The sequence below is a fragment of the Adiantum capillus-veneris genome, chromosome 1 (assembly GCF_014529385.1).
Source record: "Adiantum capillus-veneris isolate H3 chromosome 1, ASM1452938v2, whole genome shotgun sequence".
Lineage (NCBI taxonomy): Eukaryota > Viridiplantae > Streptophyta > Polypodiopsida > Polypodiales > Pteridaceae > Adiantum > Adiantum capillus-veneris.
In genome coordinates this window covers 57,263,359-57,335,447 of record NC_140931.1, presented here as the reverse complement: position 1 = coordinate 57,335,447, position 72,089 = coordinate 57,263,359, and the positions used below count along the sequence as shown (strand labels likewise).

General features: G+C 41.9%; 1 protein-coding gene and 1 pseudogene across 1 annotated transcript; both read right to left on the bottom strand.

Moving 5' to 3' along the window:
• Nucleotides 1-48,867: 48,867 nt before the first annotated feature.
• On the bottom strand, nucleotides 48,868-50,991 carry LOC147464852 (pentatricopeptide repeat-containing protein At3g12770-like). The gene has a single exon (XM_086516906.1). The coding sequence runs from the start codon at nucleotides 50,989-50,991 to the stop codon at nucleotides 50,161-50,163; it is 831 nt and encodes a 276-aa protein (XP_086373032.1). The 3' UTR covers nucleotides 48,868-50,160.
• Nucleotides 50,992-51,354: 363 nt separating this feature from the next.
• On the bottom strand, nucleotides 51,355-58,813 carry LOC147464851 (pentatricopeptide repeat-containing protein At5g04780, mitochondrial-like; annotated as a pseudogene).
• Nucleotides 58,814-72,089: the final 13,276 nt, after the last annotated feature.

Below are 72,089 nucleotides of genomic sequence, written 5' to 3'. Positions count from 1 at the left end.
AAGTGGCATTACCATCTTCTCCTTCACAGTACTCTCCTACTTTGTTCAGAGGTACCGGTCTTACATTTGATCTAGGCTTCTCAATCTCATCTAGCTCTTTTTCCAGGAACCTTAATGGGCTTTTGATCCCAATTTTTTCCAAGCATTTTCCTATATCCGTCCATATACTTGGTCTGATTTTCAAAAGTTCTGCCAACGTAATTGTGCACTTCACTGGCGTGGATAGCAAGTCAGTCAAAATTTTTGTGTCCAATTCTTTTGTCCCCCCTAGCCTCTGTGATGGAACTCTCACAATCTCAAACTTTGCCTCAAAATCTCCCATGTACTGTGGCAAAGTTCTTAACGATGCAAGTCTACTATCTTCGGAGGCTATCGATCCTACATCACCATAATATGACCTCACATTAACACTCATTTGTGGTCTATCTAATGTGATTTCAGGAAATGGTGCTGGTCCAGCATCCTCTTCTCTTTTTTGGGCATCTCGGACAGCCTTCCATAACTCCTCTGGCCACTGCTCCTCAAATATAGGAACATAAGGTGGGAAATCCCTCATTGATTCATTTGTTGTATTTTGGACTACCCTCCAGTCTTGCGACCTTGGCAGTGGTTCTTCCCTATGATCCACCTCTTGTCTAGGCAATTCGTCTACTTTAATGCTCTCGTCTTTGTGCACTGGGGTGACTATCCTATCCTTCAATTCTGGTGGAGGTGGTTCTAGCAATGCTTGAGAGGTTTTAATGAGCTGCTTACACATTTCTAGCCTCTGATTCTCTAGTTCGGGATAAGGATGGGTCATCCATCTTTGTTCTAAGGTCTGTCTATTTGCCAATCTAGCCTCATAAGCCTGTAACATCATGTCTAAAGGCTCATTCACTTTGTCCACTAGGACAGATCCTCCTGAACTAGCATTCTTGGGTGCTTCAGCTGGTTTAAGGGTTTCAGTTTTCCTTTGCTGTTTCTGTTGCTCTTGAGTTGTTCCAACTCTGTTTCCAACTCAGCTGTAACAGCCTTTTCTTCTCCTTTCTCCCTTTCTAGTCTCTCTTTCATTATAGTCCTTCTTGCTCGTCTAGAGTTTCTACGGCTTTTGGAACTCTTACTAGTCTCTCCATTTGTAGGCTTCTGCTCTTGCACTTTTGCTTGTGCTCTTGTGAAACGTTTACTGGAGCAACTTGCTTAGTTTCATCTTCTTGTTGTTTAAGCACCTGTTCTTTTGCAATTGTTTCTTGCTCTGTTGTTGTTGTCGTCTCTCCTTTTGTTGTGGCTCGTTCTTTCTTTGATTTGCTGGTAGAAGGAAAGGTAACATGTGGTTGCATTTTACCTTTCTTTCTTGGATTCTTAGGACAATCCAAAATCATATGTGTGACTGCACACTCATTACAATATACATTTATCATGATATCATGGTGTGGACAATCCTTAATCAAGTGATCACTACTACCACATCTGTCACATGGACGTATTGGTTGTTGTGGCAATACTTGATATTGACCTTGAAGTGGCCCTTGATCTACCACATATCTTTCTATTTGAAGCTCATGACTCACACATGCATTTCTAGCAGCTATGGGTCTTTCACTTAAGAACACTTGTTCCACTATAGGATGATATCTAGGCGGTTGAGACATAACATGCTCAAACCCTGGTGGAGTCTTAGGTTTATAGTCAGGACAATGTTGCGTCGGATGGTCCCCTCCACATGTCATACACCTTCGTTGTTGAGGAATTCTATAGGCTGGTACTCTGTCAGAGTGGTTGATGCGTTGCATCACATTCTCTATGATTTGCTCCTCAACATTTACTTGGTTTTGTCCTAGATTCCCTCTTTGATCCTCAAGATCAGCGGTTTTCTTTTTCTCACTCGCATCATTCATCTTCTTCTGACCATCTTCATAGAATTTGCAATTGTCAACTAGGTCAACTGCCGCTTTGGTCACCTCTTCCAAGTTTGGTATCTTTTCATGTATAGGTCCTTTTGGAGATTCTCATTCCTAAGTCCTTTGATGAAGCATAGGATCTGACGTTCTCGCATGGGTAACTCTTGGGTAGGACATCTAGCAACATATTGCTTGAAACGCAGTATTGCTTGTCGCAATGTTTCTGTTTCGCCTTGTTTAAATTCCTGAATCTTAGGAAGGGTGTTATGTTTTATGCCCCTCTTGGTGAATTCTTGAACAAATTCATCCAACATTTGCTCAATGGTTGTGAACTCTCTCCGGTTCAATAGTTCAAACCATGCTTGTGCATTGTCCTCCAATGTAAGTCCAAAACCCACATACTGCGTGTGGAAGTCCTCTACTCGTTCTGCTCGTAGGACTTTCTTGAAAGCCGAGACATGGGCGTATGGGTCTCCTATGCCATTGTACTTTATATTTACCCATTTTCTTAGCTGAGGTGGTCTTATACTTTGGGGTGCAAAGTATGGAACCATACTCCTCTCTGGTATCGTTTCATCTCTCGTTATCGCTCTAGGAGGAAATCTAGGTGGTGGTCCCCTCTTTGGAATTCTCTTAGAGGTTATGTTTGGTGGATGTATCTGAGGTCCTTCATTGACCAAATATCCACTCATCTCTAATTTGGTTCGCGGATTTGTGCTTTCTACAGCTCTATATTCTCGTCCATACTTGTCAACAAATAAAGATGTCCATTGTCGGTCAACCTCGTATGTATAGACATATAAGAGCTTGTACTCTGTCAGCTCATCTGGGTAAGGCTCTAAGCAATTGTAAAGTTTGAATTGATTTCCATTAATATACCTATATAGTCCTTCACTTTCATGGTTATACGTCCAAACTCTCTCCACAAAATTGGTCTTTATGTACTGTAGGTTTGGAAGATCTATTCTGGGCGGGGGTGCTCATCTATCCCTGCAATCCTTGTGCTTGTATAAGCTGAGTCTAAGTCTGATGTAGACATGACTTCTAGGCTTAATAGCTCTAGCTTGCTGTAGTAATACCTCTCTCAGTGTGTTCAAGTGTTTTGGTCAGGGAAAATCCAAAACTATGTCCAAAACCGTGAGCATTTTCTCACAATTCTCTCAAATTGTCGGTTTTAGACATCCCTGACTTCCGGATGCATTTTGAGGCCTTAAACAGCGTTTTTTTCAAAACTGTTTTGGTCAATTTACTCTAAGATCTGTAGTGCTACTCTCAAGCTACGTTTTGATAAAAAAAGTTTTGGAATGGGAGTCCGTATGTGAAAGTTATGACCAAAACAATGAGATGTAATTTGGAAAGTTGCTCTATCTGATGTTTTTGCAAGTGGTCAATTTGAGCCCAAAAGTGGGCTGTGCACTCCTTAGGCAATGATAAACCCAGTGGTATACTTGGTTTCAAAAAAATTTCTCAAAATTTTTTCCTCACTTGTCTATCGCGATAGGGTCACCAAGTACCCCTTGCAGATGTCCAAATGCACTCAAACTTTGTGTACAGGGTATAATGGACCTTCTGAACCCAAATATGAAGTCAGATTTGAATTTTGATTTTTCTACGGTGAGTTTCTAAGTCTATCACGATAGACTCACCAGAGTGTTACTGGGATACAGTTTTTCAACTGTTTTTACAGATTTGAGTTCCCCCTTCTCTTGAGATACTACTCACCAAGTTTCAACAATTTGGAATACTTTTCCTTTGTAACTTGCATCAAACAACAGTTTCTTTTCTGATCTTATGAAGTAATCCTCTTAGATGCACTTACAATACTCCAAATTTACTCAAAATTTAACCATAGGCTCACAACAACATGTAGAACAAGGCTCTAAGGTCAGTTTTCAAAAAATTCAATTTTTGTGAAAAAGCCCCGGTCTATCGTGATAGACTCAGCAGATTCTTCAGTTTTGAAAATTTTCTAGATTTTCTCTTCACCACTGTGTTCCCTATGCTTTGTACACCTTGCTCATCAATTTTCACTTGTTTTGGACTTTTTCTTAGGTCTCTAACTCCAACTCTAGAATTCTGAGTCTATCTGATCACTAGAAAATAGACTTAGGATGACTTCCTAATGTCCAAAATCCACCAAATTTTTGTGTAACCTCCTAAGAGGCTAAACAAGCTATGCTCCAGAGGGTTTTGAAAATCTCAATTTCTTTGGCCCTGCTTTGAGTCAAGCACGATAGACTGAGCAAGTACCCCTTTTATAGGTCAAACTTGAACTTTGACTATACCACTATGTTCCAACACCTCTCCTTAGTCCTCCTACCAATTTCAAGTGGTTTGGACTTTTACTTTGTCAGTTAGACCAGATCTGGTGTTTTCTACAAGCTGAATCCTCTCAATGGTCTTAGACCCACTTTCTGATGTCCAAATGACTTCAAAATTTTTATGTGTCCTTGATAGCACCTTTCCAAGCTATGCCATAGAGGTTTTTGAAAAATTCAGTTTCTATCATGGGTTCTTAGTCTATCGCGATAGACTCACCAAGTATGCCAAAATGACACTTTTTTCAAATTTTCTCTTCACAGATGTGTTCCCTACCCTCTGTAGATCATGTGTACCAAGTTTCACAAGGTTTGGAAATTTGGTCAAGTCCCTTTACCCAATTTGTCTCTGAAGTCTGACTCTAAACACCAGACTTGAGGTTTAGTGGTCAAGCAGGTGTCCAAGTACACTAAATTTTTGGGAGCAGCCTTGTATTGATGTGTTTTACCTGTGGCATGAGGGGTTTTTCCTGATTGTGAGTCTATCTCCAATTCACCAGTCTATCGCGATAGACTGGGCAGAGAGCCACTGGGAAGTGATTTTTTTTCTCTATTTTTGGACAGTTTGGTTCCCAATGCTCTTAGAAGCCCATTCCCAAAGTTTCATTCAATTTGGACTTCTTTTCCTTTGGATTCAAGCATTTCACAATTCACTTCCTTACACTCAGAAAAAGAAAATTCCCACTTAGATGCACAAGCATTGAAGCAAATGCTTTGAAATTTCACATACAAGCTCTAGAGCATATGCAAACAACAAGGTCTTGAGGTCAAACTTTTTGAAAATTGCAAATTTGGTTTCAGATGTTTGTTTTTTGGGTTTTTAGGGCTTTTTTTTTGGGGGATGGGACCAAATCTGTGTTTTCCCTTACCTTAAGGTCTCCAATGCAAAAACAAGCACTCAAATCGGTTTCAAACGACCATTTTAGAGCACTTTTACCATAATCAGCACAATTCCGCCTTTATGTTTTCAAGCACATTTTCATGTCAAAATTGCTCTAGATCAACATTAGATGTCCTACACTACCTAAAGTCCTACTTTGGATGGTTGAATGATTGTTTTTGCTTTCTGGCAAGCAAACAACCTCCGGCTTACCTTTTGCGTTTTTCTTTCAAGTTCTTCACAACCATAAGTCACAACCAAACACACAAACCATAAAACCTAATCTAAACACACAACAAAATAAATAACCATACCTCAACCTCATGGTGGACCACCTCGGCGAGTCGCAGGCTCCCTAGCTATCCCTCAGTCAAGAGATCCGCTCTTTGACTTCCCACTAAGAGGCAAATGGTGACATCACTCTAGAAAAGTCTAGAGAAACGCTATACTATCAAACACGAGTGATGCGGTCTACGCTAGTTTAGGCGCTTTGTCCCCGGAAAAACAGCGCCAATGTTAGCGGGTACGTCGCGACGGACGATGGAGCACAACGAGAACACAGACCAACAAACTGTCAATCCGAGGACGTAGCTAACCCGACTAGGGCATGGAGGAAATCTTTGGGTTGTCAACCCTGAGCTAGACACGAACAACACTCTACAGTCACTAATCCTACCACAAACACTACCATAAAGCAAAGAAACAGACAACGCATCCTACGAAACACTACAAGCTTGAAACAGTCTCAAATCATATCAGAATGACTTGAAATCGGAGGGAAAGACTCACAAGGACATATCCTATATGGCCAAACACCTAAACCTGAAAACCATAACTGTAAGATCTCTAATCACTGTCGCGATAGACTCAAAAGAGCGATAGACTCAACAGACAACGCATCCTACGAAACACTACAAGCTTGAAACAGTCTCAAATCATATCAGAATGACTTGAAATCGGAGGGCAAGACTCACAAGGACATATCCTATATGGCCAAACACCTAACCCTGAAAACCATAACTGTAAGATCTCTAATCACTGTCGCGATAGACTCAAAAGAGCAATTTTCAAAGTGTCCAAAACTGATCTACAAAGACATCAACACGAAGAGCTTCTCTCCCTGATTCTAATGACTACTCGATCATTCAGAACGGATGTCGTTTGAGGTACTTACGACCAAATATAGCTCGTGGCAGGCGGGCTCACAATGTGGTCCTCGGCTTGCATTGCTTGCGTCGACACGGAGAGCTCCTCGATGCTAACACGCTCCTACTCTCATATCTGCAATGTGATTAGTGTGCGCGATGGTGTGTGTGCGTGAAGCTCACTACTGTGTGCTGCAGAACCCACGACTGTATATTAATTGAGATAACGTAATGTGTTTTTTACAAAGCCTTAGGTTTTAACTTATATACCAAGCCTTCAAACCTAATGTCCGGCCAAATGACCTGAATTGTCACTAGGCTTCTACAGAGCTTAATTACAAGAAACTGAGTTGGCTTTACTCATTATACAAGCATATGTGGCCAAAATACAAGTGCCGACTTAAAATATGAGGTTCCCGTAAACATTACAAAAGTGGTTGTAATGGCTCAAAATAATAATAACGGGATATTCGATGACGTCCATGAACTCGTATCTTCATGTTGCAGCATCCATCTTCATCTTCATTACTTCATCACCATCTTCATGTGGAATCTTTATAGAATCTTTGAGGAATCTTTATGGAAACGTTGTTGAAAGGGCGTCTTTTCAACAGTGTACATGAAAACTAGTTTGCTTTAATAACTTTTAGTCTTTTTCAATTTTGTGGATGCAGTATCATAAATATGGAGCTTTGTGGTCGCATGGGAATCACTTGAGAGTGCAACGGATCGATGAACAAAGGGTCACTTTTGACAATGGTGTTAGGGCAAGCTTTGTCCAAGAAAGTAGAAGTAATGCTAGGGATGAGAATACAGAGATTGGCCAGCTTGAATACTTTGGCTACATCCAAGACATCTTGAAGATTAGCTTTAGAAAGTTTGATATGTTTATCTTTGATGTCAAGTGGTTCAAAGTTATTACCAGCGGCCCTAATGCAATTGTGCGCAAAGACAAGAGTGGATTGATTCAAGTGAACTCTAGGTGGGTGTGGACAGATGTGCAGGATATATTCGTACTTCCGCAGCATTGTGAACAAGTTGTGTTCATACACGATCCACTATGGAAAGAAAATGATGAGAATGATCTGTCTAAACCCTGCTGGATCTATATCGTTCAAGTTGCTCCACGTAGCAAGCAAGTGTGTGAAGGATTGGATGCTAAGCTCAAAGAGGTGATTCATGAACAAAGCGTAGGGCTGACTCCAACTTCAAGTTTAGATTTTGAGGTGGATGTAAGCATTGAGAATTGTCTGAACCTAGAGATGAGGTGTCAAATAGTGAAGCTGGTGCGGAGAGCGACCAAGAATGTTTAAGGCACAAACATTCAGAATAGACAAAACACATAAATCAAAATGGAACTGGAACTGGAACTGGAACAGAACACAGAAACTGACAACAGACTAAATCCGCCATAACTTCCGCTTTCACATTTCCAAGAAGACACTGATCGACAGTTACATACTTTGAGAAGACTAACGCCCTTTTCCAAGAACACCCCTTGGAATCCCAAAAGTACAAAAGTTAACATTCCAACTTCCACTAAGGTAAAACATCCAAAAATTACTAGGCTTAACACCTGTCACAACCCGGTGGCTAGAGCCATAGGCTGACCTGGACCCACAATCCCTTGATCAAACAACCTGCTCCCCAGCATCCCTTCTGCATCTACCTTTCTGATGCAACATCCGAATCCACCTGCTTTTCCACCTCTCCTTCCACGTGCTTTTCCACTTTCGATTCCACTCCTCCTGTTACAATCTGATCTGGTCCCAAAACATCACTGCTCATCTCCGTCGTCCACTTACTCAGACCCCCTGCATTCACTTCAATCTCCTTACTTTTGTCCTTCAACTTCTGCATCTCTACCACTAATTTCTCATTCTCCACCTTCAATTCCTCATTCTCCCTCCTAATGCTCTCCTTTCCAGCTAGCTGAAACCAATTCTTGAATTGGTCCGTCGACACCTCCATGTGCTCCCTCCAAAGCCTAGTAGCTTTATTCCACATCTCTTGTGTATACTCTAGCACTTCCTGCTTTAGAATATCCGCATCCAAATCTGCAACCAAGATACCTATCATTCCCTGGTTCTGCAATGCGGCCTTCTCCATATCCATCAATGGAGTTAATTTATTAATCAGGAAAATATTCTCAGTGGTCAACTCAGCCACCTTATCCCCAGATCTTTAAATTTCTCATCCACTACAGTCTTCAGTCCGTCTGCCCACTTAGTAAAATCCTTAGCTACACTCAGAACTTCAGCATTTCTCGCCATAGCCTTAGCTGTAATTCTTTTAACCTCCTCCTGCAATCTTTCTTTATCCGACCTCTCTTGAAACAACTGCATCCTAACTTTCTGCATTTCCCATTCCGGAATAGCACTACATTTATGTTCCATTTTCTCAGCTTCCATCACCCTAACCACTGCATCTTGATTCTGTAGGAACTCATTCAATTGAGTCAAACTGTTAGCTACCTCTTCCATAGAAAAAATCCCCTTATTCTCATAACTGTCACTACTCCCTGGTCCACCTGCAGGTTGTACAAGATTTCCTGCACTGGTACTTCCCAACGGATCAAAAATTAATCTCCTTCTCGCCACTGATGCATGCTGAATAACTGCAACCGCCAACAGCCGTGGAAATATATCATGTTCTTCATTCGCTACTTCTTCTTCCCATCTATCACTTAGATAATCCTCTACGCCATCCAAATCCTCCACAGTATCATCTAAATCTTCCCCTATAGAAACTCGGTGCATCCCAGTATAATCCAACATTCCCTGCAGTTCTGAACGCTGACCATCTCGCCCATAAAATTGCCAAAACTGCCTAGCAATTGACCTTGTCCAATACGGGAATGTATCCTCTTCCGCTTCCTCCAGAGTGCAACCAACTGCCCATGCCAACTCGCACTATTCTGAACATCCTCCATCCATTCAACTAAACCTTACACTGCCACAGCATTCGCTCCTACGAGAGAAACTTGAATCCATCCATGCTACATCACACTTACACCGTAATCACCAAGTGTTTAAGGCACAGACATTCAGAATAGACAAAACACAGAAATCAGAATGGAACTGGAACCGGAACAGAACATAGAAACTGACAAACAGACTAAATCCGCCATAACTTCCGCTTTCACATTTCCAAGAAGACACTGATCGACAGTTACATACTTCAAGAAGACTCATGGGAAACGCCCTTTTCCAAGAACACCCCTTGGAATCCCCAAAGGATAAAAGTTAACATTCCAACTTCCACTAAGGTAAAACATCCAAAAATTCCTAGGCTTAACAAAGAAGTAGAGTTCGACGACAAAGATGCAGAAGTACAGAATGAGATAGACATCTTTGGTGCATCAGATCTCATAGAGGATGAGAGATTAACTAATGACTTTTGCTAGAAAACCTTTTCCATGGCTCTTTTTATTAGTTTACAATACACTTTAGATTTTGGTCATTTATGTAGCAGTTTCGTTGATTTGTTTCATTTTTGTAGCAGTTCCATTGATTTGTTGTGTATTGATTAAGCATTTCTTACGTAAACTAACGTATTTTGTGGGTTTTGTTTGTGTATGATTAGCCATGGCCGATGACGATGAGCCCTACTCTCCTAGTTTTAGTTTTCCACTCACTCCGGCTGGCATGTCACCCGAGCAGATGGGCTCGTTTTTGTTTCAGTTCACACCTGAGCAGATCGCCATGGCACAGCACCTTTGGGGTGCAGGTGCAAGTACCACTAGACCTACTATAGCCGATCCTACGTCCGAGACTAGTGTGGTCTCTACACCAAGCGGCCCCACACCTCAGTCTAGTGTGCCCCCTACGCCTAGGACTCGTGTGCCCTCTACACCGATAAGTAGTTCATTCTTGCGTCGTCGTTCTGGAGGCGGTGGTTGCTGTGGTAGCGGTTTTATCGATGCATCCACACCACCGAGAGTGCACCCACCACTCTCTTCAGTAGATAGTTCACCGATGGGTACACCACGTACACCTTGGGGATCACATGAGCATGATCCTAGCAAGGTGTACAGGAGCAGGTATGGGGCTGTTGTGGTAGATAGGTGGGAAAGGAAATACGACAGAGGATTCGACAGCTCTATACGATTCAGTTTGGTCATACTGTGATGGAGATTTGGGAAAATCTCGATCTTGAGAGAAAGAATTACATTTGTTACCATATACATGTGGTAGTGATGTGTGTGAACACACTAGGACCGCTGGGGCATTTTTTCCCTCTTTAGGAGGTTTTTTCCCCCGTGCATTGTATATACGCCTATCACTCTAGGGCTATCTATCTTTCCATTGCACACTAAGTAACACACTCTCTATTGTGTGCCTTGAGCTTCCTTCGTCTTCTCCAAGCTGTGTGTGTTTCTCTGCAATCCTACTTCCAACAATTGGTATCAGAGCAGGTCACGTCCTCCCGGGCTTAGTTGCCAGCTTCTCCAGCACACGCCTGCTCACTTTCTCCGATTTCAGTGAGCTTTGGTGAGCGTTCGCAGGTCGACAAAATTTTGGGTTAGCTCAAAGAGCTGAGTCTGCTCAGAATTTTGATTTGGGCTCATTTCGGCCTCCGTTTCCACTACAAGCAGTACTGCACAGGCTATTTCGTCATTTTGTGCAGAATTTCTGTCAGTGCCGTTTTCTGCATTACAGGTGCCTCATAGTCTTCTACGGTTTGTGCTATATAGCACAGGTTGTTCCCACTTCGTTTCTCCTATTTTCGGGCAGTTTTCACATCAGGTGCAGCATTTACCATGGCTGACAACAACAACACAGATGTGTTCAAGATGTTTGCTGCTGAGGACAGGTTGGATGGGGACAACTACCCTATGTGGGCTTATATGATGCAACATGTTCTTGTGTCAAAGGGTGTCTGGAACATTGTGCAAGGCATTGATGTACGTCCTGGTTCTGAGGATGTAGGCGATGTTGAGGATGTTGCAGGTCTTGCTACAAGGATTGCAGCTGTTAGAGTTGTTTTGCCTACGGCAGAACAAGCTCGTTGGGATGTTAAGGATGCACAGGCTCATGCATTGATTGCGTTGTCTGTGAAGCGCACCATTGTTCCTCATATCCGCTCAGCAAAATCTGCAAAACAGGCTTGGGATATTTTAGCAGGTCTTTATGCAAGCCGCAATGAGGCTAAAATTGCTTTGCTGCATAAAGAGCTAGAGTCGAAGATTATGCATGAGGAAGATGATATGGACACTTTCCTTGCTAGTGTCAAGGATATCAATGAGCAGCTTATTTCTGCAGGTGAAGTCATTTCAGACAGTTTCCTTGTGCAGACTGTTCTTGATGCCTTACCAGATTCCTACCAGACTTTTGCTAGTACTTGGAGATTGATGACCCAAGGAAATCCTGAAGTTGTCAAGTTTGATGCATTATGCACATTGCTGTTGCAAGAGTCGCTTTCTAGAAAAAACAGGACTAGGCAGCGTGCAGTTGAATAGGCTTTTATTGCTTCTCAAAGAAAGGGTGGTAACAGTAATGCAGCCACTTCTTATGGTTCTGCTGCGAGTGGCAAAAATTCTGTTCCTAATGCTCTGCTGGCAGTACTTCGTCTGGCAATTCTGGTGATAAGGGCAAAAATAATATGCGTTGCCATTATTGTAAAGCCAATGATCACTTAATCAAGTCGTGTCCTAAGTCGAAGGCCAAAGAGGCTAAGAAGAAAGAGGGTGGTTCCACTGCAAATGCTGGTTCCACTACAAATGCAGCCATTGTTGAGTCTTCTGTGAAAGGAGACTGTGTTGCTGATGTTGATGCAGAATGGGCTTTTAGCGCAGAGTGCACTTACAATCCTGCTGTCCATGATGCATGCTTGTCAGTTGCTGCAGATTCACATGTGTGGTATTTTGACAGTGGTGCTACAAAGCACATTACCTCACATCGTGAATTGTTTACCCCTCTTGAGTCTGTCCCTCATGGGAATTCAGTCACTTGTGCCAACAATGCCTCTTATCTAGTTCAGGGAGTTGGAAAGATTGTGCTCACTGTTGCTAATGGCAGTTCCTTCACACTTTTGATGCACTTTATGTACCTGGGATCAAGAAGAATCTCTTGTCTGTATCCGCACTTGCTAGACTTGGACTTGTAGTCAAATTTGTGGATGACAGATGTACAGTTCATGATCTCAGTTTTGGTGATGAAATTGTTGCATCTGGCCTTTTGTGCCGTGGTCTGTATAAGCTCACTTTGTATGACAAGTGTGGACAAAATTTTGCAAATGCTATTGCAGATTCAAGGGCCATTTCAGATGCAAAACTTTGGCATGCACGTTTTGGTCATCTGAATTTTGTCAGTTTGCTGCGTTTGCAGAAATCTGATATGGTTGCTTCTTTGTCGCCTCTTGAAGCACCTGTCAAACATGTTTGTGAAGGCTGTATTTTTGGGTAAAATGTAACGTTCTAAGTTTCCAAAGGATGGTTCAGTTCGGGCTACATGCAAGTTGCAGCTTGTGCATAGTGATGTTTGTGGGCCCATGCAAACTCCGTCCTTGGGCAATTACCTGTACTTCATGACTTTCATTGATGATTACTCCAGGCATGCATGGGTATTTCCGCTTAAAGCAAAGTCCGAAGTTTTTATGTGCTTCAAACAATTTCTGGCTATGGCTAAAAATGTCTCGAAATGTACTATGGGCACCCTCCGTTCCGATCGAGGGGGGGAGTATATGTCTCATGAATTTAATGCATTTATGGCTAGTCATGGGATAAAACACCAATGTACAATGCCTTACACCTCAGCAAAATGGTGTTGCTGAGAGGAAAAATAGGTCACTGACGGAAATGGCATGATGTATGGTCAAAAGTCAAGCTTTACCGCATTCTTTTTGGCTTGAATCCATCATGTGTGCCACTTATGTACTTAACACGTGTCCTACGAAAGCTTTGCATTCTATTACTCCATATGAAGCATGGCATGATAGAAAGCCTTCTATTGAGCACATGCGTGTTTTTGGCTCTTTGGTGCCACAAGTGCAGCGCAGAAAATTGGATGATAAGGCTGTCAAATGTATTTTTGTTGGTTATAGTGCTGAAAGCAAAGGTTACAGGTTGTATCATCCGCAAAAAAAACGTATTGTGGTTTCACGGGATGTAGTGTTTGTGGAAGATTCTGTTCAGCCCTTGCTGTCATGCACCAGAGACAGTAATGTAAGCTCACAGGACATTTATGACACTTTGTTGCCTCTTTTCAGTGGTGGAAATACGAATGTAAGTTCCAATGAGGCAAATGTACAGCCTATGGGGGTTTCTGAAAATGTTTTAAATCAGCCTATTACTGATGCAGATGTACATGATGTACTTGATGAGGAAAGGGCTGAAAATGAACAGGCTAGAGGTATGCCAAAATGGCTGGTGCACACTTTGCGTGACAGTAAATTGGATGCACCTTTATCTAGTCGTACTCGTTCAGGCTCTCTCCATGCATCTTATACATCAGATTGTTATGCTTTGGCTGTGTGTAGCTTACATGATGTTGAGGAGCCTCTGACTTTTGATGAAGCACAAAATTCAGAAAATTGGATGGCTGCTATGCAATCAGAATATGATGCACTTATAGAAATGACACATGGACTTTATGTGATTTGCCTCCTGGCAAAAAGGCCATTGGTACGAAGTGGGTTTACAAGTTGAAACGCAATCCGCATGGTGAGATCGATCGCCATAAGGCTCGACTTGTTGCAAAGGGTTATGCACAGTAAAAAGGCATAGATTATGAAGAGACTTTTGCTCCCACTTGTCGTATGACTACTGTGCGTTTTCTATGTGCATTGGCAGTTCATTTGGTTGGGATGTACATTAATCAGACATTGTTACTGCTTTCTTGAATGGTGACATATTTGAGGAAGTTTATGTAACGCTGCCTCACGGTTTTGTCATAAAAGGACAAGAGGACAAAGTGTGCAAATGTAACAAGGCTTTGTATGGGTTGAAGCAATCTCCTCGTGCTTGGTATGAGAAAGCTAACACTCATTTGGTCAAACAAGGCTTTCGTAACAGTCCAACACAAAGCACATTGTATGTAAAGCGTGAGGGTGATGTACTTCTCATTGTGGTTCTTTATGTTGATGATTTGCTGATCACTGGACCAAATGAGAGACATATTTCTGAATTTAAGACTGATTTGAATGCTACTTTCAAGATGAAAGATTTGGGGCTGTTGCATCATTATTTGGGTATACAGTTTAAGCACTGTGATGGTGGTATTGCCTTGTGTCACAAAAGTTACATAGAGACATTGCTATGTAAGTTTGGACTTGAGGATTGCAAACCTATTGCCACTCTTAGAAACAGGTTTGAAGTTGAGTCTACATGATGTTGGTGATCCTACTGATGTCACTCTTTACCAAACTGCTGTTGGCTGCCTCATTTATGTATGCAATGTTAAGTATGGAGCCTGATTTACCCTTGCAATTTTCTGTGGTAAAAGCGCACATTTGTAAGGCTCCCATTATGAGGAGAAGCCATCGTGCGTGAAGGAAAATCACTCACCGGAAACCAAAATTTTCACGGACAAGAATCAGGGGCAACTTTAAAGGCCTCGGGGGCGGAGGCCCCCCAGACTTTTTTTTTTCGCCAGAATATTATGGCCGGACGGCGGCCGGAAAGTGGTCGAAAAACAACCGGTCGGTTGGCCGGTGGTTGGAAGTCAATGGCCGGTGGCCGGTGGCCGAATTCAAAAGCGGACTTGTCTTCTCAAGGGCGGCCACACATGGGCGGATTGGAGGGTCCGATTTGGACTTATTCGCACAAGGGCGGCTACACATGGCTGTCTCTCACTAGAGAGGGCATCCTTTTTGGCCTACAAAGGAGGCCATTTCTACACACATTTCATAGTGTGAAGTTGATGCAACAAGGTGAGTGTGAGGTGGTGAGAGTGAAGCAAGGCGGGAGCTCCATTAAGGGTATAATCCCTTTGTAAACTACTTCTTGTTTTGAAGTACTAAAGCCATTGAGTGGCTGCTTTCCCGTGGATGTAGCCCACATTGGGTGAGCCACGTATATCGTGTGTACTCTCTCTCTCTCTCTCTACTCTATAATCTCGTGTATATAAATCTGTCTCTCTCCATTAAGTAATCTACTCAATTATCTATTTAGCTACGTCTTATTTCCTAACAACTGGTATCAGAGCAAGGTTTGCTCGTAGCTAAATTATCTCAAGGAAAGGATTCCTTTAATTGAGTGGGAGTTATGGCGGAGGAAGGGAAGCTCAAGATTGAGAAGTTCAACGGCAAAAACTACCAACATTGGAAGATGCAGATTGAAGACTATCTCTACCAGAAGGACCTCTATTTGCCACTAGGCGGTCTTGCGAAGAAGCCCGCAACAATGGCAGATGAAGCATGGATTGTCCTTGATCGAAAGGCACTGGGAACAATCCGGTTAAGCTTGGCGTCAACGGTGGCCTTCAATGTTTCGGAGATGAAGACCACGGAGGACTTGATGAAGTCACTTGACGACTTCTACGAGAAACCATCGGCATCCAATAAGGTATTTCTTATGAAGCGCTTGTTCAATCTAAAGATGGCAGAGAATGGTTCAGTTGCAGAACACCTAAATGACTTTAACACAAACATAAGTCACCTTCGATCAATGAAAATCAATTTCGATGACGAAGTGGGAGATCTCCTTATACTATCATCTCTACCGGATAGTTGGGACAGCCTTGTGATGGCTGTAAGTAATTCTATCTCTGGCACAAATACTCTTAAGTTTGATGATGTTGTGGGTGTTCTCCTAAGCGAGGAAATGCAAAGGAGAAGCACAGGAGAATCATCAAGTGCTGCACTATCAGTGGAAACAAGAGGAAGGCTTAAGGAGAGGTTCAAAAACCAAAAGGGTCGTGATCGCTCAAGGCGGAGCAAGTCACGCACAAAGTCAGTTCTTGAATGTTGGAACTACGGCAAGAAGGGCCATGTCAAGAAGGATTGCTGGTCCAAGAAGAAGAAGGAGACAGAGTCTCAAGACAACAAGACAACAGCGGAGGCCAATGTGGCAGGTAAAGTAGAGCAAGATGCTCTAATTCTCTCATTAGACAATGTGTCTAATTCCTGGATAGTAGATTCGGGGCTTCATTCCATGCGACACCACACAAGCAACATTTCCAAGACTACACCAAGGTAATTTTGGGTATGTATACTTGGGAGATGATGAAGCTTGTGAGATTGTCGGCAAAGGTACAGTTTCTGTCAAAACTGCTAACGGAAATGAATGGAAGCTTAAAGATGTTAGGCATGTTCCTTCTCTTCACAAAAATTTGATCTCTACAGGACAATTGGACGATGAAGGTCACAACATTGCATTCGGAAACAAACGGTGGAAGATCTCAAAGGGATCTTTGGTGGTTGCCAAGGGAGAAAAAGTCGGTACACTTTACTTGTGTATTGTTAGCACGCAACCTTCAGCTTGTGCAGCAACTACAGATGTTGACAGTGCGGTGTGGCACTACCGATTTGGGCATATGAGTGCCAAAGGAATGCAAATCCTTCAAACAAAGAAGCTTTTACCAGGTTTGAAAGAAGTGGACTTAGAGTTCTGTGAAGATTGTGTTTATGGTAAACAAAAGAGGGTAAAATTTCAAAAATCAAAAAATGAAAGAAAAAATAAAAAACTTGAGTTGGTTCATTCTGATGTTTGGGGTCCTGCAAGTACACCATCACTTGGTGGCTCATTGTACTATGTAACATTCATAGACGATGCGACTAGAAAAACATGGGTTTATGTCATGAAGAATAAATCCGATGTATTTTCCATATTTCAAAGGTGGAAAGCCTTTGTGGAGAATGAAACAGGTACCAAGGTTAAATGCCTCAGATCCGACAATGGAGGCGAATATTGCAGCCAATCTTTTGAAAGCTTTTGTGCTAGCAATGGCATTCGGAGGCAAAGGACAACCCCAAGGACACCTGAACAAAATGGGATTTCGGAAAGGATGAACAGGCCAATCATGGAATGAGCACGAAACATGCGGCTACATGCAGGCCTACCGCTTGAGCTTTGGGCGGAAGCTGTAAGTACGTCTGTGTACTTAATCAATCGGTCACCCTCAACGACATTGGATGGGGGAGTTCCAGAAGAGACATGGACAGGTAAACCGGTGAATTATGCATTTCTCAAAGTGTTTGGGTGTGAGGCTTTCATGCACATAGATAGAAGCCTAAGATCAAAGCTAGATGCAAAGTCCAAAAAGTGTTTCTTCATTGGCTATGGAGAAGGAGACTTTGGGCATCACCTATGGACTCCTGAAGATGGTAAAATCTTAAGGAGTAGGGATGTAATTTTTAACGAACAAAATATGTACAAAGATTACTTGGAAAGAAAACAAACAAAAGAAATAGGTGATGAGTACATGGAGCTTGAGGACGGTGAAGACTCAAGGACTGCAAACGGTGACAATGTGCAACAACGTCAACCAAATGAGGAGCCTCAACCTATTCCCCGAAGATCTACAAGAGCAAGTAGACCTCCAGAAAGGTTTGTTCCTTCCTTCAACCATCTCTTGATCTCAGATTCTGGAGAGCCGGAATCATACGAAGAAGCTATGCAACATGAATCCAAAGAAGAATGCACGAAGAGCATGCAAGTGGAGATGGACTCACTACATCGTAACCAAACATGGGCGTTGGTTGAGTTGCCTAAAGGTAAGCGGGCACTTCAAAACAAATGGGTGTACAAGCTGAAGGAAGAAGAAGGTGGGAAGAAAAGGTACAAGTCTAGGCTTGTGGTAAAAGGTTTTTCTCAAAAGAAAGGTATTGACTTCAATGAAATATTTTCTCATGTTGTAAAAATGAACTCAATTAGGCTTGTCTTAAGCCTTGTGGCTGCTCATGATCTAAATCTCGAGCAAATGGATGTAAATACGGCATTCCCTCACGGTGACTTAGAGGAGGAAATCTACATGCTTCAACCAAAGGGGTATGAAGTAAAAGGTAAGGAGAAAATGGTTTGCAGATTAAAGAAGAGCTTGTATGGTTTAAAGCAAGCATCAAGACAATGGTACTTGAAGTTTGATCGATGGATGTTGGATCATGGATTCACAAGATGCAACTCGGATCACTGCGTCTACACGGAGAATTTGGGAGATGGGAAATTCATCATCCTAATGTTGTATGTTGATGACATGTTGATTGCAAGTGCTAACATGCAGGACATCAAAGACCTAAAAGAGGAGCTTTCCAAATCTTTTTCAATGAAAGATTTAGGTGCTGCAAAGAGGATACTTGGTATGAAAATATCAAGGGACAAGACGAAGAAGACAATAAAGCTATCTCAAGAAGATTACATTAAGAAGGTACTAGAAAGGTTTGCAATGCAAAATGCAAAACCAGTTTCTACACCTTTGGCTGGTCATTTTAAACTAACGAAGGATATGTGTCCAAAGACACAAGAGGAGATAGCCTATATGTCTAAAGTTCCATATGCTACAACGGTAGGTTCTCTAATGTATGCTATGGTCTGGACAAGGCCAGACATTGTACATGCAGTGGGAGTTGTGAGTAGGTTCATGGACAACCCAGGTAAAGAGCATTGGCAAGCATGTGAATGGATACTTAGTATGCTAAAAGGACAACAACAAATGCTTTTAATTTTGGAGGAACTGATATTTTTTCTAAAAGGTATGCTGATGCAGATATGGTAGGTGACAAAGATACTCGAAGGAGCACTACGGCTATGTGTTTCACGGTTGGAGGCACAGCAGTAAGCTGGGCTTCAAAGCTGCAGAAAGTGGTTTCACTTTCTACCACGGAAGCAGAGTATGTACAATGACAGAGGCAAGCAAAAAAATTCTGTGGCTTCACAGATTCTTAGAAGGAGCTTGGATTCAAACAAGACAATTGTGTCTTGTACAAGTGATAGCCAAAGCGCTATCCATCTTGCGAAGAACTCAGCCTTTCATTCAAGGACAAAGCACATTGAGGTGAGATATCACTTCATACTCACTCTTTTGGAAGAGGGACAACTAAAGCTAGGAAAGGTGCATACAAGTGAAAATCCTACAGACATGTTTACAAAGGTGGTCAACAAGGAGAAGTTGAGCTTTTGCTCATCTTCAATCGGCATTCAAGGATAAGAAGCCAGAATGGAAAGCAGTCACAGGTTTGGTTTGGAGATCAATCTCCAATGGGAGATTGTTAAGTATGAGCCTGATTTACCCTTGTAATTTTCTGTGGTAAAAGCGCACATTTGTAAGGCCCCCCATTATCAGGAGAAGCATCGTGCGTGAAGGAAAATCACTCACCGGAAACCAAAATTTTCACGGACAAGAATCAGGGGCAACTTTAAAGGCCTCGGGGGCGGAGGCCCCTGAGACTTTTTTTTTTTCGCCGGAATATTATGGCCGGACGGCGGCCGGAAAGTGGTCGGAAAACAACCGGTCGGTTGGTCGGTGGCCGGTAGTCAATGGCCGGTGGTCGGAAGTCAATGGCCGGTGGCCGAATTCAAAAGCAGACTTGTCTTCTCAAGGCGGCCACACATGGGAGGATTGGAGGGTCCAATTTGGACTTATTTACACAAGGGCGGCTACACATGGCTGTCTCTCATAAGAGAGGGCAGCCCTTTTGGCCTATAAAAGGAGGCATTTCTACACACATTTCATAGTGTGAAGTTGATGCAACAAGGTGAGTGTGAGGTGGTGAGAGTGAAGCAAGGCAGGAGCTCCATTAAGGGTATAATCCCTTTGTAAACTACTTCTTGTTTGAAGTACTAAGGCCATTGAGTGGCTGCTTTCCCATGGACGTAGCCCACATTGGGTGAACCACGTATATCGTGTGTACTCTCTCTCTCTCTCTCTCTCTCTCTCTCTCTCTCTCTCTCTACTCTATAATCTCGTGTATATAAATCTGTCTCTCTCCATTAAGTAATCTACTCAATTATCTATTTAGCTACGTCTTATTTCCTAACATGCAACACGAGGCCGGATATTCAGTTTTTAGTCTCACAGGTCAGCAGATTTATGCATAGCCTAGGGTCTAAGCATTGGCAGGCTGTTAAGAGGATTTTCCGCTACCTTAGTGGCACTTTACATCTTGGCTTGTTTTATCCCAAGGGGGGATCATTGCCGCCAGACTTACATGCTTTTTCGGACTCAGATTGGGCTGGTTGTTTTGACATGCGAGTGTCCACAAGTGGTTTTTGTTTCATGCTTGGCAGTTCATGTATATCATGGTTGAGCAAGAAGCAACCTACTGTGGCCACTTCGAGTTGTGAGACTGAGTACAAGGCAGTCTTCACAGCTACGGTTGAGTGTGTATGGCTCAGACGCCTTATGGCTGATTTGGGTGTTGGACAGGACACTGCCAACACTATCTACACTGACAGTAAGAGCGCATTGGGAGTTGCGAGGAACCCAGTTTTTCATGCTCGCACAAAGCACATTGAGGTGCATTACCACTATGTCAGGGAGAGGCTCTCAGAAGGAGAAATCAGCTTGGCTTATGTACCAACACAGGAAAACCTTGCAGATCTTTTCACAAAGGCATTGTCTCGTGAGAAGCTGGAAGCTTTCCGCAAAGCTTTGGGCTTACTCCCCTTTGTCGACTGATCCTGTCCTCAGGGCATGGCACTTCCCTTTACTCATGTGCCAGCTCTCGTTCAACCGCATCACTCCAGGGGGGATTTGTTACCATATACATGTGGTAGTGATGTGTGTGAACACACTAGGACCGCCGGGGCATTTTTTCCCTCTTTAGGAGGTTTTTTCCCCCGTGCATTGTATATACGCCCATCACTCTAGGGCTATCTATCTTTCCATTACACACTAAGTAACACACTCTCTATTGTGTGCCTTGAGCTTCCTTCGTCTTCTCCAAGCTGTGTGTGTTTCTCTGCAATCCTAATTCAAACAACATTGTTGACACCATTCAAAGAGAGTACATGCCGGCAGAGGGGTACCACAAGGTCTCATCGTCAATCAGAGGCCAGAGACAGATTCAATGACGGCGATCCCAATCCGGCATGGTTGGACACAGAGGAGTGGATTGGGATTTCCTGAGAGACACAAGACAATCACAATAGATTTCAGCAGCATAGAGATGCAGCCAGAGCACGTTTGAGTCTGCTGGAGCGTCACATCTTGGGAGTGGAGGCTACAATACGCTTCGACATGAGTTTGTAAGTATTATACGTATGCTTTAAATTATTGATAGTATATATGTTATTTGAAGATTTATCTAATGATTAAACCATAATTTTGCAAGATGTTGCCATGAAGCGCCTTCGGACATGCCAAGAGGAGAAGCATGGGTACAAGCATGGATGTGGCCCTTTTGACCCAGCTGCTAGAGGAGGAGGGAGAGGACGTCGATTGGGAGGCATTACCATGAGGGCTTCTCACTCATTGATCTCTTGCATATGTACAGTTTTGTAGTACTTATGTTTATGGTTTATGGTTATGTTTATGGTATGGTTAAGGTTTGACAGTCAACTTATGTTTATGTTTTATGGTTTATGGTTATGGTTATGGTTATGGTTATGGTTATGGTTATGGTTATGGTTATGGTTATGGTTATGGTTATGGTTATGGTTATGGTTGTGCAAGGTTATGGTTATGGTTATGGTTTTGGCAATCGTGCTATGGTTATGGTTTTGCTATGGTTATGGTTGTGCAAAATTATGGTTATGATTTTGGTTCAGGTGATGGTTATGGTTTTGCTATGATGGTATAGCAATCGTGCTATGGTTATGGTTATGGTTGTGCAAGGTTATGGTTATGGTATTGGTTCAGGTGATGGTTATGGTTTTGCTATGATGGTATAGCAATCGTGTGATGTTTATGGTTATGGTTATGGTTATGGTATGGCACAGAGGTTATGTTTATGGTTTTACAGTTTTTGACTCATGTTTTAATCATGTTAACAAGTTATGTTATTCTTACAATTTTGCTAATTGCCATACACTCCCTCTTTAGCGTCAGCTTGTAGGTAGAGTGCGGTTGCTGCAGCATTTTTTTCCTTTGGGTAGAGAGGGTTGTTTTCTTTTGCTGCAGTACATGCAGCATTAGTTCCCAACCCTCTCTGCCCAAAAAAAAATTACACATTTTGGTCGTCGATACAGGTTACGGTATCACCGTCGGTAGGGGTCACGAAATAGGCATCGGAATTTAATATATTAATGCCGGTGCTTATTTCGTTGATTATTTCGACGCTTGTTTATAGACCTATTCCGACGCCTGTCACACCGATAGTTTATACCGACACTATGATACCGACGTCTCTTCCGAACCTTATTTCACCGCTTTTAAGTTTAAAATTTAATGTTATTTCGTCAGTACTTGCGTCGAATTCTGCGCGACCTCTTGTAGTGTGTCTAAATCTATTCAGTTTCATGCAATGTTTTGGAAGTACCAAGATGATCATAAGGTGCAGCCAATGCAGATGGGAGCGTCGACTACTTGCATGCTACAGCAACCTCATGGGAGAGAGAACATTAGAACTCTCAATTTAGTGGTCTTTGTCTCAATTTAAGGCCTTTCACAGGGAAAATTGTAGTGCCAGCATTCTCCAAAATGGTTTTAGACAATCAATGTAAAAATAACAATAAAGGAATAATGATGAACTTGTGCATCTCTCTACGGCCTATTTTAGCAGGATAAATTTGTTTCCTAGGTTAACCCAGCAAGGTTTTTTCGAAGGGCGAAAGGATGCACTCCTCTCCCAGTCAACTGCCTACCATCTGAGTAACAGCACTTCTAGACTCGACTCCGGTTGCGCCACCCAGGTTCCAAAGGTATATGCATTCCACGCCGTTCAAATAAAACCAGGCAGTGCACTCAAGTTTTTAAAATTCTTTTGTGCGCTCTCTCAACTTTCATTTGTAGGCTTTGCAGCCTGCAGCTCCTCGGACGCCATTTAACCTACTGTTGTTGCACCTCCTCCCTCACCTTCCACAACCGCCATCGCCTGCACACTATGTTCACAAGCTCAAGAACATTATCCTCATGAAAATCCCGCATGCGGAGAAGACATGCAGCTCTGCATGACTAGAGTGCAGCGTGCCTTATATGCAAAGGTCATTTTTTCTACAGTTTCAAGCTTTAATGGCACCAAACTTGCTTTCTGCTAAACCTGGGTCTGATCATCAAACCTTGCCATGACCAAGCAAGCCTATTGATCTTTGTTCTAATTACAGCATTTGGAGCTTAGAAAATTTCGTTACAAATCGTGTGGAGATCTTTTTCTTTCTTTCATTTGCAGAACTTCTCGGTCATACTACTCAGGTCAATGAGATTTTCTGCTCAAAAGTACATAACATTGACCCTCTATCTCAGATGGGGCATTGCTTCCTTGTAGAGGATGCAGGAGCAGGATCCAAATAGTTATTGGGTGGAGAAGCGGTTATAGCAGGCTCGCGAGGAGCTAGTTAGCATAGAGAAGAGGCGTCATGAGTTCGCTTTCCATCAACATGCATCTCAGTGGACCCAGGTAGGTGATAGAGTGATTGGGGCGTTCTTTGAGACAGTGGGTCCCCGCCATGGACACCCTAGTGTCAGCCGGTTGAGAAGACCTGACGGGTTTGTAGCTTCAGAGCCAAAGGATATGGGTGCAGTTGCCACTGACTTTACCGAGGCTTTTTGTCCGCAGAGCCCAAGTCAGAGCGTTGGGATGCATGTAGAGATCAGGTTTGGGCACAAATGCCTTGTCTTGTGACTGAGGAGATGCGTCAGAGGCTTGAGCTGCCTCTCTAGTTAGAGGAGCTCCATACATCCCTCAGAACACTTCCCCGAGGTAGCTGTCCCGGTGAGGATGGTTTGACTCCCAGCTTCTTCTTGGAGTATTGGGATTTACTAGGCTCAGACCTTTGCAGCGCCTTTCAGTACATCTTGCACACAGGCGAGATGCAGACAGCATGAGTGAGGGCTTGATATACCTCATTTCTAAGGAAAGTGGCTCCTTGGATGAGATTCGACAGTGGCGAACAACAAAGGAAGATGTAGCAACCAACTTATGGCTATGGTGATCGTCATCAATTCCATTACAGTTTAAGGTTGTAAGAGTAGCTGGACAAAATTATCATTGGAAAGAAGAGGACGTTTATACATGGACCATCAAGTCTCTTGCGAAAAAATGAAAATGGAGAAAAAAGAAACCAAACAACGAATCATCTTCTAGCACCCCAATGGTATGTGCCATTTTGTTGGATTTGCTCTATGTAATGAACTTCTATTATTTCAATGTATAATCAAAATGTCTTCATGAAATTCGATAGAAAAAACAAGATGACGATGATGATAACCAAGAAATCTATGAGAATGATGCGGGAGAAAGTGAACTACAAGGAGAAAGTGAGCTAGGAGAAAATGGTTCACTCACAAAACTTGTAAGTAATCCTCTAAGGTATTGGAAATTTATATGGAAACGAATGATCAAGAAAGAAAAGCTTTTGTGGTTATTTAATAGCTAAAGGATGCTTAAGCACAAGGAACCACTTCTATACCTATTGAATGAGAAAAAGAGCAACTACAAGCTACTCATGTAAGCACTTTCATCTTAAAATAACAATAATATATGACCTATGCTGATAAAATTTGTTATTATGTGTTTAAAGAGTGACGAAGATATATGTTCCTAAGATGCTATGGGAAAATCATGCTTCACAAAGTGATGGCAGATTCTTATGAGGTATGTGGGGTTTACTCCTCTCTCTCTCTCTCTCTCTCTCTCTCTCTCTCTCTCTCTCTCTCTCACTCTCACACACACACACTCAAGCGAGACACACACACACACACACACACACAAAGATAGAAATTGAAATAATTGAGGTAAATTCGGCTAATTTGTGTGTGTGTGTGTGTGTGTGTGTGTGTGTGTGTGTGTGTGTTTTATCCAAATTCAATTGCTTAATGCGAGTAAACTATTTTGAATGTCAGGCATATAGAAACTATATGCAAGATGAAGAGTTTGTCAACTATTTTTAAGAAAAGGATATGGAAGTAAACAATGAATTTGATGAGTGTGTTGACCATATCATAAACCTTGTACAATTCTAATTGATGTACTTTTTTCTCTAAAACTTTTTGTTGTGTCGGTTAACATTGTACTCTGTTTTTTAATTTTTGTGAAGGAAAAAATCAATGAAAGGGCACATGGTGTAAACCAAGAACAAAAAAGAAAAAGCACACTAAAGTGCAATGGGCTATTCAAACATGTTTCACATGGATATTTATTTAATAAAACACTTACCCTACTTAATTGTAATGTTATAAAAAAGCTATGTTTTCTCACTTCTATACTTCTGAGATTGAAGAGCTACTAAAAGAGAAAGATCAAGCTTCAACATCTTTAAAGCTTAAAAAGAAAAGGGTATTTTTCTTCACATCAATGAAATTCTTTTTGCATGTGGCTATAAAATAAAAGAGTGGACTTTAAATGTTTAGGAGAACAAATCTGATGGGAATGTTCAATGAATCGGGATGTTCAATGATTCAAAATCAATATTTTCTAAAATCTTAGGTTTGTAATAAAAGCTAACAACATTGCCTTACTTATGTTTACAAAAATAATATGTGTCTCTCTTTAAATCATGTTATTTTGTTGTGACAATTGTGTAGACGCAAAATTTGCCCAGGGATGACAAAGAAACTATATTAATGATGTGGTTGATCTCAAGAAAGTACAAGACTTGTACCACTTGATCAAACCTACCTATTTTGCTATGCAGAGATCGAATAGTTTCCTCGAGAAGAGAGCAAACGACGATGATAATATTTCCACTATGTGTGAAGATTTTAGTAACATGGCTTTTGTTATTGGAAGCCTTGATAGTTTTTTATTTTGAAAAATTTGGCCCTTTATCCATGAAGGATATGATTGTAACATATGACAAGTATTTTTATAATCCAACAAATTGTAGCATGTAATGCACATTTTGAAAGATTGCTAAACTTCATTCTATTTGCTGCCATCTTTATGAATTAAGCATATTTTAGTCTCCTGATGTTGAAGAAAACTCTCCTAAATTTTTTGCTCAGGAGAAAATTTCGAGATGAATTACTAGTTTGTGTCTGCATGCTCCTTAATGAATTACTAGGTGAACTACTAGCTCGTTTACAGAAAAGTTTGTAGATGAATTACTAGTTTGCAAGCAACCGTCCTCATATATTGCTAGATGAATTTCTAGGTCGAAACAAAAGTTGCTAGTTGACTTACTAGTTTGAGAGCACTCATATGTAAGATCAAACTAGTAAGTGAGTCAACTCCTACATTGAACTAGCAATTTTCTTACCATATTGAGACTTAAATTATCATATGGCTATTCAACTCTCCATATCGTAAGAGAATTACTATATGTAGCATCTAGGAGTTGTCTCTTTTTTGCTAGTTTGCACTCTTACTAGATGTTTGTATTGGAACTAGTAAATCATCTAGCAATTATTATTTTTTTTACCATATGGTAAGTTGTCTAAGGCCCTTGTGAATTTTTTGGCACTGCATGCCTTTCATGCGTTCCTTTTGAGCCATATATGATGCATGCTTGTAATAAAACTAGCGCTTGCATAAAGAAAGCTTTGCGCTGCACAAGCTGGAGACTTGAGCGAGCAAGGAGCGCAAGTTAAGGTATCTGCTTATACATCGCTCTCTCTCTCTCTCTCTCTCTCTCTCTCTCTCTCTCTCTCTCTCTCTCTCTCTCCACCACGCTCCAACGACTCTCTCTCTCTCTCTCTCTCTCTCTCTCTCCTCTCTCTCTCTCTCTTCTTTCTCTCTCTGAGGACGTCTCATTTTGCATGCATGTCGATCAAAGCAATGCCAAGAAACTACACGCAATAGCCCTGCAACTAGCATTCTCACCAAATTTTCTTGCCCAATGCCAACAACTCTTCAAGGCACATGCAAAGGTGATTGCATTTGAGGAACGGACTTCATTTAACATCCAACCATGTTGGGCACATTGTGCAGTCATTGCACTCCAACACGTACAACATCCTGGACAGCAAGAAGAATGTTGCGAGACGAAGTCACTCATATGCAATCCCTCTTCATGAGCTCATACTGCTAATAGCTTCAAAAGCCTGTAAAATACCATCACAGCCACACTATGCCAAATCATGTGATGATCTAATAAATTAAGACCCAGATTGTTGCAGCACATGAAGGCAATAAACATAAAATAGCAATGCCAAACTAGAAAACCGACAAGATTAAGGTGTCTAAATCCAAGTGCCTAATTCAGTTTCATGCATTTTTTTTGGAAGTACCAAGATGATCGTAAGGTACAGCCAATGCAGATGGGAGCGTCAACATTTAGCGTACTTCTTGTGCATCTCTCTATGGCCTATTTTAGCAGGCCAAATTTGTTTACTTGGTTAACCCAGCAAGTTTTTTTCGAAGGGCGAAAGGATGCAGTCCTCTGCTAGTCAACGCTCGTGATCATCTGCCTACCCACGCCGTTCAAATGAAATCAGGCAGTGCACTCAAGTTTTCAAAATTCTTATGTGCGCTCTCTCAACTTTCATTTGTAGGCTTTGCAGACTGCAGCTCCTCGGACGCCATTTAACATGCTGTTGTTGCACCTCCTCCCTCACCTTCCACAGCCGCCATCGCCTGCACACTATGTTCACAAGCGCAAGAACATTATCCTCATGAAAATCCCGCATGAGGAGAAGACATGCAGCTCTGCATGACTAGAGTGCCTGATCATCAAACCTTGCCATGACCAAGCAAGTTTATCGATCTTTGTTCTAATTACAGCATTTGGAGCTTAGGAAATTAATTTCGTTACGAATCGTGTGGAGATCTTTTTCTTGCTTTCAATTGCAAAACTTCTCAGTCGGACTACTTAGGTCAATGAGCTTTTCTGCTCAAAAGTACGTAACATTGACCCCCTGTCTCAAATGGGGCGTTGCTTCCTTGTAGAGGATGCAGGAGCAGGATCCAAACAGTTCTTGGGTGGAGGAGCAGTTGCAGCAGGCTCGTGAGGAGCTACTTAGAATAGAGAAGAGGCGTCATGAGTTCGCTTTACATCGACAGGCATCTCAGTGGACCCAGGTAGGTGACAAAGTGATTGGGGCGTTCTTTGAGACGGTGGGTGCCCACCATGGACACGCTAGTGTCAGCCAGTTGAGAAGACCTGACGGGTTTGTAGCTTCAGAGCCAGAGGATATGGGTGCAGTTGCCACTGACTTTTACCGAGGCTTGTGTCCGCAGAGCCCAAGTGAGAGCGTTGGGATGCATGCAAAGAGCAGGTTTGGGCACAGATGCCTTGTCTTGTGACTGAGGAGATGCGTCAGAGTCTTGAGCTGCCTCTCTAGTTAGAGGAGCTCCATACATCCCTCAGAACACTTCCCTGTGGTAGCTTTCCTAGTGAGGATGGTTTGACTCCCAGCTTCTTTTTGGAGTATTGGGATTTACTAGGCTCAGACCTTTGCAGCACCTTTCAGTACATCTTACACACAGGCGAGATGCAGACAGCATGAGTGAGGGCTTGATATACCTCATTTCTAAGGAAAGTGGCTCCTTGGATGAGATTCGACAGTGGCGAACAACAAAGGAAGATGTAGCAACCAACTTATGGCTATGGTGATCGTCATCAATTCCATTACAATTTAAGCTTGTAAGAGAAGCTAGACAAAATTATCATTGGAAAGAAGAGGACGTTTATACATGGACCATCAAGTCTCTTGCGAAAAAATGAAAATGGAAAAAAAAGAAACCAAACAACGAATCATCTTCTAGCACCCCAATGGTATGTGCCATTTTGTTGGATTTGCTCTATGTAATGAACTTCTATTATTTCAATGTATAATCAAAATGTCTTCATGAAATTAGATAGAAAAAACAAGATGACGATGATGATAACCAAGAAATCTATGAGAATGATGGGGGAGAAAGTGAACTACAAGGAGAAAGTGAGCTAGGAGAAAATGGTTCACTCACAAAACTTGTAAGTAATCCTCTAAGGTATTGGAAATTTATATGGAAACGAATGATCAAGAAAGTAAAGCTTCTGTGGTTAATTTAATAGCTAAAGGATGCTTGGGCACAAGGAACCACTTCTATACCTATTGAATGAGAAAAAGAGCAACTATAAGCTACTCATGCACTACAAGAGGTTGTGTGCTCTTGTGACGCTGTAGCGACGGAAATACACTGGGTTTTTATAACCCCCGGCGTCGCTAATAGCGTCGCTATGAGAGCGTCGCTATATAGCGACGGTCATAGCGACATTTACACAGAAGTCTATAGCGACGTTCATAGCGACGCTACAGAGCCATAAATAGCGACGGTTATAGCGACGCCCGAGAGAAAAAAAAAATTGCTGACAGGGCATTGAATGCCCTGCCCACCCATCAACCATATCGTACTTGATTCACTTTTTTAAAAAGTGCAAGGGTAGATAATAGACCAAAATAGTCACCCACAAGACGCATTGTTTGCAAAATTGACAAGCGTAAAATTGACAATTGTACACATCATAAGCAAAATGAATTGATTGGCAAATGTAATAATTACAATTGTACAACATCATAGGCATAAAGAATTGATTGGCAAAATGAACTGCGGTGACAAATGTAATAATATACATGGTTCAAAAAGACGTATAAAATCCGTCTCATGATACATAAGCTATGAGAACCTTAAACTAATGCTATCTAGCTACGGCTAAACTGACGTCGTCTAGTCAGACGTCTCATCGCGTCCAAGCGGCGTATCTGTCGATTCTGTAAAAAAAGACAATAAGACAGCTTTCAGTAAGTATAAACATATAACGACATTTATAAAACAATACAAAAAATAGAAAAGAGTAAACCCTAATACTAACCATGCCGCCGCGAGAACTGAGAATGTCCATCAGGGCGTTTAAGCCCTTCCTGCCTGCGTACTCGTACCATAGAGATAGTCTCTTCATCCCTGGAGGCAATCCGTCATCGCACATCTCCTTCTGCTCTAACCATGCTTGTGCAGACATCCTTGGTGGCTCTCTTCCCAAAAAGCCGTCACGTAACACATGATTCTCTGGAAGATACGCTTGATGACCTTCGTAGATTTGCTTCTTCAGTGAGAGAGCCCTACGTGCATTCAGTCTAGGTCCACATGTGACACATGCTCTGTATCCGCTTGTTTGAAGCCCTGCATGTATACACATGATAATAGATCAACTATGGGAAAAAACAAGATTTACAGTGTCTGAGTGAGGAGTGTCAATAGATCACTTGAGCATTCTGTTAGCCCGGGATAGTCATGCATGGTCCACATTAGAATGCCTCTGATCAAAGCTCTTCCAATAGTGGACGAAGATACACATCCATATTCCCCACTTTATATCGCCCTGGCACAATCAAGCTTAGCCATAGGTGCCCCTTCTTCGTAGTCAACCATGGGGGAATGTTGTAGTTGACGATGATTACGGGCCATACACTGTAAGATGTTGATCTTTGACCAAATGGATTTACGCCATCCATACCCAGGCTTAAGCGCAAATTTCGAGCTTCCCTGGCAAAATCCGACCATGTTCCATCTATATGTTTCCAGGCTGCGCAATCTGCAGGAATTCGTAGCACACCATCCGAAGATTTATTCTCCTTATGCCATGATGCTAGGGCGGCCATGGACTTACATTCGAAGAAATGCTTGATGCGAGGAAGCATAGGAAAATGTCACAAAACCTTTTGTGGAATTTTTGTCTCGTGGAGATCTACTCGATATCTTTCGGAATCACATTTCGGACACTTCTCCATGTCTATGTATTCCCCTCTGAAAAGAATACAGTCATTAGGACAAGCGTGGATAGAATTGTAATCCATCCCAAGTTTCGCAAAATCTTTCTTGCTTCATCTCGGGAATCTGGCATCACATTGTCAGCTGGTAGTATGTGCTCTTTAAGCAATCTACACAACATAAAAATACGATACAGTTGTGTAAAAATCTATCAGATCATTATACATTTAGAGTTTTATTAAAGTAAACTAATTGTAATAGATCACCTGAAAAGCGCTGTGACGCTAGTGTCACTCCATCCAAACTTTGCCTGCATGTTGAGAAGAACCAGGAGTGCTTTCAATCTAAACATACGTGCTCCATTATACAATGGCGTATTGGCTTCACTTTTCATATCATCATAGATAAGCCTTTCTGAATCCATGATCGTCTCGATCATTTCATCAATCTCGGGCTCAAACATTGCCTCGTTGGGAATGTGCTCTGCATGATCATCCCCCGAGCTGTCAGAGGCTACATCTTGTGGCCTCACATATGCTGCTTGACCAAAGCGCCTGCGAACACGTCTATTGGGTTGCAAGATTGCTGCTTGTTGGCCAGCGTCAGAGTCCGACGAGTTATAATTGGCAACAAAACTCGATCTATAATAGATGGATCAAACTAGCCAAATTCGCGACGTGCTGCAAAGAAACACGTCTTGTCCGTCGCACAGCATGCTTGCATTGATTACAAGGAATAATAAGACCCTCGTTGAGAGATAGGTGTTTCGGTTGGACGGTTCCCACATCCTCGTCACTACTCATAATGAGGATAAAAATCTTATAACCTGGACAACAAATTTAATATTCTATTGGCATTCTTCGTTCTTTTATCTCTCTCTCTCTCTCTCACTCTCTCTCTCTTCTCTCCTCTCTCTCTCTCTCTCTCTCTCTTCACACACACACACACACACACACAACACACATTCTTAGTCATGTCCAATCCCGCACACCTCGGTCTAGAGGTGCACAGAGATCAGAACCACCGGGTTATAATCTCGTCTTTATTGGTCAATACCTATATTTGTGGGTACAAGAAATCTACAGACCCATGTCTACATGATACTGCATGTAGTGGACAAAACCCCTTTGCCTCTTCTCTAGCTGTAGCACTTCACAGCATCCTAACATCTTTTCACAGTAGATCTTTTCACTGTTCGTCTAACTCTAAACCCTAAACCGTAAGTAATTCTTGCGTGGACTCGATCTAACGTAAATAAGCGTAAATCTAAATAAACATAAATCTAACTAAAAATAAACCTAAATCTAATTTAACGTAAGTCTACATCTAACCTAATCTTTAACGTCTTTTGGGATAGTTTCCTACGACGTTAAAACTCTCTTCTTCTTGTGTGTGTGTGTGTGTGTGTGTGTGGGTAAACCTAAATAAACCTAAGTCTAATCTAATATAACATAAATCTAAATCTAACGTAAATTATGTTATATTAAAAACAAAGAACTAAACTAACAGGGATTATAAGAACCTTAAAACTGATTTAACACATAATTTTTCACATAACTCGGCAAGAGTTGGCATTTCATCACTAAAGATGTGAGAGTTAACTTTCGACGGTGACGCTGCCTCATCTCCATCCACATCTGACGACAGCAATTGGCCCTTTAGACCGTTCTTGCTCTTGTTACTAACTTTGAAGTTGCTGTTGAATGACTAAAGGTTGTCTAGATGATCATTGTGTCGGGGATGTAGTGACTCTTGCCGCCCTGAAGATCCACCTTCTTCCCTATCTTCTGAAGACATTTCACCAGTACTTTTGGATCGACGGAGCCCACCATGAGTGAAGGCAGCAATACCCTATATTCCATTGAGGGCTTTCTTCACCCGCTTCATGCAGGCATCGCAGTCTATGGAGACCTAATTTTAAACTTATAACGTAAATCTAAATCTAGCGTAAATAAACGTAAATCTAATTAAAAATAAACATAAATCTAATCTAATTTAACTTAAATAAACCTAAATCTAATTTAACATAAGTTTACATCTAACCTAATCTTTAACGTCTTTTAGGATAGTTTCACTACAAGAGGCTCTTCATATTAGCGACGCTCACACAGCGACGCTCCAAAAAAAAATTCCGGCGTCGCTATGAGCGTCGCAAATTTACAAAGAAATTTGCGACGCTCATAGCGACGTCGGCAGGGGTAAAAAAATAACCGAGCGCGCCCAAAAACTCAGATCTCAGATCTGAGTTTTTCGGCGCCCTCAAGCAAAGAGCAGGTAACGCTCTCCCTCTCTCTCTCTCTCTTTTTCTCTCCACACACACACACACACACACACACACGAGGAGAGGAAGGAGAGCCAGGTATGCTCCTTCTCTCTCCTCATTCTCATGTTCCCTTCCCCTCTTTCTCTCTCCCTCTCTCTCTCTCTCACACACACACATACACACACACACATAGTGTTTTTGAGAGAGAGAGAGAGAGAGAGAGAGAGAGAGAGTACAAACAAAAACAAAAACGCGCACACACATACATAAACAAAGAATGCACACACACATTGAGAGAGAAAAAGAGAGAGAGAGCATGCATAAACAAAAAACGCACGCATTGAGAGAGGAAAAGAGAGAGAGAACATGCATAAACAAAAAACGCACACATTGAGAGAGAAAAAGAGAGAGAAAACATGCATACGATCCAAAAAAACGCACACACATTGAGAGAGAAGAGAGAGAGAAACTAATTTAACGTCGTAGGAAACTAATTAAAATTAAAAGACCTAAAGATCTAGCCGACGAGGAGTTGAACTCAAGACCTATTATTCAAGAGGGAAATGGCATAATCAATCTATCATACTTGGCATGGGTGATAGAAAGGTTATACCATTTATCTCTTTTTATTGGCACACACATCCACACACGCGCACACACACAAGAAGAAGAGAGTTATAACGTCGTAGGAAACTATCTTAAAATAAGACGTTAAAGATTAGGTTATATGTAGACTTACATTAAATTAGATTTAGGTTTATTTTTAACTAGATTTACGTTTATTTAAGCTAGATTTAGATTTACGTTATATTAGATTAGATTTAGGTCTCCATAGACTGCGATGCCTGCATGAAGCGGGTGAAGAAAGCCCTCAATGGAATATAGGGTATTGCTGCCTTCACTCATGGTGGGCTCCGTCGATCCCCGACACAATGACCATCTAGACAACCTCTAGTCATTAGACTTACGTTAAATTAGATTTAGCTTTATTTTTAGTTAGATTTTAGTTTATTTAGATTTACGCTTATTTACGTTAGATTCGTTAGATCGAGTCCACGCAAGAATTACTTACGGTTTAGGGTTTAGAGTTAGACGAACAGTGAAAAGATCTACTGTGAAAAGATGTTAAGATGAAGTGAAGTGCTACAGCTAGAGAAGAGGCAAAGGGGTTTTGTCCACTACATGCAGTATCATGTAGACGTGGGTGTGTAGATTTCTTGTACCCACAAATATAGGTATTGACCAATAAAGACGAGATTATAACCCGGTGGTTCTGATCTCCGTGCACCTCTAGACCGAGGTGTGCGGGGATTGGACATGACTAGAGAATGTGAGGAAGAGAGAGAGAGAGAGAGAGAGAGAGAGAGAGAGAGAGAGAGAGAGAGAGAGAGAGAGAGAGAGATAAAGAATGCCAATAGAATATTAAATTTGTTGTCCAGGTTATAAGTTTTTTATCCTCATTATGAGTAGCGACGAGGATGTGGGACCGTCCAACCGAAACACCTATCTCTCAACGAGAGTCTTATGTCCTTGTAATCAATGCAAGCATGCTGTGCGACGGACAAGACGTGTTTCTTTGCAGCACGTTCGCGAATTTGGCGAGTTCGATCCATCTATTATAGATCGAGTTGTTGCCAATTATAACTCGTCGGACTCTGACGCTGGCCAACAAGCAGCAATCTTGCAACCCAATAGACGTGTTCGCAGACGCGTTGGTCAAGCAACATATGTGAGGCCACAAGATGTAGCCTCTGACAGCTCGGGGGATGATCATGCAGAGCACATTCCCAACGAGGCAATGTTTGAGCCCGAGATTGATGAAATGATCGAGACGATCATGGATTCAGGAAGGCTTATCTATGATGATATGAAAAGTGAAGCCGATACGCCATTGTATAATGGAGCACGTATGTCTAGATTGAAAGCACTCCTGGTTCTTCTCAACATGCAGGCAAAGTTTGGATGGAGTGACACTAGCGTCACAGCGCTTTTCAGGTGATCTATTACAATTAGTTTACTTTAATAAAACTCTAAATGTATAATGATCTGATAGATTTTTACACAACTGTATCGTATTTTTATGTTGTGTAGATTGCTTAAAGAGCACATACTACCAGCTGACAATGTGATGCCAGATTCCCGAGATGAAGCAAGAAAGATTTTGCGAAACTTGGGATGGATTACAATTCTATCCACGCTTGTCCTAATGACTGTATTCTTTTCAGAGGGGAATACATAGACATGGAGAAGTGTCCGAAATGTGATTCCGAAAGATATCGAGTAGATCTCCACGGGACAAAAATTCCACAAAAGGTTTTGCGACATTTTCCTCTGCTTCCTCGAATCAAGCATTTCTTCGAATGTAAGTCCATGGCCGCCCTAGCATCATGGCATGAGGAGAATAAATCTTCGGATGGTGTGCTACGAATTCCTGCAGATTGCGCAGCCTAGAAACATATAGATGGAACATGGTCGGATTTTGCCAGGGAAGCTCGAAATTTGCGCTTAGGCCTGGCTATGGATGGCGTAAATCCATTTGGTCAAAGATCAACATCTTACAGTGTATGGCCCGTTGTCATCGTCAACTACAACATTCCCCCGTGGTTGACTACGAAGAAGGGGCTATGGCTAAGCTTGATTGTGCCAGGGCGATATAAAGTGGGGAATATGGATGTGTATCTTCGTCCACTATTGGAAGAGCTACAACAATTGTGGATTGGCATAGAGGTGGTGGATATGAGCTGACACACAGGACGACGGAATGCTTTGATCAGAGGCATTCTAATGTGGACCATGCATGACTATCCCGGGCTAACAGAATGCTCAGGTGATCTATTGACACTCACTACTCAGACACTGTAAATATTGTTTTTTCCCATAGTTGATCTATTATCATGTGTATACATGTAGGGCTTCAAACAAGCGGATATAGAGCATGTGTCACATGTGGACCTAGACTGAATGCACGTAGGGCACCCTCACTGAAGAAGCAGATCTACGAAGGTCATCAAGCGTATCTTCCAGAGAATCATGTGTTACGCGACGACTTTTTGGGAAGAGAGCCACCAAGGATGTCTGCACAAGCATGTTAGAGCAGAAGGAGATGTGCGATGACGGATTGCCTCCAGGGATGAAGAGACTATCTCTATGGTACGAGTTACCATACTGACCCCGCCCTCATGATCAATCACTGCTCGATACAATGCACATATTCAAGATGTGGGATATCTACTATGGGACCATTTTGACGGCAAGAAAGATACTTTGGGAGCCAGAGTTGACCTTAGAAATGTGGATCGTATGGAGCAATTGGCCGCAAACAGCGTCTGATGGATCGATAAAACTCCCTAAAGCACCATGGATTTTCACAGGAGCCCAAGAACGCAAAGTAAAAGAGGCCATTCGATCTTTGCGGACCCCCACTGGCGTAATGCACTCGCTCCGAACGTGTTTTACTAAAGAAGGAAAGCTTACCGGTTTGAAGTCACACGATTGGCATAAAATGTGTCAGGTACGTTCATAGTGGACTTTAATATCATTGCATAAAATGTGGACTTTAATATCATTGCTGCACATACTTTACAGTTTATTTTACCGGTTGCCATTGAGGGATGTTTGTCTCTCGACATCCGTAACACAATCTACAAACTTGCAAAGCTGGTGCAATGGATCTCACAAAAGGAGATCAACGTAGACTCCATACCATTCGCCAAACTAAATGCTGCGGAGCTTGTGTGCATGTTTGAGAAACATTTTCCTACTACAATGCTAACCATTCAGGTGCATCTTCTTGTTCACATAGTTGATGAGGTGGAAATAGCTGGCACAGTTCATTCCAGATGGATGTTCTTCTTAGAGCGTTTCATGAAAACGCTTAAGGGATATATGCGTCAAAAGGCACGTCCGGAGGATAGCATGGCAGAAGGTTGGTTGGTATTAGAGTCCCTAGTGTACATTGGAGAGTGGCTAGACGGATTTGATAAATCCGGGACACGCTATGGCGAACCATAGATGATGAGCGCATATCTGGGATTGTCATGTGCAATCTCGGTGTTGAGAAGAAGATGACGGAAGATCTAGAGGCTAAAATCAACCGATTTTGCATGCTTCACAATCCAGTGATGCAAAAGTGGATTTCACAATATGAGGATGCAAAGCAAGAGCGACAAAGGGCACGAATCGAGTGGAGACGGGGAAGACGACCACCGATGCACTATCCAGCGGTTCTGGAGAGCCTACCAACCTTCATGAGCTTAAGATGGTTGCACAACCAATTGAAAAGCGCACAACAATGCGGTGACGAAGTGACTGAAGAAGAGTGGGAGTACTCTCGGGGTTGCGCGACCAAGGTAAGTTTGCAATGTACGACTAGCTAGTGACTTTATTTATAAACGTTTGAACGGCCACTCATAATCTTTGTTCGTTGTAGTATAAGTCATACACAGCAGCATGGTGTAAAGGTCGACATTTTAGGGTGGAACGAATCGACAAAAAGTGTTTTACTCAAGATTGTGGAATCATGGCAAAATTTGAACAGTCTAGTCGACGACGTTCCTCTGATGCAGATCCTGTGGTAGTGGAACTCACTTACTTCGGGACGCTGCAAGAGATTTTGAGGATCGATTACAGAGGATTTTTTGTCGACTTGTTCGACGTGCAATGGTTCAAGATAATCATGGAGGGTCGCAACGCTACTATGCGTAGAGGAGAGTCTGGTTTTCTTGAGGTGGATTCTACTAAGAAATGGACTGACCTAAGAGACACTTTCGTACTACCCGAGCATTGTGAACAAGTAAGTATATAAATAGTTACATCCCCCTTTTACAAGTTATGTGCTTGAAAGCTCTCATGTAAGTTATGTGGCTCTGGCAGGTAATATTTCATCCTACAAAGTCTACATCAAACTGGTGGTACGTCATAGAGGTAGCCCCTCGTAGTGCAAGGACGTATGAAGGCTACCATGTGCCAATCACAACGACATCAATGGAGGAGATCAGAGAAGATGCTCAATCAGAAGCCGCTGCGGTGGTGCCAGACGAGCATCAAGATGCTACTACTCTATATGGGGTGCATGCAGAGGAGCTACAAAATGAAACAGAGGATATGTGTTTAAACGGAGAGCTCTATATAGATATAGGAAGTTATGCTGAGTTATGCGAGGATGAGAGAGAGATCTCTTAAAGCCACAAATATTGTACTTGAACAATTTTGCTCCGTGTTGTAAAAGCTCTGGCTCTCTAAGTACCTTCCATGGTGTATAACGCTCTTTTCTACTCGCGCTCACATCTTTTGATTGAAAATTCTGAGTTTTCGACTTGCCTCTTCTATCACTCGATTCATTGCGTCATTGTATTTATATGCGTCATTATGTCATTGTATTTAATGGTCTTTGCGTCATTGTCTACTCTATTCATTCAATATTAAGTTTAAATATTCGTGTGTTTAATGCAGGTATGGATGATGAGGAGTTTCTTTCTTCTTTGTCACCGCAGCAGAGACAGTGGTACGTGGAGCGTCATCGCTCTGGCGCATCATCGCGCGTTCCTACACCATCCGCATCTCCCTCTCTTTCGGAGCATTCGGCGCGCTCCGAAGCTTCGGCGTCGACGAGACGAGCTTCACACTCGTCTAGACACCGGCGCTCTAGTGGTGGCGGTGGCGGTTGTTGTGGGGATTCCACCACCGATGCCTCCACACCGCCTCGTGTTCGACGAGGCTCTTTACCCTCCCCTTCTTTGCCCGCCCCCACACCAGCCACAGCATCGCCATCTACGCCAGGTTTTGCACGGCTGACTGTTCCTAGAAGCTACACACCTCTACCTACTCCGCCAGGAGCCACCCCACTCGACGCTCCTCGCTTCGGGGCCCAGACGCCGGTGGAGACACCTGACGTCCGTACCCCCATCGACACGCCGCTAGAGACCCCTGCCGGGACACCCAGGTTCACGCGTCACCGGCCAGAGGGCTTGCCTTACTCCGTCGACATCAGCGGCGGCATCATCATGGATGATGACGGCAAGAAGGTGATCTCGCGCATGCGTGGTCTTTGCTCCCAGCTGTTTAGACACTACATACTAAACAAATGGAGTGAAGTACCAAGTGATTTAAAAAACAGAGTCATCAGCATACTTCATGATGAGTTTCCCGTTCCAACACGGGATCAGCGCTTCAATGAAGACCTGATGAAGATTCAAATGCGCGAATACTGCAAACACAAGCGTTCCGAAGTGCAAAAAGCAATCAAGAATGGATGGAACAGGCCAGATTGGTTGGCCAAAGAAGATTGGAAGAATGCGAAGAAAGCAGCGCGCGAGAATCCCGACAAGTGGAAGCAACAAAAGGATGCAGCCAGAGCGCGAGTAGAGGCAGGGAGCTCGCACCACTTGGGGAGCGGTGGATGGGCATCATTTGAGGCCGATTTTGTAAGTCTTTTCACATTGCTCTTTATGCATGTTCGATAGTGTAGGGTTTATGAGTTTTTTAATTCTAACATAATGAAATCTTTGTATGTTTTGACAGTGGTCGATGACAGGACGTATCCCACACCGTACGAGCGCGAGTACGCAGGCAGGAAGGGCTTAAACGCCCTGATGGACATTCTCAGTTCTCGCGACGGCATGGTTAGTATTAGGGTTTACTCTTTTTTATTTTTTGTATTGTTTTATAAATGTCGTTATATGTTTATACTTACTGAAAGCTGTCTTATTGTCTTTTTTTGCAGAATCCGACAGATACGCCGCTTGGACGCGATAAGACGTCTGATTAGATGACGTCAGTTTAGCCGTAGCTAGATAGCATTAGTTTAGGGTTTCTCATAGCTTATGTATCAAGCGACGGATTTTATACGTCTTTTTGAACCATGTATATTATTACATTTGTCACCGCAGTTCCTTTTGCCAATCAATTCTTTATGCCTATGATGTTGTACAATTGTCATTATTACATTTGCCAATCAATTCATTTTGCCTCTGATGTGTACAATTGTCAATTTTGCAAACAATGCGTCTTGTGAGTGATTATTTTGGGTCTATTATCTATCTTTGCACTTTTTTTAAAAAGTGAATCAAGTACAATATGGTTGATGGGTGGCAGGGCATTCAATGCCCTGCCACAAAAAAAAATCTCTCGGGCGTCGCTATAAGCGTCGCTATTTATGGCTCTGTAGCGTCGCTATGAGCGTCGCTATAGTCATCTGTGTAAACGTCGCTATAGGCGTCGCTATATAGCGACGCTTATAGCGACGCCTATAGCGATGCCTATAGCGACGCTCTCGTAGCGACGCTCTTAGCGACGGTTTTAGCGACGCCGGGGGTTATAAAAACCCAATGTATTTCCGTCGCTAACAGCGTCACAAGAGCACACAACCTCTTGTAGTGTTTCCTACGACGTTATAACTCTCTTCTTCTTGTGTGTGCGCGTGTGTGGATGTGTGTGCCAATAAAAAGAGATAAATGGTATAACCTTTATATCACCCATGCCAAGTATGATAGATTGGTTATGCCATTTCCCTCTTGAATAATAGGTCTTGAGTTCAACTCCTCATCGGCTAGATCTTTAGGTCTTTTAATTTTAATTAGTTTCCTACGACGTTAAATTAGTTTCTCTCTCTTTCTCTCTCAATGTGTGTGAGTTTTTTTGTTTATGCATGTTTTCTCTCTCTTTTCCTCTCTCAATGTGTGCGTTTTTTGTTTATGCATGTTCTCTCTCTCTTTTCCTCTTTCAATGTGTGCGTTTTTTGTTTATGCATGCTCTCTCTCTCTCTCTTTTCCTCTCTCAATGTGTGTGTGCATTCTTTGTTTATGTATGTGTGTGTGCGTTTTTGTTTATGTTTGTACTCTCTCTCTCTCTCTCTCTCAAAAACACTATGTGTGTGTGTATGTGTGTGTGTGTGTGAGAGAGAGAGAGAGGGAGAGAGAAAGAGGGGAAGGGAACATGAGAGTGAGGAGAGGGAAGGAGCATACCTGGCTCTCCTTCCTCTCCTCGTGTGTGTGTGTGTGTGTGTGTGTGTGTGTGTGGAGAAGAGAGAGAGAGAGAGAGAGAGAGAGAGAGAGGGAGAGCGTTACCTGCTCCTTGCTTGAGGGCGTCGAAAAACTCAGATCTGAGATCTGAGTTTTTGAGCACTCTCTGTTATTTTTTTAGCCCAATCGGTGTCGCTATGAGCGTCGCAAATTTACTTGTAAATTTGCGACGCTCATAGCGACGCCGGGAAAATTTTTTTTGAGCGTCATTGTGTGAGCGTCGCTAATATGAATAGCCTCTTGTAGTGATGTAAGCACTTTTATCTTAAAATAACAATAATATATGACCTATGATGATAAAATTTGTTATTATGTGTTTAGAGAGTGACGAAAGTATATGTTCCTAAGATGCTATGGGAAAATCATGCTTCACAAAGTGATGGCAGATGCTTATGAGGTATGTGGGGTTTACTCCTCTCTCTCTCTCTCTCTCTCTCTCTCTCTCTCTCTCTCAAGCCACACACACACACACACACACACACACAAAGATAGAAATTGAAATAATTGAGGTAAATTCGGCTAATTTGTGTTTTTGTGTGTGTGTGTGTGATCCAAATTGTATTGCTTAATGCGGGTAAACTATTTTGAATGTCAGGCATATAGAAACTATATGCAAGATGAAGAGTTTGTCAACTATTTTTAATAAAAGGATATGGAAGTAAACGATGAATTTGATGAGTGTGTTGACCATATCATAAACCTGGTACAATTCTACTTCATGTATTTTTTTCTCTAGAACTTTTTGTTGTGTCAATTAAGATTGCACACTGTTTTTGAATTTTTGTGAAGGAAAAAATCAATGAAAGGGCACATGGTGTAAACCAAGAACAAAAAAGAAAAAGCACACTAAAGTGCAATGTGCTATTCAAACATGTTTCACATGGATATTTATTTTATAAAACACTTACCCTACTTAATTGTAATGTTATTAAAAAGCTATGTTTTGCCACTTCTATACTTATGAGATTGAAGAGCTACTAAAAGAGAAAGATCAAGCTTCAAAGTCTTTAAAGCTTAAAAAGAAAAAGGTATTTTTCTTCACATTAATGAGATTCTTTTTGCATGTGGCTATAAAATAAAAGAGTGGACTTTAAATGTTTAGGAGCACAAATCTGATGGGGAATGTTCAATGAATCGGGATGTTCAATGATTCAAAATCAATATTTTCTAAAATCTTAGGTTTGTAATAAAAGCTAACAACATTGCCTTACTTATGTTTACAAAAATAATGTGTCTCTCTTTAAATCATGTTATTTTGTTGTGACAATTGTGTAGGCGCAAAATTTGCCCAGGGATGACAAAGAAACTATATTAATGATGTGCCTGAATCTCAAGAAAGTACAAGACTTGTACCACTTGATCAAACCTACCTATTTTGCTATGCAGAGATCGAATAGTTTCCTCGAGAAGAGAGCAAACAATGATGCTAATACTTCCACTATGTGTGAAGATTTTAGTTACATGGCTTTTGTTGTTGGAAGCCTTGATAGTTTTTTATTTTGAAATTTTTGGCCCTTTATCCATGAAGGATATGATTGTAACATATGACAAGTACTTTTATAATCCAACAACATGATTTAAGAATTGTAGCATGTAATGCACGTTTTGAAAGATTGCTAAACTTCATTCTATTTGTTGCCATCTTTATGAATTAAGCATACTTTAATCTCCTAATGTTGAAGTCTCTCTCCTAAATTTTTTGCTCAGGAGAAAATTTCGTGATGAATTACTAGTTTGTGTCTGCATGCTCCTTAATGAATTACTAGGTGAACTACTAGCTCGTTTACAAAAAAGTTTCCAGATGAATTACTAGTTTGCAAGCAACCGTCCTCATATATTGCTAGATGAATTTCTAGGTCGTAAACAAAAATTGCTAGTTGACTTACTAGTTTGAGAGCACTCATATGTAAGATCAAACTAGTAAGTGAGTCAACTCCTACATTGAACTAGCAATTTACTTACCATATTGAGACTTAAATTATCATATGGCTATTCAAATCTCCATATAGTAAGAGAATTACTATATGTAGCATCTAGGAGTTGTTTTTTTTTTGCTAGTTTGCACTCTTACTAGATGTTTGTACGTATTGGAACTAGTAAATCATCTAGCAATTATATTTTTTTTTACCATATGGTAAGCTGTCTAAAGCCCCTTGTGAATTTGTTGGCACTGCGTGCCTTTCGTGCGTTTTTTAAGCCATATATGATGCATGCTTGTAATATAAAACTAGCGCTTGCATAAAGAAAGCTTTGCGCTGCGCAAGCTGGAGACTTGAGCAAGCAAGGAGCGCAACGTAAGGTATCTGCTTATACAAAGCTCTCTCTCTCTCTCTCTCACTGGACGTCTCATTTTGCATGCATGTGGATCAAAGCAATGCCAAGCAACTATACGCAATGGCCCCGCAACTAGCATTCTCACCAAATTTTCTTGCCCAATGCCAACAACTCTTCAAGGCGCATGCAAAGGTGATTGCATTTGAGGAACGGACTTCATTTAACATCCAACCATGTTGGGCATATTGTGCAGTCATTGCACTCCAACACGTACAACATCTTAGACAGCAAGAAGAATGTTGCAAGATGAAGTCACTCATATGCAATCCCTCTTCATGAGCTCATACTGCTAATAGCTTCAAAAGCTTGTAAATTACCGTCACAGCCACACTACGCCAGTGCATGTGATGATCTAATAAAGTAGGACCCAGATTGTAGGCAACAAACATAAAACAGCAATGCCAAACTAGAAAACTGACAAGATTAAGGTGTCTAAATCCAAGTGCCTAATTCAGTTTCATGCAATGTTTTTGGAAGTACCGAGATGATATTCGTAATGCGTCGACTACTTGCAGCAACCCAGCAAGGTCTTTTCGAAGGGCGAAAGGATGCAGTCCTCTCCCAGTCAACTCTCGTCAGCTGCCTACCATCTGAGTAACGGCGCTTCTAGAGTCGAGTCCGGTTGCGCCACCCAGGTTCCAAAGGTCTATGCATTCCACGCAGTGCACTCAAGTTTTCAAAATTCTTCTGTGCGCTCTCTCAACTTTCATTTGTAGGCTTTGCAGACTGCAGCTCCTCGGACGCCATTTAACCTGCTGTTGCTGCACCTCCTCCCTCACCTTCCACAGCCGCCATCGCCTGCACCGCATGTGGAGAAGACATGCAGCTCTGCATGACTAGAGTGCAGCGTGCCTTATATGCAAAGGTCATTTTTTCTACAGTTTCAAGCTTTAATGGCGCCAACCTTGCTTTCTGCTAAACCTGGGTCTGATCAAGCCTTGTCATGACCAAGCAAGCTTATCGATCTTTGTTATAATTACAGCATTTGGAGCTTAGGAAATTTCGTTACTAATTGCGTGGAGCTCTTTTTCTTGCTTTCATTTGCAGAACTTCTCGGTTGGACTACTCAGTTCAATGAGCTTTTCTACTCAAAAGTACGTAACATTGACCCTCTGTCTCGGACGGGGTGTTGCTTCCTTGCAGAGGATGCAGGAGCAGGATTCAAACAGTTCTTGGGTGCAGGAGCAGTTGCAGTAGGCTCGCCAGGAGCTAGTTAGCATAGAGGAGAGGCGTCATGAGTTCGCTTTCCATCGACAGGCATCTCAGTGGACCCAGGTAGGTGACAGAGCGGTGATTGGGGCGTTCTTTGAGACGGTGGGTCCCCGCCATGCGCACGCTTGTGTCAGCCAGTTGAGAAGACCTGACGGGTTTGTAGCTTCAGAGCCAGAGGATATGCATGCAGTTGCCATTGACTTTTACCGAGGCTTGCTGTCCGCAAAGCCAAAGTCAGAGCGTCGGGATGCATGCAGAGAGCAGGTTTGGGCACAGATGCCTTGTCTTGTGACTGAGGAGATGCGTCAGAGTCTTGAGCTGCCTCTCCAGTTAGAAGAGCTCCATACATCCCTCAGAGCACTTCCTCGTGGTAGCTGTCCCGGTGAGGATGGTTTGACTCCAGCTTCTTCTTGGAGTATTGGGATTTACTAGGCTCAAACATTTGCAGCGCCTTTTAGTACATCTTGCACACAGGCGAGATGCCAGACAGCATCAGTGAGGGGTTGATATACCTCATTCCTAAGGAAGGTGGCTCCTTGGATGAGATTCGACAGTGGCGATCCATCACCATCCTCAACTCAGCCTATAAGATTCTATCCAAGATTCTGAGTTTGAGGATTCATCCACTTCTAGAGAGCCTTATCCATGGGACCCAGACAGGTTTTGTTAAGGAGGGCAGTATCCTTGACAACATCACCCTTTTGGGAGGCTTTTGCCTTGCGCATCTCCAAGGGGAGGATCTGGTGATACTACTTCTCGATTTTGAGAAGGCCTACGACAAAGTTTGACTGGAACTTCTTCGAGGGCACTCTACACAGGATGGGCTTCTCAGATGCTTGGATCAGAGGGGAGTGTCTACTCTTCATAGACGTGCACACAGTGAGGTGCTTTTGCAGGAGGTAGAGGAGACCGTTTCTTGCTTACACATTTGGTCAGGCAGGGCTGTCCTCTTGCCCCTTTCCTCTTTCTGTTCTATGCTGAGGCCATGAGAGGTTTTTCGTTTTCCAGCAGGTTGGGTTTACGAGGCTTAGCGCTTCCTATTCGGGCGATGAGCTATTGAATGCTGAGTTTGCAGACGACTCAACTTTGTACTGGAGGACATGAGGCAAACTTACACAGGTATGAGCAGGCTCTTGAGACATTTTTCTGTGCATCAAGCGCACTGATCAATTGGAGAAAGACAGTGGCTTTCTCGGTTGGCAGTGTTGACGCCTGATTGGCTGCCAGGTGAGGGTTTTGGATGGATCCCTCTAGGGACTGCAGTTCGTTACTTGGGTTGCCAGGTTGGCCTGGATCTGTCTCCTGAGCAGTAGATTGCTCCCCTCTCTTGTCCATCAGGAGAAAGTTGCTTCATTGGAGCTCGGCACGGCTCTCGTTGGCAGGCAGAGTTGTAGTGATCAACCAGGTGTTGTTTGCACTATGTGGTACATTACCTCTTGTTTGATCTTTTCAAGTTCTTGTATCAGCCAAGTAGAGAGGCTGATCAAGAACTTTCTTTGGTCAGGGCGCGACATTCAGATGGCCCAAGAAAAGTAGCTTGGCATATCATCACTCTACCTGTGTTCTCAGGGGGGGTTAGGGGATCATAGGCCCAGCTTAGCAGAGCAGAGCCCTTCTTGGGAAGTTTGTGGTCAGAGGACTGCTTCCAGGGGAGGAGCCTTGGAAGGATTTGTTGCCACAGCGACTCAGAGCTCGAGTGCCTCAGGCAGGAGGCCCTTGGAGACCCTCACTCATGGTCAGCACTCAAAGAGGCCACTTGGTTGGTAGTAGGCCTCATGTGTCTTGGGGTTCCATGGCAGAGGGTCCAGCACGCACTCTTGGCGACTGGCTTGAGTTCTCAGGTTTGATAGAGGAGCTACAAAACCGTCCAGCTGTAGGGCATGAGAGGAGGACAGAGCATGTGTCAGGACATCAGCGAGGCAGTACAGCCGAGTGGCTCACACCTTTAGAGTCAGTAGCTCCCAGATGGATGGAGGCCTTCACGCAACTGGAGGTCCTCACATCGCAGTTCGAGCTTGCTCAAAGACTATACCCTCCATCTTCTTCGAGGTACAGAGCAAGGATCGACTATGCAGTCTCAATTGAGGCGCCACAGGTTGCAGAGTGCTGTTTTCAGAGGATCAGAGTAGTGGGCATCTGTGGGAGGACTTGTGTCATCGATCCTGACCCATCAGCTCTTGAGAACAGGCCACTGGAGGCTTTGGGCTATTCTGAGCAGATGGCCACCTCTGAATATTGCACTACTCAAAACGTACAGCTTCAAGCAACCATTGAGGTTAGCTTTCTATCCAACCTCCCATGCAGACAAGTACGCTGGATTTGCATTAGGAAGTGTCTAAGAAGATGCTTGGGTCTGCCTGTACATGCTTGTCATGCTGCTATGAGTATATTGCATAAGTTTGGGCACAGTGTACCGATGCAAATTTGGACTCAGATTGTGTGTTTTTTAGAGAGAGAGAGAGAGAGAGAGAGAGAGAGATCCCACAAATTAACAAAGCACAGTATAGCTGAACCAAAAATGCAGAAGAAAGAAAGATTTAATCCCAACACACATACATAAACGTTTAAGACTTGTATGAGCCTGCTGATGCTGGCTTGACATGCAAGATTGCTGATTCCCAGTTCAATTTAGTTTTCTGCGGCTTATGATCCCTTCGGAGAGCCCCATCTGTTGATGGTTAAGACAAATGATAATCATTACACTTTAACATTTCAGAAGGGAAAAGCAGTTGGGCAGACAAAGAAGAAACAAGTTTCCTTTAAGACAAGTGAAGCTACAGCTTGCGAAGATGTTAAGAGTAGAGAGTCTAAGACTCGAGACAAGCCAGTCAGGTTGGTGAATGGTACACTAACAACATGATCCAGATGACTCGCCAAAGACGCAATCAGCCCTCGTTATCAGCAAAACTCGTGATGGTGAGTGGGGAACTTCGAATTTCACAATATCATCACCATCATCATCAGAATTGGTAGAGAATAATGCCCGTTTCACAGTTTCGTCAGCAAAAGGTCATCGAACTTACCTGAATAATTTTACGGCTGAAATCTTTCGGAAAAGTGAAGAGTCGATAATGAATGTGGCATCCTCACACATTGATTCTTCAAACCCTGGAGTCGAATATTATGCAGGTAACACAGGGATGACAGATTATCATATGGCAAATGGATTTGAACCTGATATAACTCATGATGACACTCAGATTTTCTTTGACAAAGAGAGCTCTACTATGAATTACATTGAATTCAGCATCATAGAAGACTCTAACACGAACCTCATTAAACTCAATAATGCCCCATTCAAGCAGGTAATGTCAAAGCAATGAGATTTCCTTTCATTGAAGCTCTTGGCATTTTCATTTACTAAACAACTTCCCTCTGAAGAGCACATTTGGGTTGTTTGGGAGTAGTTACTACATGGGATTAGAGGAAGCTGTAAACTTTTCATTTATTTAAATATGGGTAGGTTTCAATCCTGTGATGCATATTGAGAGTTTTGCAGGTTGTTGAATTGAGCAAGGAGCACACGGTGGGTTATGATAAACATTTTGTTGCATTTCGACCTTCCCATTCATTGGAGGTATATTTCTGTGCTTTGTTTGAAAGGTCTATTTTGGAGTATATATACACTGGAGGCATATCTCTAACTGGGGGTGCTGTCAAAATGCTATATCTCAACAGAAAAGAGAGATCTGAGTACTTTAGGGGACCAGGGGTTGCACTTTAATGTCATAAGCTATTCTATCATTATGACGGTCATGGGTTAGTGCTCACACTGAAACGTTCCTCAACTTTCAACAAATGAGTGCCACAATGAAAGAATACTGCAAGCTGTATGGATCAAAGAGAAGGACGTTAATTCATGTAGCTTGAGGGTTTAACGAAAGCATGTTGAAAACTAAGTCGAGTATTTTGCCAAGTCAGTGTGGTGTATTCATGGGTTGGTTGGTGCAAGTGTTCAGTTTGTATCGGGACCTCGATCAACATGATTATTTAACAGGTCTCCTCTTGGAATACTCTGATCACGGGATATGCCCAACAGTGGCAGGGCCAGGAAGCTCTGGGCTGTTTTCAGCAGATGCAAAGAGAGGGAAACTCTCCAAGTGCAATCAGCTATGCTTCTATCTTGAAGGCATGTGGCATTATGAAACATGTTGGTATGGGCAAAAGAGTTCACGGTAATATTGTTAGTCAGGGGCTGTTGACAAAAAACGTAGTGCTTTCTTTCGTTCTGAAGGTCTGCATAGAGCTGGTCGTCAAAGCACAAAAAGTGCTTGACAAGCTTCCATGTCGTCTCTTGGAGTGCTATGATCACAAGATATGCCCAACAGTGGCAGGGTCAGTAAGCTCTGGGATGTTTTCAAAGAGAGGGCAGCTCGCCAAATACAATCACATCATGCAAGAAAACCAGCTCATCACCAAAGCAGCGCATGCAGGCATTGATATCCTTGCGCATCTGTTCAATGATGCGGCCACCCTTTCCAATCAGGCAGCCAACCTGGTTCTCAAAAACAAAGCGGCAAACTATAGCAACGGCAGCGGCAAGCCACACACAGATTACATATAGAACAACCGTAACGGTAGTGGGATCACCTGCTGTCTTGGTTAGCGTGCTTTCCTCATCACTGGCCACGGCTTCTCAATTAGGAAGAAGTGATTCGACGCATAATGACATGCTTCTTCTCGGTTGGGCTTTTCTTTTGTGAGCTCACTTAAAGACTGCTATGAACAAGGATTTGTACCAAGGCAGCAGGATACATCCTGATATTCGCAATAGGGAATTACTTCTTCTCAATTAGGAAGAAGTGATTCGACGCATAAAATCATGTTTGTTTAATTATTCATGGCTGCAATATTGCTTAGCAAGGCCCACCAAGCAAGATTAGTTTTCAAGCTTAAAACATTTCCTTTGTTTCAAAAATGGATTAGTAAGAATACAGTAAGTGACACATTGCAAATATATGGCAATGGTGGTATCCTTGTAAAAAGTGGCACATGGCAAAGATCTGAGAAAAGTGATATATGACAATGGTGGTATCCCTTTAAGAAGTGGCACATGGCAAAGATGTGAGAAGAGTGATATCCCTGTGTGATATTTAGTTATGGCTATAGAGTGAGAAGAGCATTCTCACAAATTATAAGACAAGCTGAACGCACAGATTCGACAAAGCACTCACACATCCGCATGACAAGAGCTCCCAAGTGTTTCGACTAAATGCTTGAGACTTTCCATTGAAAACTGCAAGCCTTCATAATTTTTTTTCAGCATCAACATGTCTTGGTTGCAGGTTACCTCCATCAATGGGCAACACATTATATTTGATACAAAATCCTTATGGCTTATCTAGGTCTATGTGCCTACAAAATAATTGACAATATGCACATGCTATACACCCCTGGAGAATTTGTTCAAAGCTAACGAGCCCAACCCTGGAAGTGGCAGAGAATTTAAATTAATTTGCACAAGAACATGCCCCATCTTGCATGCGGTGCACCCCTGTGGAATCACTGATGATGATTTTTTTATCGCAGACTTTAGATACAATTTTCAAAAAAACATGACATTCAGAGCACATTTGAGCACTCTTAGCAACAAAGAGAGAACTCTTGTGGACCGTGCATGAAAAGCCAAAAGCTATGGCCAACCTTTCAGTATGATAACAAGAGGTATTATCACTAGCAACATCTCCACGTGACGTTGCCTTAAAATCAGCATCAGCAGCTAGTCTTTCCAGCCTGCCCAACTCATCATGAATCTCTTGCTCTTGAGGATCGGATCGATCGTCACAAGAAAACTTCTTCACCACTCCATCCACCTCAATGTAGCTGCACTCTCCCGACTGCATCAAGCCCTTTTCCTTCATCCTTGATAGAAGCCTCTCCGCATCTGAGTCCCTACCAGCAGCCACATACATATTGGATAAGATAACATAAGGTGCGGTACATTCCAGAAACATCTCAAAAACCTGATTTGCAACATATTCTCCTCGTTGTAAATCAGCCTGATTACTACAAGCACCCAACAACATTAACCATGACTCAAGCCTTGGTTGCACTGGCATCAGAGAAATTTTTTCTTCAACATCATCTAGCCTTCCTGTCCTCCCAAGAAGATCAATGACACAATCATAAAGCTCTGTATCTGCTCTTAGTCCAAAAAGCTCACGCATGGCATTCACACATGCATTTGCATCATCAACACAGCCAGCATGGCCACAAGCAGATAAAATAACTTTGAAGGTCGCTAGGTTTGGGAACTTACTTACCATGTCCATGGTAAGCATATGCAGGAATCATGGTGTTCCAAGACACGACCGTTCGTTCAGACAATCTTTCAAAAACGTTCTGCGCTGGATTTACCTCGCCACACTTGGTGTACATGTTCAAAAGGGCATTGCCGACAACGGCATCTTTGAAGTAGCCACGCCGTACAACTTGATCATGCATCCACTTGCCTTCTGTCACAGCTCCTTCGTCTGCACATACAGATAGCATGCTGACGAAGGTGACTCGATTCAAGGTTACTCCCCTCCTCAACATCAAACTAAACAGCTCAAAGGCATCCTTCCGATGTCGATGCTGTGCGTAGACTGAAAGCATTGTGTTCCATGATACAAGGCTGCGCTGTGGCATCGCATCGAACAATGCTCATGCATCACTTGGACTGCCACACTTACCATACATTTTCACTAGAGCAGTCTCCACCACGACGTTCACCTCAAATCCGCTGTGTTTGATGCAAGCATGCATTTGCTTAGCCTTGTCAAGTAATCCCTGGCTGTTGTATGCATCAAGAATGCAAACAAACGTAACCTCATTGGGTGTAATTCCATTTTGTTGCATCTTATCAAATATTTCAAAAGCCTCTTTGGTATGTCCATGCTGAGAATAACCTGCCATAAGAGCAGTCCATGAGACCACACTGTGCTCTTGCAACCGCTCGAACGCCTTCAAGGCATTCTCCATGTCACCACACTTCCCATACATATTGATAAAGGTAGTCAAAACCATGCCATCATTTTCAAAAAGGCTTCTCAAAATGCAGCAATGGGCTTGCTTTCCTCTATGCAATGCAGCCTCATTGGCACATGCATCAATAAGACCAATAATTGTTGCTTTGTTTGGCAAAATAGCTTCCTGTTGCATGTGGCGCCAGAGTGAAATTGCCTCTCTTCCAAGATTATGTCGGGTGTAAGCCATGATGACTGACGACCAAGATATCACACTTTTCTCCACTATTTTGTTAAACACAGTCCACATGTCATCAAGACAATGACACCTACCATATAGATTTACCAAAGCATTGCCCACTGCTTCCGATGCCTCATAATCACTATCTACTAAGCAAGCATACGCATTCTTCCCCTGTCTCAAGTCCTCTTTGCCAGCACAAGCTGAGATAATACTAGTGAGGACATATTCGTTCACTGTAAACCCTTGAGTACGCGATCGATAAAAGATCTCCAAAGCTAGATCCCACTCTCCACTGTTGGTGTAAGCTGAGGCCATAAAGTTCCATGAGTGCTGATCGTGCTGCTGCATTTTTGCAAAAACTGCATATGCATCATTTACCGCACCACATTTGCCATACATCTGCAACAGAACGTTTTGCAAGAATGTAGTTTGATCAACTTCACACTTTATAATGTGGATGTGTACCAGTTGGCCCTGGGCCAATGCACACATATTTCCACACAAACGCAAGAAAGCAGCAAGGAAAGCGAAATCTGCACGGCTACATGGGAGCTGCACTTTATCCAGCGCCGTTGCCAGTGATTCTGAGTAGGAGAGATGATGAGTGTTGTGCACTTTGACGTCCCTCCTGTCCTCGGGTATGCTTTCTGTGAGTGCGCACAAATGGGTCTTTTCTGATTCTACGTTTACTGCGACCATGCTCAAATGGGTCTGTTGTTTTCCGCATTTTCCTGTGTAATAAAGAGAAGAATGGACTTATTGAGTGGCCGTGCCAAGGAGGTTCGTGGCGGGAAACCCGTCTTTCAACAATAGTGCCTTGCCAGACAAAGAAGCGCTTCTGCCGACATTGCGAGGCGCCGCGCCAAGACATGCGAACATGCTCTTCGCCGATCATCCTTGGGTCTTTCTGTGCTTGAGCACGCTCTCAGACTCAAAAGACTTCAATAAACCTGCAACTAGGCTACTGTTAGGCTACATTTCTTTTTTGGAGTTGGGGAAGCAGTGTTCAGGAAAAATGTGTCAGCTTAATATGGTGCCGTTTTCAATTTCAAAACTGCCGGTTAAGCGCAGGGGGCAAAGGAAAAATTCCGCCCAACCTACTATTCTAAAATTTCCTCTTCACAAAATCAAGGAAAAGAATTTTGTATATTTGGAAAAATGATTGTTCCATAACATTATGGGGAAGAGAAAGTAGAGAGATTTTTTGAGTTTTTGGCAAGAGATGATCGCATTGCTTTGACTTTTTGGGGTAGGGAATGGTCGTGAAGTGGCCATTCCTCATAATAAGTGAGACCTCGTAGCAATCGACGTCAGTCGAGAGCCATGTAGGACCACTTATTATGGGGAAATGATCACTTCACTACCATTCCCGATCGTCAATGGTCCAGGGCGTAGGTTTTTGTAAGCTAAGCGATGGGGGAGCTCAATCCAGTGTGCTACATGTAAGCTAAGTGATGGCGGACGTTTCTCGTGCATAGGTTTTTTGCGCACCCGAGTGAAGCGATGGCGGAGTTGAAGCCAGGGTGATCGATGGGGTAGGTGGAGCTATGCACTCACCATTGGCTGCACAATTACCTACAGGTTGCATTTTGTTTTGGTCTATTAGGAGGGTAGTAGTTATGTGTATTCTAGGTTAGGGTTCATGGTCAAGTAGATTCTACACAAATTTGTGTTGACGAGCGATCTCCATCAACGATCTCTGTCCAAAAAACAGCTTCTACCACAGTTTTGTGTTGATGAGCTGCGTTTGTGCTTGGAGAAGTGTCGTTGGTGCTGACAAGGTTCCATTGATGTTGGTTTTCCAAGTGTAAGGTTTTGTGGGTTCTCTAGTAATAATGTCAAGAATGGACTTGCTTCATTCTCAACATAGCCTTTTGTATTCCATTGTGCAGGTTCTCAAATGTTTGGAGTGCTGTCTTTTTCTCTCTTGCCCAATGATTGTGGACTTCCATAGAAGTTGGCGATGGAGCATGTATTAAAGGCGTTTTTGTGGAAGGAGTCTCGACACAATGCGCATATGGAGGATCCGCAGAAGGTGCTAGGTAAGGAGCATCTCAGGTTGCAAGTTTTGTAGGTGTGTGTAAATATTTAGTTTAGATGTGATTAAGAGACCTTGCTAGCATAGTTGATTACTGTAAATACTGCAAATTTCTTGTTCAAAATATTCCTTATTCGTTGATTGCGAGGTCTTACATGTAGTTTGGCAGCTTTTCATTTTGTGAATTTAATGTTTCTTCTCATGCTTGTTGCAATGGAATTGGACTAATAACATTGAGAGTAGCAGCATTAAGATAACTGTAGTGAGCATTTCTTTATGAGAATTTTTCATGAGCATAAGGAGAATACTTGGTTAAAGATAGCAAAATAACCATTATACCTAGTTAGCTTGGCATGAACAATACTTGTAAAAGAAGAGAGAATTAGAGAAATTGACAACAATTGAGGACCGGATTTACTTGGAGACGGTCCCCCCTCCAAAAGGCTTTTGTATTATAGATTTTCCCATGAAAAGAGACTTGGTACAATACATGCTTTGTGTTCCTTGTGGATGCAATGAAGATGGTAAGCTTCATGCACCAAAATTATGCCCTTAACTAACTTACAAAAGCATTAACTTGTCCCCGGCCCCAATCCCAAGACCTCAAACACCTTCAAAGGTGGAGAGAGCTAGCAAGGAGTGACAGAAGGGAAGAGGAAGAAGAAGTAGCATACGAGAAAGAAGTACTTTCCTCACCATAGATTACTCTTGGAGCTTAGCTTAGCATAGTAATATAGATGATAGAAAAGATGAGCATGTCATTGAAGCTTTGCTCTTGGTTGGATTTGCATTCCACAGCCAAGAGTTGTTGGTGTAGGCTTTCTACTTCTCAAGCTTGGATAAGGAGATTGATTTCTTGCTCAAAACAATGAGAGAATGTGTGTGAGTGCGAGAATGAGAAAAATGAGGTCTCTCCCTTGCCTAGGTCGACCCCTCTCTCTCTTCACTCATGCTTGATCCCTATTGGCCCTTGCCAAGCTTGGCCAATTGTAGGGTATGGTCATTTCAAGCAAGAGGGGTTAGCATTTGTACAAGTGTGCTTCTTTTCCCTTTGAGAGATGAATAATGTTTGGATAATTATTTAATTAATCTAAATTCTCAATGGACCTCTTTAAAGATCATCCAATAGGCTTTAGGCACATTATGAGGGCAACCTTGCTGGGGGCTTGACATGTGTCCTACATGCCTCTTGTGGAAGGGGTGACCCTTGAGAGGGTGCATATGTGTTCTCTCTCCTCCCCTACTTCTTAGGCTCGCTCCCTCCTTTGTAGGCACCTTTTTGACTTCAAGCACCTTAAGCTCCTCAAGCATCGTAGTCATTAAGCATGACAAGCACCTCACTTGCACCTTATTCAACAAGCACACAACAAGCTTGGGCAAGGTTCCCACCTCAAGGTCAACCCCATCTTGCCTAAGGTCCTAGGTCTAAGGACTTTTACCAATAACCTTTGGAAGTCTTTAATGAAGCTAACCCTAAGGTTTTTTAAGCTCCATTATATGCACATTGCTCCTTGGCAGACAAACTCCTTGGACCCCTATTGAGATGTAACCATCTCTCCTTGTTGGTCCAATGCTGAGATAGTCTAACAACACATATCTATATTCTACCTCTTGTTCCCATTCGTCTTCTCATATTAAATGATCAATTCAATATGAGAAAATTATTTGGAATAAGTAGATATTAGTTTTTATGACACTTGTACTAAAAATGTAGCCATGAATAGTAGTTTGAGTGCACAAGGGATTATAATAAGGTTGAGGCTTCCGCTTTGGTTGGGAGAGGCAAGGGCAACAAGGTAAGCTCTCCGCCTTGTGTTCTTGTTGGTGTCGAATCTGATTTGCAAACAAATAGTGGCTTTCTTGTTGGGGATGCTCAACTAGAGAGAGGGCAACTCGGTATAGGGTAAATTGGCACTAAGCACAAGGACAATTGGGCTTGAAAGAAATTTGAGGTGTGGAGGAAAATTTCTAGCTTAGAGTTGCAGATTCCTCTTGAGAAACTAGATCTCTGTGACCTAAACAATCTGCTCATGCAATTTTTCATTGTAGTGTGCAAGCAAAACAGTGATCTATTTCCAGTTGACACATTGATGGGTATGTTCCAATGCTTTGGGCACATGATTAAAAAGAAGCAAGATATGAGAGTAGAGACTACAGGTGTGTGTGAAATTTGTTTTGACATAGCCAAGTACCCTATTTTCAAAACAACACAGAATGTAGTGGTTTTAACAATGCACCGATTTGTAGCTTGTGGGGTATGCAAGGAGCGTAAGAAAGCTTCAATAATTGGTGCCAGTTTGGAGGAGGAGATTTTGCAAGACATCAACTTAACCATTCAACACAGTCGTGGTTGCCGGTCGAGATTTGTTTATTTATGCATGTTACACTTTTGCATCCATGTTGGGGTTGTACAACACATGCATCAAACTTCCATACAAGCTTCTAACCAAGAATAGACAGAAACACTGTATTCAGACTTATCAAAAAAGATAGATAAACACATTTCGAATCAGCATGCAATGATCTGACAGAACTCATACACGTAAAGAAACACCATAGATAACTTCTCTACATCCTTCTCAGTACTCATGTAGCATACAAAATACTAACTAGTGGTTATAATTGTCCAACCAATTAGAGTCAGCAATATCCGATTAAGCATCCGACCTATCAAAAGTCGGACTAAGAAATATTTTGACTGAGCTTTACTAAGAAATACCCCTTTTAACACATGGCACGTCCGACTCGGATCAACATGTCCCTTGATCAAAATACATACTAACTCTCAAAATGTTCAAAAAGACACATATGATGCTCAGTCTGACTATGCCTAGAACTAGACCTTATTTTCCACAGCTTCAGTACTAGCAACACCACCTTCTGCGTCAGGTAATGGAGCCCCAGCTTGATCAGAACCAGCTATCTCTGGCATTGATTACTCACGTAGAACTAACTGTATTTCTGGCTCAACATTGGACTTTTCCACTTGTTGCTTGCTCTTCTCCTGTAGTGGTTTTTCAAAAATCTCTGCTTGCTCTGAGCACTTTTGAACCTGCTCTGCACTTTGCTTCTCCTCTTCTATAATCAATTTCCCCTTCTGCTTTAATTTAAGCTCCTGCACCTGACAAATCTAGTACTCCCTTTCTTTCTTGAGTTGATCAACTTCTACCAGCAGATTTTCCTCATGAGCACTAACAAAACCTGTTTTGACTTCATATGGATGCTTTACACAGTAGTCAGCCTCTCTCTCATGGAACTCCATGCTTCTTGCATACTATCCATCACTTGCTGGTTAAGTATTGTACATCTCCTTTAGATATCAGCACCCCATTGAAATACTATCCATCACTTGCTAGTTAAGTATTGTACATCTCCTTTAGATATCAGCACCCCATTGAAATCAAGTTCTTCTTGACCTAAAACCTGCTTCTCTAGATCCAACAAAGGTTTCAATCTTTGCTCAAACATAAGATTCTGAACCTGCAATTCTGCATTCTTGCCAGCTAATTGTTCCAATTCATACTTGACCTTTTCCTCCAAATTCAAAGTCCACTCTTTAAGGACATCTTACCTCTTGTCAATTCACTTTGATGTTGCAGCAACAAATCATGTACCTCATCCCTATGTTTAATCTTCAAATCCTCCAACTCCAACTTCAAATTGTGCACCATGTCCATTTGTTCCTGCAACAACACTTTTTCTACCCCTGTTTCTACCATTGACTGCATCTGAGCCTCCACTTGTGTCTGTTGCCTGCTCAAAAATTTCTAAACCTCTGTCAGCATCTTTATAGCCATGCCTGCATATTCAATAGCTACTCGTCCTTGATTTCCCTTAGCACTTGAATCCTCAAAATCTAATTGCTTTGCCAGATTCATTCCTTCAGTCCCTATTTTCCTCTTTTTAGATAAAGTAAATATTTTATCTAACTTTGCTGGTGTTTGCTCCTTAAAGCCAGGCTTAGGAATAGAAATGTCCAACTTCTTCATGGAATCCACCATTTCTGGAGTTTGAACAAACCTGAAAGCTTCTTCCACTGTATATCCTGCCTGCACCAGAAATTTGAAGGACTCTTTAACTTTTTTGGATTACCTCCCAACTCTATTGCCAAATCCAATGTTTGACTTGTAGATTGATCTTTCTTCAGCAACTATGCTTTGCTAGAAGTATCAGGTAATGCTTGATACTCTGTCTCACTTTGTTCAATTTGCGGCTTTTGAGCAAAGTTAAATAAAGTTGACAGATATGCAGACAACCTGCTACCATTATGTGCTTTCCTTTTATCTGACAAATATACCTTAGCAGACAATTTCTCATACAACCAATTTCCCCAATTTACTGTACCCCCTTGCTCTGCAAAAGATAAAGGTGTGTAGTTCTCCTTTGACATGTAATCAAACTTAATCAAGAAGCATGTCTTTTCTAGGCACCACTTTTAACTGTTCTCTCCTGTCATAGGTAACTTTTTTTGCATATAATACTTTTTTCCTCCTTTTGTACTACCAAATTCCTTCCTCAAGATCATGTCAAAACATTTAGGTATCATGGTAGCACCCTTCAATGGAAATTAAAAAACTTATGTTACCAATTCAGGAGTAAAAAATACAGTGCTAGACAGCATGCCTTTTGTTTTCCTCGGAATCTCTAACTAAGACTTTGCATAGAAATTATGCTTCCAATCACCCCATGGTAATAATGCAAAAGCATGCAATCCAATCTTACCTAACCACTCAGCATTAAACTTTCTTTTACAATCAATGCCTACCTTGAAGTCCATGAAAGGATCCATGAGACCTTGTCGAAGCTTGACCGCACTAAGAGGAGTTTTTGCTGTGAGTCTTCTTCGACAGATACTTCTTCTTCCTCCTGGCTGCTAACATCAACGCTAACAACTATTTCCATGTTGCAATGCGGTCGCTTTGGTGGTTCATCATCCTCGGGTCCCAACTGCATGGCGTTGGAATTCTTTCCCTTGACCATGGCTAAGGGCAACTATACAGCGGGAGCATACTTGTTGAATTCAAGCGACCACATGCATACAAGACCTGCATGATGGGTTTGATGTATGGCACCTTCAATTAGCACACCCCACCTTCCACACCTCTCTAATCGTACCCGCACTTCTATTATTGTGTTTAGTGGAGAAGCATCCCACAATTCTATAACATTTTCGAATCTTGCCCCTTTGAAAATTTTGAGCAACCATGCTTTGACTTGAGAACATACAACGCGGCAAAATCCAACTGACCATTCCTAGAACTTAGCCATCTGGTGACTTTGAGTTGGTGTTTGACACAACCACAAATTTGATTTAGATCATCACCATTTGACACAACCACAAATCTGATTCACCAATCTGGAGTTATAAAGCATCACCCAATCTTTAATTTGGAAAACTTTAAATTCAACATTCATACTTACCCAATCTTTTCTCCTTCTCTGTATCACCTCAAAAATATAAGAGCTCACCAATCTGTCCTCCTCTAGCTGAATCAAATATTTGCTCCTATGTTGCACTAACATCTGAGGGCTCATTTTTTAGCACTAACTATGAGACTTGGGACTACAAATTCCATCGGCACCACCACTTCAAGACCATATACCAATTTAAATGGAGTCATACCTGTTGTGACCTTGAAAATTGTCCTAAAAGACCACAATGCTGAATCTAACTTCTCATCCTAATCTTTCTAATTATCCTAAACAATCTTCTTCAAGATTCTGACCAAGGTCTTATTTGTACTCTCAGTTTGTCCATTGGCCTGAGGATGATAAGCTGTAGACTTCTTATGCATAATCATATGAGTTTTTGTTAGTTCAAAAATCGTTTCATTTAGGAAATGGATTCCTCTATCACTTACCAGTTCCACAGGAATCATGACACAAAATAGTCATGATATTATGATAGAGAAATCTAGCCACACTCTGAGCTTTATTTTCCTTGAGAGCTACTGCTTCCACCTATTTAGTACAATTATCTGTAGCAACTAAAATATATTTGCATCCCTTGCTTGTTGTAGGCTTCACTGGTCCCACAAAATCCATCACCCACTTTTAAAAAGGTTCCACTAGTAGTATTGGATGATCAGACATCCTATCCCTAGAATCAGGTTGACCAATTTTGACCAATCTTGATGAGTTATTTGTAGCTCTAATCATCCAACCATGGCTTGTGTCTATCGGCCACTTGCCCTTCATGAGCCCTTCATATAAAAACTCTTGGACATAAGATTAATTTTGGAGCCATGATATATCAATGCAACATATGGCTCCTCAAGATCACCCACCTTGACTAAAGTTTCATTTGTAGCTCTTGCCCAATGACTTTTGGAGTAGTAATTAGGAATTGGTTTTTTCTCTTATCTTAGGCATCGGAGTGTTTCTAACCCCTTTCGTTTTTCTCTTTTCTCTGTAGCATTTCTGGCGTTTTTCAATCTGATTTGGGAAATCATAGAATCTGACATCCTTTATGGTTTCCTCGTTCTCGCTTGAGTTGTCTGTGGACTCGTTGTCAGCTTCATTTCCCATTCTGGATGATCGGGAATGTCGTGAAACATCTCCTCTTCATCTCTGTTTTCTGGTGTATCAATCTTTCCAGTCTCCTTTTCGAGTACAGCTCTCATCATGAAGTACGGAACCACATCATATCCATCTTTATCACAAAACTTCATTGTGGGACCATCTTGAATTGCACAAACATCTAGGGTTGCTAGAATGTGTGTCCATTCTAATGGTTCAAGTGCATCCTTTGGAAAGGGTCACCTATATAATTTTCGTCTTTAATTGCCCTTTCTAAAAACACATTCTTCACGCTTCAAACTTCCACAGTTCGAAGCTCCACACATCGATAACTCTTTGGGTTTGCCTAACCAAGCTGGAAACTCTGATCCTGCCAAAGTAGATGAATCAAACTCTTCAACTAGTGTTCGGTTCACATCCTTGTAGCTATGGTCTTTTAGGTTCACGCGAGTAGTGGTTTCCATGTGTCTCAAGTATATGTGGTCGTAACCCAATCCTGGACCATTTTCAATTGTCTCATGAATGGTCTTCCAAGTATAATATCATAGTTATTCTCCTTGCCAAAGTCAACAATAGCAAAAGTATGCTCGTATTCAATTCCACAAGAAGTCACTACAACTTTCTCTAACAGTCCCAAAGGTCTCTCCATTTGTCCGTCCGCTAGTTGGAGTTTCAACCTCGTTTTTCTTATCGCGATTTTTTCCCATTTTTTTCAGATTTCTTTCGTAGCAATGGCTACTCCAGCCCCGCTGTCAAGTATTTACATCGTGTTAACTCCGTGGAATTCAACTGGTAAGATTGTATTCCCCTCTTCGCCTTCGCAATACTCTCCAACCTTGTTCAAAGGTACAAGCTTAGCGTTTTTTTGTGGCGTACTCAGCTCTCGTATGCCCTCTTGCAGTTTTGTAGTTGGGTCTTTTATCCCAAATTTATCCAAGCATTTTCCTACAGTTCCCACATGTTTGTTCATAGTCTCAAAAGCTCAGCTAAGGTGATAGTGCATGTTAGTGGTGTTGACAAAATCTCTATTAATCCTTGCGAGTTTGTAACTTTTCCTGAAGAGATTCCTCGTGACGGAAGCGCTCTAATCTCAGATTTTACTTCGTATTCTCCTAAGTATGAAGGCAAGGTTTTCAGCAAATGAGGTTTACTCTCTACTGTTCTAACAGAGCCTCCATCTCCCCAGTAAGAATGCAGATCTAAGTCCACTTGAGATCTTGCCTCAAATTCCTCTATGGGAGGATTCCTGACGTCCTTTTCCCCATTAGTCTGATTAGCTTGACAACTCAGCTCGTTTGCAAATTTTGCCTCTCTCACTTGTTTCCAAAACTCATTGTAATCCTCATCTCTTCCGTAAGACCTCTGTATCACAGGATGAAAACTCTCTATTTCTTGATCTGTGGTGTTCATAACTATACGTTCATCCCCGTGCATATTTTTAGGCTTTTGTGCACTGTTAGGCTTTTCAACTACCCGTGAGAGGATAGTCTCTTGATGAATTGGGTTTTCCGCTCCACAATTCATTGGTTCTCTAGGTGGTTCTAACAAGGCTTGTGCAGTCTCGATCATTTTTTGACACATTTCGAGTCTCTACTTTTCCAAATCCACGTTTGGATAAGTCAACCACCGTTGTTCTTGAGTTTGGTTGTTCTTTAATCTCGCTTCGTAAGCTCTCATCAGTGCATCCAATGGTTCGTGTACTTTGTCGACTACCACTGATCCCCCTGAGCTTACACTCGTTGTCTCTTTGACACTCTTCAGTTTCGACTTTTCAGAGTCCATTTCCCGTATTCCGTTTTGACTCTCAAGTTTCTCTAATCTGTCTTTTGTTTGTTTTAATTCCTCAACTAGAATCGCGTCTTGCTATTCTTTTTTCAGCTTCATGCGGGCTTTCCTAGCTTTCCATGTGTTTCTATGGCTTCGTCGTCCTTGACTTGCCAATTCCATCTCTGACTTTCCATTCTCTGGTTCTCTAGTGGTTTTCTTTGCTTGAGCTCTAGTCACAACTTGTGTTGGTATTTTGGTTTCATTTTCAGACCCACTGCTAGCAGGAATCGACTCTAGCATGTTCAATGTTGTCTTTTGCAATTTGTTGGGATTCTTTGAACAATCCTCAATGAAGTGAGTGACACCACACTCTGTGCAATATGAATTTATTCTAATGATCTATATGTGTGGACAAACATTCATCAAATGGTCACCTCCACACTCTTATAACAGGGTCCCAATGCAGGTCTTGGTGTCCCTTGATTTATTCTTTGTGGGTAGGCTGGTCTTTGGCCTGACAACCCCCCATGAGCTATGAACATAAGTGTTCTTGCGTCCAAGTTATACCTCTCTTCATCTAAGGCATGTGCGGTTGTTGGTGGTCCAACATTTCCTATCATGCTCCAAGGTTCTGGTTGTTTTGGTTCTTCATGTGGGTAATACACAGTAGGAGCCATGGATGCACCAAAATCTTCATAATAAGTCAACAAGCACTAAAGCTCGTTCTTCCTGATTCTCTAGGGTGGGTGCATATCTACTACCCACTGGTCTCACTCCTGGTAAGGGTGGTTGTTGCCCCAATACCGGCTACGGTCTTTCTATCCCCATAGGTCCTGGTACATTTCCCGTTGGGTATCTAGGTACTGGATGTACCTGAGGTGGTGCTATTTGAGCTGGAGGTGCATATTGATGCTCCTTCACATAACCCTTGTTGTAATAGCACTCTTCTGTTGAATGATTTGTCCATTTTTGTTCGATTGCACACCATTTCGTTAGTTTTGGCATTGGTTTAGGGTATGGTGCTAATCTCCTTATAGCATCTTCTATCATTTGTTCCATGTTCGGCACTATTGCTATTTGGACATTCTTCTTAGTGGTGGTCTCGCTAGCTACGGATGATGAGCTATTGGATGCGACATCCGTATCCGTTGTCACCTCACCATAAACAGCACAGTTATCCACTAAGTACAATGCTTCTCTGGTCACTTGCTCAAAACTTGTACAAGCTTTCAGGTGCAAGTCTTTCTTGAGAGTGTCATTTCTCGGTCCTTCTATAAAGAGGACAGATAGTCTGTCATCTTGCGGTCGTTCCCGTACTGGACATATCTCTATGTATTGTTTGAAGCGAAGCAAAGCTTCCTTCACCTTTTCTTGCTCCTTCTGTTTGAAAGCATATATTTGGGATACCATGTTGTGTTTGATCCATCTTTTCGAAAATTCCTCAGCAAACTCTCGCAGCAAGTGGTCAATATCATGGAAACCTCCACCATTCAGTGGTTGAAACCATGTCAATGCCGTCCCTTCTAAAGTAAAACCAAATCCTTCGTATTGTGTGTGGAAATCTGTTATCTGCTCAGCTCATAAGACTTGCTTAAAGAGTGAGACATGTGCATAAGGATCTCTTGAGCCACTATTTGGCATACACTTGGCCACTTGAGATGGTCTCATGCGTCTATTGTCTGCCACCAATCTCATTGCTCCTATATCCCGACTAAAACTTTCTCTTGTGTCATGGACTTCATGTGCTGCTCTAGTTGGCTCCCTTGCCACGAATCTACTACTAGGAGGCAAATGTGATGGTGTTGTTGCAAACATCGGACCTACCGTAGTATGTGTAGAGAATGGAACTGCACTACCTCGATTCGTAGACATTGACTCTCTAGAATGTAATGTTTCCATTGGGCTTGGCATAGAATAATGAGGTCGACTGAAAGATTCAGTTACATGAGTCCTCTCTCTACCTGTTGCCATCGGGTCTGGCAAGACAGTTGTAGGTGATGGTCTCAGTGGGCTTGGAGTGACATAATAATGGTGGAGTGGTCACCCAAAGTATGTGTATCCTTCCAACTCCTTTTTATCGATTGCTGCATATCGTCTTCCATACTTATCATATGCGACAATCTTCGTTTCTGATCCCTCTGTGTAGGTAAAGACATAAAGTCTTTTCCGCTCTGTCAACTCATCAACGTAGGGTTCCTCGCATCTATAATAGAGATCTTCCTCTCCATTATTATACTTGTATAACCCCACGTAGACGTTGTCTATGTTAATTCTCAAAGTTTCATTTTCTCATCTTAATCTAGCATTAGGGAAGCTCATTGTTGGTGCTTTCTCTTCGGGTTCTTCATCTACTTTGGCTTTCGTGCCCATCCATCCCCACTTGTCCACAATGTTAGGATTCAGGACTACCAAGTACATGATACCTTCATCATCTAGGTACCTATCTCCGCTATAGCTCAGAGGCACTAAGTCCTTGAACTCACTTGGTCTATCTTCTATTTTCACACAGTAGTGGTCCATACCATCTTTGTAGATCTTGGCACTTTGCTTGTTGTCATATTGATACTTGATGAACAATAGCTTCATTGCAGCCGAAGGGTTTGATGGTCTTGCTGCCATGTTTTCTCTTTCGTTTAAGTTCAAGTATCCTAAGTGTTCAGTGAAAATCTCGTAAGATCTCTCTGAAGAAGTATCGAAATACTTCCTTCAAGGATCGGCTCTAACGGTCGCACTACACTTTGGTTTACACTCTCCTCGGTTGATATAACACTCGCTTGTTCTCTTTGTCTCGGTTGGTTATTCTGGAGATATCTACCGGATCTCAAATTCATCAATCCCCCTAGAGGATTCTAACTTTTCAGTCTCGGCAGTTTGTTTTATCCCCGTTTCTGTGATCAAAAGTGATCTAAACTGAATGATACTTGGTCAAATGGATTGTTTTGTCAATTGGAAGACTTCTGTTATCTCAAGTGAAAATTTTGTATCAGATTTGCTCAGAAAGACATTATACGCGTATGATGTCTTTTTTCCCAGATTTTGGATATTTTTGCTTTGCTCACTCCTAGTAGCACCCTTATGCTCTGTCCACTCACAAAATTCAATTTGAACTCTGGTTGTGCAAGTTATGGCCAGATTAGGCTTTTCTAGGCAATTTCCCGAATTTTGACGTATGAAACTTGAAATACAAGCTCTAGACAACTAGTACAAAGGATCTGTGATAGCAAAATGTCAAAATTTGCCCAGAATTAAGTTGGAGACATTATATGCGTATGATGTCTTTTTGTCCAATTTTGGTCCAAACTTGATATTTCAGCTATTCACTATGTTTGCAACAATGTTGTCAAGTCAAAATTCAAAAATCACATCAGCAAGTGCAAAAAGACATTATACGCGTATGATGTCTTTTTTCACAGATTTTCCCACTTTTCTATTTTAAGCTTCTCCAAGTGTTTATCTTTGAGTTTCAAGTGTTTTATCAAGTTTGAATGCAAAAATGAGCTCTGAATCAATTTTCCCTATTCTTTGCGTTTTTTTGCACTCGGACATGGTATTTTGAGTTTCTAGAAGTGTTAAAGCCCTTGTTTTATGTTGATCTTAGGGTAAAACCCCCCTTCTGAACACTCTGGTAATGTCAAATTTTCTGTTCTGGTCTCTGTTTAGCCCCTAAGACATAATACGCGTATGATATCTAATGTTACAGAATTCCAAGTTTTTGGCACAGAACTCTTCCAAGAGCTCTCTTAAGTGCTCAGCAACACTCAGTTTCACAGAAAATCTCTCTACACTTTGTTTATGCAAGTTTCACTACCAAATCAATGGTTTAGTGATCTAACATGCAAACAAACACATCAAGCAAATAAATCACTGATTAATAGCCCTAGATCAGGATCAAATCAAGTCCTACCTAAGCTACTTCTAATCATAAAATGGGTTTTTGCAATGGTGAGTATAAAGAGATTCACTGCTACACACGGACTAGCAAATACCTCAATCTCAACAATCACTCAATCACCAACAAAAATCAATCTAATCTAAACTAAAAAACTGTCAAACAAGAAAGACCCAGGAATACCACGAGTTTCCTAGTACCTCTCAAAGATCCTCGGAGTTCACCACTCCTAGACCTTTCTAACTAAAATATACAAAGTAAATGAAACAATTCACCTCGTAGGATTAGTCTAAGGTCACCTACTTAGGGCTCTCGTCCCCGACGGCGGTGCCAAATGTTGGGCGGTTACGCCGCTAGCGGTGGCTATGATAGCGAGAACTCAACCGACAAACAAGAATGTCAGACGAGGACGGAGCTTGACCCGCAGATGCATGGAAACAAATAGGTGGGTGTCAAATCACCTACTCGACCTTCTAATGACAATCACTACCAAGGAAATCAAACCTAAGTTCTCAAATACGCAAATGACTGAAATCCGTACCACAAACAAATGCTATCCAAAACGTGATCTAAAGTCATCGAATCAGCCTCAAACTCAAAGGGGAATCTCTACACTAGGTAAGGACAATATCCTATGAATCTACAATATAATCTCAACCTGTAACCACTCCGTGCGGTAAACGCGTATGAAGACAGCCGAAAAATTTAGGAGACCGAATTCCGACTCCGATGGTACTAATGTGTAGCTCTACTCGCTGCGGTTCTATAGATATATGGCACGCTCAATTCCGACACACAGGTAGGAAGAAAACTCACATAGAAGCTCGTGGGAGCTCACCTCGCGTAGAAGTCGAATACACACACACTTGGTATCGGTGCGTAGCTCTCGCCATTGCTAACACAATGGCGGTGTCGCTTCTCCAATGGCGGCTCCGTAGCTCGCGTAACAAGAGGATAAGACTCTCTCTCAGACACAGTCACGGCGCTCAAAACTTATCTTGATTAATGATTCAAAAAAAATTGTCCTTAGGTTTACAATAATTGGCTCTTATACTTCAGCCTTGGAGGTGTGAACACATCTCTAATCTAATTACATAAGCAGGTGAAACTACTTGGTGAATACAAGCTGGAAACTCAATTGAGTCCCGCTAATTACAATGAATCGGCTCCATCAAGAAATGAAATGTCGGAAAGACGTTTATTACAATAAGTGTTCACAAAAATATGCGTGTGAGCAAAAAATTATAGGTGTAGTCCTTCGCTCAACAACTTGCGAAATAAATAAGATCATTAGCTAAGTGTTATTATCTCTAGCTATAAATGCAATCTTTTAAATGTCCAATGGTAGGATGGTACGTGTCTCCATGTGTTGAAGCACTAAATATAGTTGTCTAATGTGAAAACCTTTGACATGTAAGAACAACTAGATATATTTTGAACCTTCCTTTTTTGGCTTACTTCCTCAATGCACTCGATTCTCTTTTAACGTGTAGAAACTTCTATAGAAAAAGTACACAATTCTAACCTAACAAAGTGAAAACAATAAAATAAAATAAAAAGGAAATTGAGCAATGCAAGGGTATGAAATTAAAGGACCTATAGAAAAATTAGAAAAAAATCAATCTGTAATCTTCAGCACCTCAAGGCTCGGCTTGAGTTTAAGGCTAGTTTGTAAATTTGTTGTTGTGCTTAATACAATCCACTCACAAATTGTGAGTTTTGCAAAAAACAAAGAGATTTCACTCCAAAAGGTAGATCCATTCAGGATAGAAAGTAATAAAGTATCACATGTACGCTTAACTCTCTTCTTCTGTACGGCTTCTTTTATGTCTAGTTTGCTAAGAAAAAGGCTTCTTTTAAAAAGCCAGAACTAGACTTTTATACCCCATAAAGTTGCATATATCATCCAAAAAAGTTACACACACACACACACACACATACACTTTTTATCTCACCCTTCTAAGAAAATCCCATGTGTTCCATGTGACACATTTTTGCCTCTCTTCTAAGCAACTCCCATGTGTTCCATATCTGTGTGTGTGTGTGTGTGTGTGTGTGTGTGTGTGTGTGTGTGTGTGTGTGTGTGTGTGTGTGTGTGTGTGTGTGTGTGAGAGAGAGAGAGAGAGAGAGAGAGAGAGAGAGAGAGAGAGAGGCTTATTAATGTCTACTAGAGACCAAAATCATTCTATGAGATAGCTTGGATGAACTTATCATGCTTGATTAGCTTCATCTAAGGACACGCTATCTCATGTTGCATAGAAACTAGGGGTACAAAGTCTCATGATTTTTTGAATATGATATCATACTAAAATATGTTTCAAGATCATTTATGAAAGATTAGATTGTATGGAGCACGAATCTTTTTTCTTTTGGCAGTAGTCACTCAACTAAGTGAGTTGAAATATATCAAAAACTAGAAAAGCATACACCACCTCCATGCTCCAAATGAGCCATGGAGTTCAAAAGGAGTTACAATAGGACAACTTGCTCAACCAGACAAGTCACAACTAAGCAAAAACACAAAGAGGCTGACAGGGAAATAAGGTGGATTGCCACCTCAATAAGACATCCCCCTCGAGATGGACTACCTCAGAGCCAAAACCCAAAACATTACAAAGTCTAGAATAGGGAGCCACCCTTCTGAGAGGCATCCATAAACCAAACCATTAGGAATACAACAAAGCATAATCGCAATATGGGTGGAGCCTGTAATCTCGATCACCATCAAGAAGGGTTCACTTTGCAACCAACCCGGACGGATCTTATATTAAAGTTGCTCATTTTGGTGTAAAGCACTAATGCAATGAACACTTCATGACAAAACGAGCATTGACTTGAATAGGTAATGTGTTCATTCAAACATGTTTGTAAATTAAATAACCTTGCTTTTAAAAGATCAAGTTAAATTGTTCATATTATGAAAGCTTTGCGAAAATACTGATAAAGTATATAGTGCCTAGAGTAATAGGGTTCCATACTAAAGTATGTTGCAAGAGTTGGGATAGTATCTCCCAAACTTGAAGAATTGAACCTGTGCCTTGCCACATAGATCCTATCCTACTACATGGCATGCAAATGAAGAAAAAGGCAATAAACCTAAAACTGTTGACAATTTGATTATGCATACTTCTTCCATTCACTATATCGTCCATTTCAAACATACTGTAGTGCAAAGGAGCCTACCTTATGAACAATATCTTTATTTTGCATCATTTTATTCCTTTTTCTTTTTCTTTTTTGTCAAATTCACAATTGTGAGTGGATTACTTAAATTAACCCAGAAAGAAATGTACAATCAACTTCAAGCACGACGGATGTCTTGAGGGACCAGATATAGGATGTGGTTTACATAATCCATAAAATACGATAGCTACTGAGAGAGTCACATTTTTTTGGCTGGAGGGAGCTAGAGTTAAGAGGGAAAATATTTCTTGACGCCAGTCTTCAGAGTTCTTATGTTTTCTAACATCGATGGTTGCTTCACTACTTTCTTGAGTAATCTCTTTGAAGCTAGCCATCGAGTGGTCTTTTCCAAAGACACACTGGTTCCTAGACTTCCACGTTTGTTTGAAGTAGCAAAAGCGGACACTTTGTGTGCAAATCAAGATGGCTTGGTTCTTCCACACCTTGCCTCCCAAGAGTAGTTCATCTTGAAGAATGGGATCATCCAAGTCTTTTGTACCCATTTGCATAATTTTCCCACTAGGCCTCTTGTAGATGGATAATTTTGGAACAAGTGGAGGGGATCCTCACTGGCCGCTTTGCACCCTAAGCATCTATTCAAACCTATCTCTCTGGTTAAAATCTTGACCACAATTGAAAGGGCCCCCCAAAGTACTTTCCATAGAAAGATCTTTATTGTTGGGGGCCATTGAGGGTCCCATATATTTTTGCCGCCAACACCCAACTAGATTTTGGCCAGAGCTTTCACCATTGTTAGTTATTTGGGGAGAACTAGTTTGCTTTGAATATGAGTTTGAGTATATTTCCTTAGTTTGTGGCTTGGTGAAACTTCTGTATTCTTAGAGCTAGCATTTTTTTTTTAGTTGGATATTGATTCTATGTGGAAGCTAAGTTTCTTTGTTGTGCATTTTTTGAGCTTATTGCAAAAGAAGGATACCGTTCAAAAATTATGATGGTGCGCATATTTTTGAACACCCCACTTTTTGTAATTTGTATATATGTACATGTAGTGGAGTGTAATGATAGTGAATATGCTTTCCTTTTGTGGGATTTTTATCATGCTCTAGCAAGGTGTACATACAAAGCAACTCACATATGTAGTGTCAGCTAGCAGGGTTGTGTTGGTGCCCGTATGTATGATTTTTAAGGTACTTATTGTATATAATTAATACTAGTAAGTGACCCATATGTTGTTGTGGACAACAAGAAGTAAGGCCTAATTTTGGTAGCACTCTCCTTCCTCCCTTTCCTTCCAAGGTGAAAACATGTGTAAATACTCTCTATGCATCCACATCAAGGTAGTGATAAATTATATCTTGGATGCTTTGTTACCAAATAATTAAAATCATCGTCCTAATATAGCTATCAATAGTGACATCTCCTGTAGAAGGATGTAGGAGATGACATCCAAAAACTCTCCAAAGGCAATCCAATGAAGAGAAACCCACATTAATATGTTTATATTATCCTTATATCTTTTTTGAAACATAAAGTAATTCATGGCATGCTTTAAGTCTACCTTACTATGGCTTTGGGGATCGTTCAAATGTTTTCCACCAGCTCAAGGTCAAAGTGCAATATTGAAGAATCAAGATTGAGCTTGCTATTAGAGAGTCACTTGTTCGACCCATCTGAATGGTTAGGAGAGGTCGTCTCTAAAGGAAGGCATTCCGCCATCTAGCGGCCCCACTTGGGGTCAACATCACCAACAAGCAGAGGTTCTTGTGGGTCTTGGACAAAGTGCAAAGCAAGATGCATTAGTGGGAGTATGTGCTCCCCCCCTCCAAGGGTAGAGTACAAGTGATTAATATTTTTATGATCTCGTACATATCCTTTGCAGGTCCTCTCTTAAAAATGGATGAAAGGAATTCTTGAAATGGTGAACAAATTCCTTTGGAAGAATAGCACGCGAGTTTTGCTCCCCTGGTAGTGGGTCAGATGGAAAATTGTTGCAAAACCTAAGGAGCAAGGCGTCATTGGAATCCTCAACCCTAAGGTGCATGCAAAGGCTCGGTGTGCTAATTTTTTTGTTGCACTAGCCAAACAAGACCAGGCATGGGCCATTAAGATGACATGATTAACAAAGTGAAGGTCTCCTCTCAAGGGGCCCTTGGAAGGAACTAGGGATTCACGACAAACTGCTAGCACCTCAGTGGGAAAAACTAAGGTTAAGGGCCATCACGAGCGATCTAGTTTGTACATGTGTCAAAGGTATAGAGACCCTCGAATCGGGGGAGTCCGCCAAATATTTCCATAACACACTAGTTCCCATGGCTATCGAAAGTGGGAAGGGATTTAGTAACTCCATTCGAGAGAGATTGCTAGGAAGATCAATAACAAAGGATTGAGATATCTAGCTCAATTTTGGGATGGCAGCAACACAAGATGGAAAGAAGCAAACCAATTAACGACTCTGTTTCTCCTGAAAAGACTTCTAATTGAAAGAGCCATCGAAGATTTGAATCAAGTTCTGATGCCTATTTGTGAGTCTGGATCTGAGGGGAAAGCCTAGTGGTGGCCTGTGGAACAAATTTTTCTTAAAACTTCAAACCAAGGAAGTTTACTTTAGCCTAATGCTTTAAAACAAATTGGTTTGCCCCTCTTAATAAACAATGGCATAAGAAATGGCTAGAAACGAGGCGAAGAATGCTAATCAGTAACATTTGGGACCATTAATGGCCCCAGGCAATGAAGATATTCCTATGGAAGGCACTTTAGGGGGCTATTTTGATAGTCAATAAGATTCTTTGCTAGAGAAATTGGATAAGATAGATTCTCAGGATGCAAAGAAG

Bases quoted from the DNA above. Each gene is read 5' to 3' on its own strand.
- LOC147464852 (XM_086516906.1), bottom strand. From the start codon at position 50,991: ATGCTTACCATGGACATGGTAAGTAAGTTCCCAAACCTAGCGACCTTC.